Source organism: Amphibalanus amphitrite, unplaced genomic scaffold, assembly GCF_019059575.1.
Source record: "Amphibalanus amphitrite isolate SeventyFive unplaced genomic scaffold, NRLGWU_Aamphi_draft 000396F_arrow, whole genome shotgun sequence".
Lineage (NCBI taxonomy): Eukaryota > Metazoa > Arthropoda > Thecostraca > Balanomorpha > Balanidae > Amphibalanus > Amphibalanus amphitrite.
In genome coordinates this window covers 44,531-105,478 of record NW_024881890.1, presented here as the reverse complement: position 1 = coordinate 105,478, position 60,948 = coordinate 44,531, and the positions used below count along the sequence as shown (strand labels likewise).

General features: G+C 50.8%; 3 protein-coding genes across 5 annotated transcripts in view; 2 read left to right on the top strand and 1 right to left on the bottom strand.

Moving 5' to 3' along the window:
• Nucleotides 1-6,824: 6,824 nt before the first annotated feature.
• Nucleotides 6,825-37,504, bottom strand: LOC122390444. 3 transcript variants are annotated; one of them, XM_043383400.1, is made up of 2 exons: nucleotides 37,161-37,504; nucleotides 6,825-8,405 (listed from the first exon to the last, which is right to left on the bottom strand). In XM_043383400.1, exon 2 carries the CDS (start codon nucleotides 8,362-8,364, stop codon nucleotides 7,342-7,344), a length of 1,023 nt encoding a protein of 340 aa, XP_043239335.1. In that variant the 5' UTR covers nucleotides 8,365-8,405; nucleotides 37,161-37,504; the 3' UTR covers nucleotides 6,825-7,341. The 3 variants fall into 3 exon arrangements, with proteins under 3 accessions (XP_043239335.1, XP_043239336.1, XP_043239334.1); XM_043383401.1 differs by lacking the exon at nucleotides 37,161-37,504 and adding an exon at nucleotides 27,873-28,090; XM_043383399.1 differs by lacking the exon at nucleotides 37,161-37,504 and adding an exon at nucleotides 16,426-16,661.
• Nucleotides 37,505-40,920: 3,416 nt separating this feature from the next.
• Nucleotides 40,921-44,352, top strand: LOC122390456. The gene is made up of 2 exons (XM_043383404.1): nucleotides 40,921-41,139; nucleotides 41,551-44,352. Exon 2 carries the CDS (start codon nucleotides 41,686-41,688, stop codon nucleotides 43,687-43,689), a length of 2,004 nt encoding a protein of 667 aa, XP_043239339.1. The 5' UTR covers nucleotides 40,921-41,139; nucleotides 41,551-41,685; the 3' UTR covers nucleotides 43,690-44,352.
• A 13,368-nt stretch (nucleotides 44,353-57,720) lies between these two features.
• The window catches only part of LOC122390442 (chromatin complexes subunit BAP18-like), an 18,486-nt gene continuing 15,258 nt past the window's right edge, over nucleotides 57,721-60,948 (top strand). The window contains exon 1 of the mRNA XM_043383397.1: nucleotides 57,721-57,737. The gene's annotated coding sequence lies outside the window, so the exon portion shown is untranslated. The remainder of the gene's footprint in view (nucleotides 57,738-60,948) is intronic.

Sequence of the window (60,948 nt, the reverse complement as noted above, 5' to 3'; positions counted from 1 at the left end):
TACCTACGAATCGGTTCCACGCAGCGCTCCCATGTGTCAACAAATAATAAAACAGTTCTGGAACCTTTTGTTTGAAAATGCGGTCTCTATAGGAGAGTTTCCAGACGATATTTTTTTTACTGCCTATGGACCAACACAGCAGACCCCACACTTCAGAGAAAGCCGATAACTGCACAGTGTAATATTTGTGTACTAGCTAACAATAAAGTAGGTACGCTGCGCTGCAGACGAGACGATCCGTGAAATATCTCGTAGTGTTAGCCCATTTTACACCAATACGATAACGTCCCTCCCCCTCCCGCCCGCCGGCGTGTATATGCACACAACCGTCCGCGTACGAAAAGTTTTGTTACAGAGAGTGCCGGTCGTCTTTTGGGCAATCCATGTAATGCCTAGGCAACGAGTGTACTCAGTTAATTTTGACCATATTTCAGGGAGTGCCTGGCCTCCGCCTGGCATTTCATGAAATGCCTAAAATTTTCAGGCATTCGCTGTAACGCGCCTATTTCTACGAAGATTTCAGTTTTTGCCGGCATTCCATGGAATGCCTAGGCATTTCATGAAATGCCGGATTTCACCCGATGCCTACGACATCCATATTTCTAGCGTTTTGTATGGCAGTGACATCAAAGTGATGATCTACCACAATATATGAAAGACGAAATGATTGCAGTTATTGGAAACAAGCTTCACGGTATCAATGAACTGATTTTGAAACATTCAAATATTGTTTTAGGTAAATGACACGCTCCAAACGCGCGTCGCATCGCGTTGTATCATTAGTCATTACCTAAGCGTTGGCACACCGTCAGCACGCTGCTGCTTTACGCAGGACTGTTTCACGCAGTGCTCAGGACGCATTAGTCAAGCTGACGCATTCAGATCGCTAACCGGGTCATGACTGATGATGTTTTGTCCCGGTTTAATAACCCGTGTCGCTGTCACATGTGAACTCATGCCGAACGCGTGACTTCGCTCGGCCGCTCTCCTCATTGAAAGCATGGTTCTGATCAGAACTGATGAGTCAAAGTGGGTCAAAGTTGACAGTTCTGCCCGAAATAGGGGTCAAAGTCAGAGTCGTTTTTGGAAGCCGGAGTCGGAGACGGAGTAGGAGTCACCGAGTCACCCATCGATTCCACAGCCTTGGTTCTGCTGAGGCGGCAGAGTTGACCGGACGACTCTGTAGTTTTACTTGGTCGTGGGACTGGCGAGTACCTAATAGAGGACATCCTCACACGCAGGCATAGACAGGTCATGTATGTAACAGGCTTCCAGAATGGCTGCTGCAGAACGCATACGTGGTCAGATGAAATCAATTGACCATGCCTGAGTGATGTGATATGAGGCTGGTAGATGTCAGTGATGTCGTGGAATGAGGATTTGGTTTGCAGCAACCATTGATAAAAACTATATAATTTCATTTTATTTATCAAGAACACTTATCTTGTATTTTCTCGTTGCTTTGAAGAGAGCGCAAAAAAGATTTGTATTCAATAGTCAAAAGCACTGCTCGCTATAGTTCGTTTTTTTTCAAAAGGACGCTGGCTATATAGCGAAGTTTTTTTTAAATAAAAAACAAACATGAGGTGTCGCACATTTTTGCAAAATCTGCCTGAGATAAATTTGCATACATACAGTGTACGGATAAGGTAGAACCTCAGAATTAGTCAGTTCAAGAAAATGCATGCATTTATTCATAAGCTTGATTTTTTATCATCTTATTCCCGTTCGAAACGGTTTCTGCTGTAACGTTGGTGTTGTCGCTGACTCAAAAGTGGCACTCCTTGGGTTTTAGCAAGTGCTGCTGCATGGCACAGAGGCCAAGCATGTATTTTGCTGCTGATAAGTCGGTCTTACGGTATTTACTTGAAGTTGGCATTAGCTCTGATGTTTTAACTTTTTTCAGAAGCTCATACAAGTCAAGAGGAAATCATTAGCTGCCTGTAAGAACAGTCCTAAACACCTATTGTGTGATAATGTTGAAGTGTTCAGCGTTTTCCATATGCGCAATGCGTGTCACTGATACTATTACAGACTCAGCGGTAAAGCGTCGAGTCACATGATGTTACATAACGACGTTAATCGACGTTTGATGTGCATGGAAAGCGGGTGGCCGTTTGATACGCAATACGCATGGACCATACATTATGTGGTTATAGAGGCACGACTGGTAAATCGGACGTTTTGAAATAAACAGCTTCAGTCAGGCTGAAATTAATTCCATGTCTGCTCAGAGTTTATTACCGTTGAGTTTTCCGTGCATTTATAATCAGCACCATATCAGCACATAACCCCTTATGCCTTAGGTAAATAGATGTGATATACATAAACCGATTGTTGTGTTGCATTTTCAACTATTTTGAAAATGACGACAATACAGGCGCCAAAATAAAAGAATGGGCTATCGATATTACGCAAAATAGAGCGGTCAAGCCCTATTCAAAGGGAAAGACGGTCGGCGGATCTTCTTCGAACCAGATACTCCTGAGACCGACTCGGGGACGGCCAGTGAACGGTATAAGGGCACTGCTCAGACCAGAATGAGACCGACACAGAGGAACTGGTGCTCCTGCGCTAGACAGGATCTTCCCCCAGACCGGAGGGACGGTCAGCTGACCCTGCCAAAATCGTAGACGGGAGTCGTACTCTCTTCAGTCATCAGGCCGATCGGAGACGAGAATCAGATACTGCGCAGACCGGAGAGGCGAATTGTGGACCTTCGGACCTGGAAGACGGTCGGTGGAAACATCCCAGTAAGTACTTACGTACTGTCGCACAGGTCGGCTGACCGTCTAAGCAGACTTTCAGCCGACCGTTCCCAGATCTGAAACGATCAAGCACCCCTCCCCAGACCGGAGAGATGGTCGTCGACCCTCCCCATTCCGGGGAGACGGGAGGTGGATCCTCCCCGCACCGCGCAGAGACGGGAGGCGGACTCCTCCTCCCTCCTCCGACCGGGGGAGGAGACGGGAGGCGGAGGCGAGCCGCGGAGAAAGTGGACTGAATGCCTCAATGGGAGAGGATATAGTTCACACTTCACAGTAATCCCGGTGAGATGTCCCGCGCGCCGCACAGGGACGGACAGGTCAGGAGTATCCCGCCGTATGACGACACACTCATGTCCGTGCTGGGTGTCGGACCGGACGTCAGATGTAGGGCGGCGACCGCCGAGTCCGCTTCGTCCAGTCGTGGGATGCGCACCGTTATCACTCATTGCACACTGTGGTGCCTGTTCAGAGATTCACTGTGATGGGAGTGGAGGTCATGACTTGTCTATACCATGAATCTTGGTTCGAAAGTTGTCGTTGAAAGTGACATTTCATCAGGGAAGTTTTTGCTTGTCTGATAAAAATCGTCCTAGTTATGGAACATTGGGGACAGCTTCGAGGGCAAAATAAAACTTAGTTAAACTGTGTTTCATAGAAATCCTAAAAAAGTCTTGCACAGTAAAAGGAGACGTTCCACCGACACTCCACACTCACTTTACCTACATTACCGAAAAAGACGGATATCTTTAGAACCTCGACTTCATCACCATGCGTAATGCGTATAGTGGGCCCTATTTTTCAACCGCTCCCTGATCAGCCTGATCCACTTCCAGCGCCGTGTTACCTGCCTGTTACCAGCGTGTACCGGTCTGTTACCAACCTATTACCACCCTGTATGTGTGTTCCGCCGTGTCACCAGCTGTGTCACGTGGCTGGTCTGGGGTGCGGCGGATTTACTCTGCGGCCGGGGAGGCATGAGGCTTACCAGACTACTCATCCACAGACTGCTCACCGCTCAGACCATTCAGCCAAGCATTCAGCGTCTCATTGAAAGAAAAATTTGCGCTGAATTTGCCACCTGGCACTCTCGTCATGAGTAAGTGCAACTTGTGATTCAGATTTGGAGCAGGCCGAGCGTAGGCGTTGGGAAAAGACATGGCGCCGAGAGCGCTGGGAAATAATTGAGATTTCTTAATTTAGTTGAAGAGATGGGTCTAAATGCTTCCGGTGGTGAAAAGCTGCCGTCATCATTGCTTGTTAGAGCTTCGCCTGATATAATTAAACAATAGAATCATCAATGATCTACTACCTCGCCAACCGTCTATCAGCTTAAATCTAAAACCTCTTGGGAACTTCACGGTAGCGGGTAGGTACTCTATTGTTCATCATTTCTGCTGAATAAAAGCAAAAATAAAATATTATCAGATTCCTCCGAGAATGGATGACGCGTCTCATGTGACGATAGAACCATTGAGATCATTTCCGGTGAGTACATTTTGCTCGGCATTCACTCACCCGACTGGTTCAATGTTTGCAACGCTTCACAGTGCACAAGGTCAATGACTAACATAAGCCGCTCATCACCTTCGTATCGAGTCAGCGGACCCCGGACAGCACAACAGACAGTTCGTGAGAAACTCGTGTCTTCAGGTGGCGCACGCTGAGCCACCCACGGCCAAACTAATGGAAAACAAAACTCTGGGATGTTTATGCAGAGAAAGCTGCCGTGTTACATCACAAACCGACACAAAACAGAAAATCCCATTACCTGTAGCATGGGCGAAGACAGCAGACCGTGTCAATGGATAATAAATTCCCTCTGGCCACGCCCGCTGGCAGCCGGGGGGCCTCACCGCCCATGCCCTCTGTCCGCCCTTTGGCAACAAATCGACCCATCTCCCTATCGGAGCCAGCAGGGAGCCGAGGGGATTCTCAGTCAGTGCAGTGACCTGACTGCTAGTGACCTGACCTGAGGTGACCCTACGTCTGACCCTTTACGGGAGGCGGCAGGGGGATGGGGTGCGGAGGTGTCGCGCTTGACACACCACGCAACAACAGCGGGCCGTGGGGCGTAACGGGGCAATGAGGCCGGCAGACCCACGCGGCGATAGTGGGGTCACTTATGACGGCGCGGAAGGAGGCAAAAGCGACCGACCGCCTCAAGCGACCGGCCGCCCCGGTGGCTCTTTGTCGCCTTCGACGAACGCCCACCACGCAGTAACAGCCGTGAAGCCCTGTGGACCACAGCGCGAACAGGGTCGCCAGTGACGCAGCAAAGGCGTCGGCTGCGGCGAGCTGTGTCTGCCCCCCCCCCCCCTCCCTCTCCCCTCCTCGGCGCACTAAGCCTGCGAGTGCGACTGTCCGGCGCGGCGCCCGGCGGGGCAGGGGCGTTACCAACCACGCCCGAGCTGGCCGCGTCCCGCAGGCCGGCCCTGAGACCACCAGGAGTCCAGCCGAGGATGGGGTGGCGATTTTTGCATGGATCGGTAACTTCCGCAAAGGGATGGCCGCAGTCGGCGCATGGTTCTCATGGGAACTCATGCGGCTGCAACCTGCAAAGAACAACGAACTGAACCGGCAGGGTAGTTTTGGAAGTCGTTGCAACATTAAGGTGTTAGTGGTTGGTCAAGTCGTGCTGTTCGATTTTAGTACCTATGTCATGATCAGGGACTGGTCGGAAAGGGAGCGCTGACCCTGGAAAGTGGAGTTTCCCAAACAGGCATTCACTGGCTGATGTCGGTCGGTAAAGGCCTATTGATGTGTATGCTATTCACGAGAATTCCGATCGACCGCGGTGGCTTTCGGTTCTCATTCAGCCCAGTTATCTGATTGAAAAGGTGGCTCCGAGAAACGACGCCAGTTCGCCTGGTCGGATCGTGCCAAGATGCCTCGGACATGGCTGGCTGGCACTGCGCTCGTGTGGGGTCCACCACCTTCCCTTAAGTGTATCGGACATTGTCAGATAATCGTAAGTCGTAACCAACGTTAACTGCTCCATGCAGAGACCTGACCACCACCCACAGAGCACCCCAGCAGGCAGCGGTGACCACCACCCACATCACACGGAGGCCGCTTCACCCAGCGGAAGCGGGTGCATGTGAACACTGAACACCGAGACCGAGCAGGTAACACGGAGTGGGGTAATTTGCCAAATTACCTGCCGCGTTATATCTCACACGTCGTGATCTGACACTTTCAGCTACCAACATACCCTTATGCTCCGATCAACTATCAGACTCGATCAAATGAACGTAACAGCACCGTGCCCAGCCGCAAATCATGCAGGGCGGTTTTTCCCTGTTTATATGGTTTGTTCAGACCTTTCTCCGTGCCGTGCCATGCAGCGCCAGGCGGGACGGACGTGAGCCGTCAGTTTGTCGGCCGGTCACCGCTGCGCGCCGGCTCGATAGCTGACCTTGGGGCGCCGCCTGCGAGCAGTGCGGTTATTCTGAGCCCACTTCCACCACGCGGCATGCATCGCCAGCAGGCACTAATTCCGGGAGATGCTTTGTGCTCCGCCGAACTACCACAGCTCGAGAGGAGACCTTTGTGCGACCGCTGCGAAAATCTCGCTCGTTTGATGAACGCCAGCCGTTGTGTTTCGGGCGCGGCACGGTCACGTGTCGCCGTCTCGCTCGTGTGAGCACTGAGCGGCTGGTGATCACCTCCCGTGGGCCTGTCAAGGCGATAAGGAAGTGTCGGACTGAGGGCGGCGGTCTGTCTCAAGAACCCTACCGCGCTCCCGAAAACCCGGCAAGGTCGAGTGTAAGAGCCGTCACAGCCGGGCGGAGATATGACTCAGGAGAGGGAATGACTCTGTCTGACCTCGTCGGAACTAGCCTATCTCTGGGGACATCTCTGAATAATAAATACACAACTCGAGAAATGGCTACACTTGTCTTCCTAGCCTTAACGAAGCTCCGATAGCCTAGCCCTCAGAGCTATTGATATTTTCACGTAATTCGCGGCTTATCCGAAGCAATAGTTATATACGAAGAGAGTGCGCGATGACCATCGTGTTTGTCGGTCAAAGAACATACGAGTAAGAACACATCGTTAGAAATAATACTGTATTTATAATCTGCACCACACCATATCGAAGACACTGGGCTGTCATGGACGTTGTGACGGCAGACGGTCGCCGTCGGTCACTCTCTCACACTCGCTCACCTCCCACCACGAGAGACGAGCCTGGAGGGGCTTGAGCAGGGGCATGTGACTAGGACTAGCGAGGGCGCGGGGAACGGACAGACTCGCTCGCGACGAGTCTGCCGTTCGGACGAGTCGGCGGGTCGAGCCGTGGCCTCGAGCGCGAGTCTCGAGCGCTCGGCACCTCCCCATCGCTCGACAATTTCATCCCGAGGCAAGAACCCCTAGTTCAGATACCGGTCACCGAGACACGGTGGGAAAATCGGCACAGCACGTCGGCGACTGGTCAGTGGGGGCGAGCGGGTCCATGTGGTCAGCGTTGTTGGGGGTCGACCGAGCACGTCAGGGCGTCACGTGCACACATGTACGACACACGTGAGACACACGTGCAGCCTTGAGCGGTGCGCGGGCCGTGCAACACACATCACGTAAACGTCGGGCTGGCGGGGCGCCGTTTGCTCCGACTGTACTTGCCCAGCAGGCCACTTATCACAGAACTGAGTTTCCAGAGTTTTTTCTCGCCGCCCCTTCCGCGAGCCTTCTGGCGCGACACGGCGTCCTTCAGGTCGAGCGACTCGCACCTGCGGAGCCGGGGCGGCCGCGGCGGCGGCGGCACCACCACAGAGCGCGGCCCCAGCGGCGTGTCATAGTTGGAGATGACCGTCGAGCCCGAGCCCGAGCCCGAGTGGAACCCCGAGTCAGGACTGAGCAGGTCGTCAGTCGGCCCGACCGGCACGTCCAGGTGGTGCCAGCGCTGACTGGGCATCAGCATAGCCTCCATGTCCAGCCGGAGCTCTCCGAGCACCTGGCTGTGCACTCGCTGCACGTGCTGCACTTCTGTGTGTACCTCACCCGAGTAGCGCGGCGGCGGCGGTGTCGGCGGCGGCTCGGGGGTCAGGTCACCGCGCATCCGCCGCGCCAGCTCGTCCAGCTCCTCGTAGATGTTCTCTCGGTCGCCGCAGCGGGCGTAGCCGTAGTCTGCCGGCCGGTCGTCATCCATCTCGGAGAGAATCACCTCGGCTGGAGACACGATGCAGTCGTAGGCGTACGCGTAGTCGTCCTCCCGATCGCTGCTCAGCTGACGGGAGGGCGGCGCGCGCCGGAAGTCGTCGTAGTCTCCGTCCGGGTGTAGTCTCCTGTGCACCTCCTCGATGCGGCTGCAGACAGACGCCCGGCTGGTGGTGCGAGTCCCCGCGATCCGCTGGCCGCCCAGACTATGCGCCGCCTCGATATCCAACGCGTTCGAGCGCTTACGCTGTTTCTCGGAGGCGCGCTGGCGGAAGGAGAATGCGGTGGGCGGCACGGAGCCCTCGGGCATGGGCCGCTCGTCCCACTGGTTCCAGTCCCAGTCGGCCAGGTGAGCCGGGTCTGAGTAGGTGAGGGGTGCCGACACGGACCTCACGCGCGGCAGCCGCGGCAGAGGGCGCAGTCGGCCGGTTCCTGACATCGGGGGGTTGCCTCGAGGAACGCGCAGCACATCGTCCGGATCTGTGAACAGAGAGAGATCGACGTCAGAATACAGATCAGAATACATACGAGTGCGTGTTCGAATGGGGAGGCGCCGCTAGAAGAGCGGTCGAAAGTTCGTGTGCGTGTCGGTAAATGCGTCGGCGCTCGGCGGCGGGGTGGGACAGGGCGGCTCGATTGTCGGCCCCGGGCCGCTCATCAGACGCCATGGGCGGGCGGTGTCAGCACGGCGCAGGGAAAGCTGCGTGGTAGCCGGCGACGCTCGGAGAAAACAAACCAGACACACGCAGCGAGTTTCCCGGCGTACAAAACACTGCACGGCGGAGACAGGCCCAGCGGGAAAGTATTGATTAGACGGCCGCTATCGGAGCGACACCAGTGACCCTGGCTCCGGCCGGAGATAACGACAGCCGTCAAACGCGGCAAAACACTGCGTTTCACCGCAGCAGCAAATAAAACATCGCCTTGTCTGCTAATCTACAAGGCAATAACGGACAACAGTCACCAATCTATGTGGCATTTCCTCTACTCTGAGGAGAACCTTCCTATCTCGGCTCGGTAAGCGGAAAGCGTGCACGCGCAGCCTTGCACCAATTCTCCCAACAATGATCAGATAACATCACTCACTCTACGGGCTTAGCGGCGACAGCAGCCTCCTCCCTTTCAGTTTCTACGGACCGAGCGCTTTACTGCCGCTGGAGACAGCAGGTGAGACTGTTCCCACCACCCCTCCCCGGCTCCGCGGCCGCCAGAGGTGGGTAATGACGTCAGAGTACCTCTCTCCAGTCCCGTCCGTGCGTTGATGATCCGGCGACTCACCGGGCCGGACAACCACCCGAGTCGCGGCGCGTCAGATCGCACTCACTAATTCCCAGCCGGCCGCTGTTCTGACGCTGAACTGACAGCCGATCCCACCCGCTGACTCAGCGCGGTGTCACGAGGTGCGTCACGGACAGCGTCACGGCCCCGTCACGGGTGGCTTATTACACATGATTACACATACAGGGCGTGTCCCCGGCCCCGCCTGCACCGCTCTGCTGAGGCTCAACTAATCCCAGGCACGCTCGGCATGGCGTGGTCCGTTTCGACTCGGTTCAGCTATGTCCGTATTGATTCTACCAGGCGTGGTTCGACCAGGGTGGACCGGTGCCCCAACGGATACAAGGCGAGCGGGTCGGGTGCCCCGTCTTCCGCGGCCAGCGGCAGGGGCGAGGTCCAGCCCCCAGCAGACACCCTGACTCGTCTATCGGCACATCGGGCCGGCGACCTCGACATGCCTCTCTCGTCCCGTCCCGTCACAGCGGCGACGGTTCCTCTCGTCCTCTAAAACCGGCTCTAAGGAGGACGCCACGCCGCGCAGGAGACCCTCTGAGCCAACGCGGTCTGGTCCTGGGACAAGACGCCGCGCTGAGACGAGATAACGACCAAAAAGACAACTGTCCGCCCCTTTCCACGCACGGTTGCTTGGCGTCTCAGCGGCCACTTAGCGTCGTTTTTCGTCCCGCCCGCTTTCATGGCAATCGCACCTACCCGCCAGCACGCGAGAGGTCGCCAGAAGGCCCAGCCGCGGAGCAGGGGCCACAAAAAGGCCGCCTGTCCGCGGCCGACTCAGCCGTGCGAGACCGGCCAGCGCCCCGGGCCGGCGCCCGCTCAAGGTTCCGCTTCGTTTTGTTCGCCGGAAATGGTCGGCTTTAACTGGGCTCGCCGTCACGGGACTGACAGACTGGCGAGACTGATGGGAACCGGCCCCAGGCGACGCCCCCGGGCCGGTCCTGCCCGCGCTCGGCCACAGGGGACGAATGACGGACAAACAGGTGACGGACGAGCGGATGGATAGACGGAACTAAAGAGAAGGTGGGAAAACGAAGAAGGCAAAGAGAATAGGCTTAGATGGAAATTGAAGCAAAGCATGTTGTCGTAAACACATACAATCCAAATCAATTGGAAAGAAAACGTCACAAGTGGAGAAAAATAGAAATTGTAGCACAAAGGTCTGCAAAGTAAAATGATTTCCCAGTTCATCCTCCCAACCAAGTGGCTGATAGGGACAACAGGTAGCCCCGTAGACTGGTCTATGGGGATTGGGGAGCCCTCACAGCAGCAGTCCCTGTGACGGCAATATCGGTCAAGAGACGCTCTCCGTCACAGTAGCGGTCCCTGTGACGGCAGTAGCGAAGTAACACTGTTCGTCACAGTAGCGGTCCCTGTGACGCTGATAGTCACAGTAGCGGTCTCTGTGACGCCAGTAGCGGTCAGATGACGCTGTCGGTCACAGAAGCGGTCCTTGTGCCAGTGACGGTGACGGAGCAGTCATCGGGAGCGCCCCGTCATCGGCGGCGCAGCGGCGCGGAACCGACAGCGTCCCGGCGAGCCGCGTCCCCGCCCGGAGAGGTTTCACCGGACACAACCAGCAGTGTGTCTTCATACCTCTCCTAGCGCCGGCTGGACCGAGCCGAGATCGAGCTCTGTCCTTCCCTTCACCGCGCACTCCTTTCAGCGCCTTCGGCGGATCTCCAGCGGGCGCGGACACACCGGCTGTCATCATTCTGCGCCTCAAATCCACCACCCTGGAGGGACCCCCTGTCGAGCTGTCTCCGGGCTTAGAGTGAGCCTCAAACGACGCACCTCGACAGAGTTGACTATGGATGAGCCCGGGCCTGAGTTCAGTCACACCTGACATCCGTCTCGAGGGCGACTACCCCGAGATATTCAGCCCACAACCGAGCTGCTCCAGCCAGCCTAACCTTCGGGTTTGATACTCTGCCACCACATTATTCGTGAATCACAAATCGTGAAAGTTTCCTCGAACGAAAGGAAAACATTGCTGAGTTCTGAGCGGCGTGATTCATTTCCTCTGTCGCTCATCCTCGCGAGGAATCAGGTCGGACGGGTGGAGAGGGTCAGGTCCGGTCCGGTCCGGTCCGGTCAGCTCCGGCACGGCCGCGGTCATCGACACGATTCCGCAACGCCAGTCGCCCGTTTGGTAATCACATCCGGCGCGCTCCGAGTGCAGCGGGCACCGCCAATCTGCCCGGGCGTGGCGAGGACGGCAGCGGCGAGAGGAGAGCGGCGGCGACGGGCGGGGCAGCAGCGCGACCAAATGACACCGCCAGCGGCGACGGGCGGGGCAGCAGCGCGACCAAATGACACAGCCGGCGGCACACATGTCACCGACAACACCGTTTTCGCCGGTTACGTCAGCGCCGGCCTGTGGCGATCAGCGGCCTCACTCGATCGCGAGCTAATGGAGCTCACGTCTGCGGCACCGGTGGGCGGTGTGGCGCTACGTAACGCCACTTTTCGCCACTGCGCGCCGCATAGAGCAATGTCGCGCCTGAGTGACGCCCGGGCGCGCCTGCAACTGTCGTGGAACGGAGCGATTAGCCGACACTGCTGACGGTGGTAGCGGTGTTGCGCAAACTGCTCCACATTATCGGGAGTTCGTCACAGGGCTGCCGCCGGTGGAGTGGCCGGCAAGTGACGGCGGGAGTGGTCGGAGGACTGAGCCGGCGAGCCGACCCGATCCAGAGGGACGCGGCTAAACCACCGGATGTCACGCAGAACAGACAGCTTTTTACCGTGATGACGACTACCGTGCGGTCTGTGTGAGGATGTATCTGGGAGCGGCCAAGTAGAGCGCGTGTAGACAACAAAGAGTGGTCGGCACACTGACCCAATAGCTGCGCCTCTCACCCCAGGGCGGATGCGGACCGGTCGCTAGTGGTCAAACCAGCTGCGCTATCGGGACGTCAGAGGGCGGACCGACCGGCTGAATTGATCAGACACGGTTCGCTGAACCGGTAATATGCAGAAAGCTATTTGTCAGTGCGCTTCGAAGAACTGTTTCACTCTGGTCTTTTTATTTATTAGACAGTGTGTATAGCGAAAGCATGTAAACTGGTCAGAAAGTCGGCTATAGTCACGTGGGTGACTATCGTCACAAAAAATCAGCACACACACGAATTTTGACCATAGGCGTAGGAACAGGGGGGGCCAGGTGGGCAAGTGCCCACCCACTTTTCGAGGTGGGGGGGCCAACCATGTGTTTTGGCCCACCCACTTTTTACTCGAGGCCCCTCGTCTCGATTTGAGAGGACGTCGTCACCTTCCAGAATAAACAAACTCGGTAAAAATAAGTTCCACGAATCCCCACGCACGGACTCCAAGGGGCGTGATGGATCCAAGGAGGCCCTCTGTTCATACTTGTCAGTCGAAGCCCCTGAGACTGATAGCCTGAGAGGCCCTAGTGGATCTGAGGAGGCCCCAATATCAACACTGGTCTGGGGAGGCCCCTGACACTGGCGGTCTGGGAGGCCCCTCTATCCACACTAGTCAGAGGTCTGAGACTAGTGGTCTGGGAGGCCCGCCATCCACACTAGTCAGAATAGGCCCCTGACACTGGCGGTCTAGTTGAGGCCCCCTACCCTCACTAGTCATAGGAGGCCCCTCTATCCTCAATAGTCAGAAGAGGCCCCTGAGACTGATGGTCTGGGATGCCTATCCATCTACACTGTAGTCAGAGGAGGCCCCTGAGACTGATGACCTGAGAGGCCCTTATAATCACACCAGGCAGAAGAGGCCCATGAGACTGATGGACTGAGAGGTCCTTCTATTCATACTGGCCACAGGAGACCCCCAAAATTTTCGGTCTGGGAGGTCCCTCAATCCGGCACCAGTCAGGAGAGTCCCCTGAGACTGATGGCCTGGGAAGCCATTATATTCACACTAGGCAGAGGAGGCCCCTGAGACTGATGGTATGTGAGGCCCTCATATTCACACCAGTCAGAAGAGGCCCCCGAGGCTGATGGCTGTGAGGCCCTTCTGTTCATATAACTGGCCACTGGAGGCCCCTGAAACCGGTGGTCTGGGAGGGCCCTCTATCCATACTAGTCAGAAGAGGCCCCTGAGACCGATGGTCTGAGAGGCTCTTATATTCATACTGGCCACAAGAGGCCCCTGAGACTGATAGTCAGAGAGGTCCACTCCTAATGAATCTGAGGGGGCCCTCTATCCACATTTACACTTTTCTAGGGAGGCCCCCGAGACTGATGGTCTGAGAGGCCCTTTTATTTATACTGTCCACAGGAGCCCCCTGAGCTTAATGGTCTGAGAGGCACTTCTATTTATACTAACCAGAGGAGGCCCCTAGGATTGATGGTCTAACAGGCCCTTCTATTCATACTAGCCAGAGGAGGCCCATGAGACTGATGGTCTGAGAGGCCCTTCTATTCAAACTATATATAGTGTCTCTTAGGGCCCTATATCGGTGGCTTTGGGGGCCCCACACCGGCGCCTCTGTGGGCCACCACACCTGTGCATCTCAAGGCTCTATAGGTATACATCTGAAGGACCCACACCGACACCTTTCAGGGCCCCACACCAGTATCTCGGAGGCCGGAGCTCTGAAGGCCCCACACCGGTGACTCTGACGACTCACCGGCTCCTGAGAGCACCATGTTGATGTCTAACGGCTCCACAAGGCCACTGAAGGCACCACACAAGCTCTCACTGAGCTCTAATGTCCATGTACCGGCCTCTGAGGGATTTAAGCCAGCGTATTCATAGCTCCACACCAGCAATTGTAAGGGCTTCACACTGAAGTATCTGAGGGTTCCACACCGGTGTCTCTAAGGGCCACCGGCATCTCTGACGGCCCCATACCGGCGTCTCCGAGGGTTCACATCTGGCGGGCACCCATCAGCGACTGAAGGTCCCACACTGTCGACTCCGAGAGCCCCATCTGCGTCTGGGAGCACCGTGCCGTCTCTAAGAACCACAACGGCTCCTCCGTACGAAAGATGGGCGTCTGCATGCCAAAGGGGAGCGGTTCTGAGACAGTAGGGCACCTACGTGCAATAGAGGGGCGCCTATGAAGCCCATAGGGGCGCCTCAATGCGAAAGAGGGTCGCCTCTGAGGCCTACATATATGGGCATCCACATGCATTAGAGGTCTGCGACTGCAATTGATCAATGCCATGGGGGTGCATTCATAAGAAACAGGGGAGAGGCATGGCAAAGAGAGGCGCCTTCAAGTGTCCATAAAAGAGAGACGCCTATGCTAAGCGCACATTGTATGCGACAACGGGGCGACTGTGGGACATACAGGGATGTCTCTGATGACTATTATACATAGGGCGCTTATATGCCAAAGAGGGCGCCTATGAAGCTAATGGGGGCACCTGGGAAACGAGGAAGACATTTGTGTAAAGCGGGCCGCCGTCCACTATGCGGAGCGCTTGCGGTCCGTACGGAATTTAATACAGAGAGAGCCCTATAGGGCGCATGCGGTCTCCGTCCGGAGTCGGTCAGGAATGTCTCCGCATCCGGACAGCAAACGGAGAGCTCACGCACACTCGATATCAGTTGTTACAAAAAGAAAATATGGCCATTGCCTAGCATCACAAGATGGTGCCATGCCAAGGAAATAATATTAATTTTCTTTGTCTTGAAAGAGTTGAAATTCAATCTTAAATTTGCAATTGAAAACTCGAAGACGGGCGACGGGCCATGTCCGCATCCATTCCGTCTGCGTTCTCCGCACAAAGTTCAACACGTCGTACTTTGGTACTTCGTCTCTGCGACAGCCGCGACAGCCACTTCGGATGTCGATTGATAACCCGATTTCGAATTTAGCTCGAGGGAGGTCACGCGCGACTTGCATAACGTGACTTCCGAGTCGGGACTGAATATAATTACGCCTATTATCAGCGATATGTGTCCACACAACATGGATGCGGTCCGCACACGATTTCCGTACGGACCGGATGCGCCCACCTAAATTCCGTACGGACCGCAAGCATTCCGCACAGTGGACGGCGGCCTTAAGGGTTTTCAGGGGTCATGCGCCGTTTGCGGCAAATAGATTCTAAAAAAATCGGAGGGGGAATAAGTTTTAAAAATGGTGCGGACTTTCCGCACTGTTCGCTTAAGCGGTTACGCCCCTGGGTAGGTACATCTGCCCGATCTCAGAAGCTGGATTTGGAGGTCATACTTGAAAGCAGCGAGCAGGACGAGGCAAAAGTTGGAGGCCCCTGAAAATAGGAGGCCCCTGGAAAAGGAGGCCCCTTGACAGGGTGGCCCACCCACTTTTCATGACGTTCCTACGCCCGTGATTTTGACTATGTTTTGCACACATTTTAGTAAACAGCGAACGCTTACCCTCTTACACTCTTCGTTCAAAGATAACTTAGGTATAAAGGTAAATTTTGCGGGCATCTCGCTAATGCTGTACCTACAATTTTAGAGGACTCGTCTACGTATAAGCCTTCCGATGACAATAACAAATGCGGCGGACAGAGCTAGTTTTATATCAAAACAATCAGCATGCTTTGTTCCGTTTGGCGCGATGCTGATGCTCTATAGGAATGTTTCTGTCATGTTTCTGCAGGCGAACATATCAAAGCCAGAGTTCCGTGCTCGGATTTAGATGGACACTTCAGAGACCTCGCGAGCATGGAATGCACCGCCTCATGGACATCAGGAAAGCTATTTTTGGAAGATGAACTCGTTAGACATGCAATGAAGAACAACAACCCTGTAAGGCTAGACAGCACTGGAGTTCTGCGCGGAAAAGCTGTCATTACCAGGCCAACAAAGAACAGACAAATGTGTTGGCCACTGATGTATCGGAAGACTGAACACAAAACAGCCATCTTCATAAGCGGCAATGGGCGATATAAAGCGTGGTTAAGAAGCAACAATTTCACCCAGCGATGAGTGGAAAGTCGCATCTGTCGATAATTATTATTTATTTGTGACACTTGATCTAGGCGTACTGCAAGGAATGGTGTTTGGCCCATAAGCTTTTGAACCAAAGACAATATCAATTACAAATTATCATAACTACAATGAATCCTCAGTCATATGCAAATAGTTGCAAGCAGTGGGCATTGAATAAAAAGTCAAATGATGCAAATAGAGGAGATCCATCCTCGCTGCGCACACGTCTCGCTTGGTCACCACTCCATAATTTCAATCTCATGAAACCAAACGTCTCTCCATGACACGCTCCCTCCGGCGTCGCCTCCATGAGCCCACTCACCAGTGAACGCCCTTCGCAGAGGTCTGAACGCCGGTCCTGGGGGAGGCAGCCAGACGGCCTGCCTCCGCTCACAGACGGCCTGCCTCCGCTCACAGACGGCCTGCCTCCGCTCACACCTCTCCAACATCACCGCCGTCGGCGGCACGCCGGTGTTGTCGCGTCCGTGAGAGCGCGCGGAGCGGTCAGCGGCGCTCCTCTCGGCGCGCGCTCCGATCGTATACTAGCCTCCCGCGGCGCGGCGGCCAGCGTCCAGCGCCGGCGACCACGCTCAGCTGGCCCTGGATTAATCAGAACCGGTCTCCCCCTGACCGCCGCCGCCGGCGTTTGAGTCAGCCCCCCCCCCTGATTCTGAGAACAGAATCGACAGCTGATGACTTGGGTGACGTCATTTGTAGAATGACGTTAGGTAATACGCACACACCGACGCGTAGAAGCGCAGAAGCGAATGGTGCGTGAAAGGAGTGCGTGATAGCCGTGGTGGTTACCAGTGAACACAAAGCGCGGAAGTGTGGCGACGCCGGTGACTTCACACGGGTATGTGACGTCATAAGCTCTCAGGGACACCGAGTTAATTGCGCCGAGGCCTGATTCGTCGAACCCTAATCGGGCGGGGATTTTCAGTACTTCTAGCTAATCAAGTTGACGGAAATTGATTCAACCAGGGATATTGTTCGGTTGCTGTTCAGAGAAGATACATGTGCACTCAGCGAATATTTCTATGATGCAGGTTTATTCAGAAACGTTATCAATTGCCACATGATTTTCAAGTGAGATACCTCATAATGTCATAACTATGTAAGAACATTTTCGAGCTCACTGACCTAGGCCAACGAGAATCGCTAACGACTTTGCCTGACCTCCATCGCACCATGAAACCAAAAGCGATCGCCTTCTGTAACGTCTTACACAAGACCCTAAACACCGTTTGAGCTGATGATGATAGGTTGGCGAACACAACTGACCGGCCGGTATGCTATTAGCCACACTGTCTGGGAGGCTGTGATACATATTACATTTACACAGTACACGCCGCCCAAATGTACCGATCTGAGTTAATCAGATGACAGTCTATCGGAGAAGCTCGTCTCCGTCTATCAGCTGCCGTATAACGGTTCATTTTTGCCAGCTCAGCACGCGTTGACCTGTCGCCACTCTGACTCGCCTTAGGTGACTAAAGGTGACTACAGGTGACAATGGCAGTCCGAAATGCGTCCCAGAACGGACGTGCCGAACTCTGAGGCGACGGTGACGATTGATGTGGAGCGCCAGCCCAGCCTCATTGTCCTGTCGGTCGCGATTTTGGGACGATCGTTCAGCTCAGGTCACGCCACGGTCATCGACAATGCCCACGGAGCGGACTCGGTAAGTATTGCGGAGGCCACGGGAACGCTGAGAAGGCGGTCGGGTGACCCAAGCGGCATTCTTCCCAGCGACCCGCTGTGGAAATACCTCCAGACTGCGGCCCGATTACCGCCAATGGTGCCCTGAAACAATCACCGCTGGCCAACGCCTCGAGAGCGCCAGAGAAATGGCACTCGAGCTTTGCCATCGGATTTTAAATAAGACAGCGCCCTCTATGTTCGCAGTGCCCGAGAGTGGTGCGTTTGAGCGAGCAGCGATTGAAGCAAACCAGTATTTAAAACGACGCTTTCGCTCATTATACACCATCACTTTTCCATGAGATAGGGCCAGAGGTGCGACGTAAAGGCTTTTGCCACTTTGGGAAACAGCGAGCAGTAAAAATTACGCACCCTCCGAGAGGAGAAAGGAAGTCCAAGTGAGCGTAAGGTGAGCGAAGTCCAAGCGATTCAATCTCTCCGCTTCCTGCCGGACCTCCCAGCCCGTCCAGCTAGTGTTGCATGTCATAAAGACATTCACCACGGCAAATGATGATTATGCCATCGTATCTCCCTAACGTCCGGTGTCGGCATAAGTGGCAAGTGCAGCCGGAGACCGCTACGGCTGAGCGGTCAGCCGCTGACCGCTGAGCGCTGAGCGCTGACCGCTGACCACCGGCCGGCGGCGGTGCCGGTCGGTCATCGTCGCCGCCCCGCGGTGGTCCGTCGACACCCGCCGTTACGTCACCGTTGCGTCACCGTCATCTGTTGTCGGTTCGATTAGAACAGCGGCCGCCACGCCAGACGTTTCACACATGGTGTCTGCGGCGCTGGAGTTACTTTCAGTCTCACCCAACACATTGAAAAATCGACCGGAACATGAGCGAACGATGACCGAAAATGTCGATAGATCGCCGAGAATGGATTCGTTAGAAACGGTTCACTAGTCAGCGCCATTGGAAGTGTACATAGAAGTGCGACCTGAATCGAGCGTCTGATAGAAGCAAGACTCTCTTTGTCTCGTCTCGAAACGACTTTACGTCATTCTTTGTTTTCCAAGACTCTACAGGTGTCCATTAATTTTGCCCAGCCATTTGACCAATTTTTAAACTGTACTTATTATGTCCAAGACCTCTACAAGCCCTGTCCAAGCTGCAGACTGACCAGACGGAGAAGGGTCATTTGAGGTAGGACACAGGACGGGGACAAGCAGCCTGCGGTACAAATGGTGGGAGAACTGTCAAGACATCCTGTCGCACATAAAACGAGCACCGATTGCCTTTTTACTGCGACAAATGACTGGCGACCATTAAGACGGTGTTCAAGGTCTCTGAAGCCGCCATATTCCTCAAAACACTCGGTATGGCAAGAATGAAAGGGGCATTACAGGCACTTAAACGACCGATAACATCAGAGCGAACCAAGACAGAGACGCTCTCTCACCGACAAACGGACACCGATGGAACCGGTCCGGCCGCCTCGGGACCCACATACCCCTTCCATGTCACTTTCCTTCTACCCATGGGCGCACGGCCGGCCGGCTTTCCAAACCAGGCTGGCCAACCAGCTCCTTTCCGGAACGGATCCGGCTCAATGAGGCGGGACGGTCACTCGAGCGGGCGTTGGGTGGGTGTCACTCGGACCGTTAGGAGCGGTGGCAGGCGGGGACCGTTACGAACCACGACACAGCAGACGGACAGGCGTCGACCGACCAAAAAGCCACGAATATCGATGGAACAGGCACAAAACTAGTGCTACAGTACAGGCGATACGACGTGGCTCTTCGCGAAGGCATAGCATATTGCAAGCTTAAAATCACAGGAATTATATGTTTCATTCCATCTATCCGGTGTCAAAGTCAGCGCAGCATTTCCAAACCGTTCGCTCCCATCACTTCTCGGGCCCAGGACACCAAAAGGCCTCTCTTTCAGGGCATATTTAAACAAATTTTTACTGCGTCCCAAAGTTGAGCAGAGGGCACGTGCTACGACTAAGGGCACAGGGCAAGGAACAGAGTAGGGCACTGAGGGCACTGAGGAGGGTGGACAGCAGGGCACAGCAGGTTACAGGGCATGGCACAGGACATTTTAGAGGCAAGGGTACAGGTCAGGGCACATAGCAGGGCACAGGTTAGGGAACCGGACAGGGCACAGGGCAGGGACGCAGTGGGTCAAATCAGCAGGGGCTACGTCCCAAGGCGAGGGGGCTGCTGGAACGCAGTAAGTGCCTTAAAATATGCCCTGCTCTCTTTAGGTGTCCTGTCCTGTCGATGAGCACCACCGTGGACAGGAGCGAGAGGAGAGGACGAGAGGATGAGAGGATGCCTCTCCTCTCGCTCTCCCTGGCCGCACACCTATCATCACCGGCACCTCGTCTACGCCGCGACCCTGACCGATAGAACGTGCGTGTCGGACGCGTCTGGGCCGGGCGGGGCGGGCTGGGGCGCTTCGACCTCCCCCTGGGGTGTCGGGAGGGGCCGGTCGCCGCGCCATCCCGTCCGGGCGGCCCGGTCGGCGCGCCGTCCCGTCCGGCGCCGCCCGCGGCCCGCTGCCACCAGTCGGCGCCGCCGCGTGACCCGGTTTTAGTCGGTGGGAGGTACGGAGCGGTCCGCGGCCGCTGACCGGCCCCGGAGTCCCGACCGCGCCCGAAATTGGACCGGGGCCGTCCGAGATTGGACCAGAGTGGTCCGAGATTGGACCGGGGCGGTCCGAGATTGGACCAGAGTCGAGACGAGATCAGATCGGCCCAGACGGCGCGCATGAGGTATTCAGGATAGAGAGGCGTTAATGGGTCTGGTGGGAACAGTGGAGTGCCCAAAGAGGGCAAACGTAATCTCAGCTTTAACTAAATATAACTAAAATAAAACGAACGAAATGATTTATCAAAGAACTGCATGTCATTCCATAATTTGAGTAGGTGTGCCTCGCGTATCCCTCGCACGGGATCAAGTTTTTATGCCCCACTTATTTTTTTTGTGACGATCCCATGTCAAAACGTGACCCAAATGGAGCCTTTCAAAGACATATCGCGGAATAATACTGATAAAGTTGTCGAATAAAAGATCAGTTGCTGAAGGGTAACAGGTTGGCGTGGAGACTAGGAGGGACATTATCACGATTGGATTGGACAGAAGAAACGAAAGACGACCGTGTGAGATAGACAGAGACAAACCATTCATGGAGGTCAGATGGGTTAGATGGCGAGTGGTCAGATGCCCTAGTAGGAAGGTAGAGAGAGAGAGAGAGAGAGAGAGAGAGAGAGAGAGAGAGAGAGAGAGAGAGAGAGAGAGAGAGAGAGAGAGAGAGAGAGAGAGGCAGAGAGTCACACAATCGTGGAACACGTTTGTAATTCGAGCGAAACAAACGTCATTCCGGTGAAAACGTCGTGAGTGGGACGGACCGCACAGCGTGAGCCGAAAAGTCTGAGTGGGAGAGCGAGGGAGAGAGAGAGAGAGAGAGAGAGAGAGAGAGAGAGAGAGAGAGAGAGAGAGAGAGAGAGAGAGACCCGGCAGGAAGTGAACTCACGAAGAACGGTCGCAGCGGACAATGAGACAAGGACCTTGTGCTGAAGTCAAATCGAACGTCAAAGAAAGCCGGCGTGAATATCAATGAGGCAGTCTACTCGTACGCCTCGTGTCGTTCTCGTGGCCCTCACAGAGGATTCTGACTCTCCGCAAAGTGGATTCCCAGTCCCGAGGAAGTGGGCTTTGGAGATCGAGTGCCGGTAGGTGAATTGAGTGCTCTGACCCAGTGACACGTCTTACATACTGACGATACATCTTCAATACAGTAATACTGAGCAGTGGGCATACTCTACGCACAGCCCCGAGCTGCATGTGCCGCTTCTTGTCGGTGAGTTTTAGTCTTTGAGTTAATAAGGGTTAGGTAATGTTGACGTTTTCAGCACATTCCAGGATACGGTGCAATTTGATTAAATGACGTGAGGAGGGCCATTCAGCTGGGCCATTTGCGCAGTTTGTAATTAGGACAGCTGTCATCGTTGGCCAACAATGCCAATTGTCTGGTGACGTAGGTCCAGTCGGCTGACCTGTTACGCTGCCTGTGCAGCTGGGAGCGAGCTGACCGGCCCGAGCCACAATCGGGTGCCGTTTCACAGCCCGGTCAACCGTGCAGTCTGAAATCCGGGTCCGGGTATAGACAGTGGTCCGACTTGTTGGCGTAAAAGCAGATGCAGTGTTTCTCTGTTAACCAGTGGTCACCAGCTCCTGAACATCATGCGAGCTCTCACGGTAGGTCAGCGTCTGCACGGCAGGTCAGCGTCACGTCCGCAGGGAAATCTCTCTCAGCGCGGCGTTCGCACCAGCTGGGCCGTGCAGCCTGCTCGGCCCAGCTCTCACGTACCGAGAGATTGACCGCGGTAACCGGCGCATCACGTCCAGCTGAGCGCGAAATGAGCAATGGTTAGTGTAGGGTGATGTTCGGACAGCCAGGTTCGATCAACAGGGATAATAATGAAACGAAGTGGTAGCAGCCAAGGTCACACAGATGCGTCGTGTGGTAAGGTGGGTGGACAGATAACTGATCGAACGTCGAACTGCCTATCGTAAGACGTTGGACGGCACCGACCCGACACTGGCAGTGCAGTGGATACTGGGCAGCCTTCCATTGTTTTTGTGATAGAATCGCAGCCCGTACAACCTCGCAGTGACCTCCTTCACCTAGGACCACACCCTCTACAACAGGCTGGACCGAACCAGCCATTGTAGACCAGTCTGGACAAAAACCGACAGAGACAGCCGCTGGTCAGTGCGGCGCTCGGACAGCGGCCGCACTTTTTACCTCACCCCCAGTGATTTGGCGCCATTTTTTGTCGCGCGCTATGGGTCTCAGGCGCGGCCCAGCCCACGGACGACCCGGCATTTCGGACGGTCATGTCGAAAGAATTGGCGCCGCCCGCCGGTCCGAAGCCGTCCAGCGCCTTCTATCTGTCATTATTGCCGCCACGAAGGACCCAGCCGTGTCGGCTTACCCTTAGAGCCGGTCGGACGGCGCCATTTTACCAGGGCCGCGATAATTTAGTAGCGCCGTTTCTCCCAGCCGGCCCTGCGGCGGTGGTGCCGGGCGGGGCCATTTATCCCGCCCTTGCGACGGACCCGGCGCGCCGGCGAGAAAGTGAAATGATCGCGCCATCAGAACGGTATCGTATCGACGGCACGATACCGTTTATACGATATACGATACAAGTCAGCTCCCCGGCACATCATCGGTCATCAGACAGCATCAGAGAAATTCCCTCACACACTGACCGGCCTTCGCCACGAAATCGCATCCTAGATCGACATCAGATGCTGTGAGCATCAGGATCTCATAGTATTTCAGAACCTTGTCAAATTATGCCGCGGTTGTTCGCCGGCTTTGTTGAACCCTTTAGCCTTGGTGGATACTGCTAACCAGAAACTAGCTTGCTAATGCAGTCCCCGCTACGATATGCATACTAATGAGGGTTGATCGGCTGGGATTCGTCATCTCACCTTGGGTCCTCTGGTCACGTGCGGACCAGTGCCCGGAGTCTGTTCGGCCGCCGGCCTGGCCACCGAATAGGTATGTAAGTACTCAGTCAACTGGCCAGACCTCGCATGACCGGAGCCAGCTGGACACCCAGGGGGTGACGTAGAAATGGGAGGTCGAAAAATGATTAACATATTACATAGATATAATCACGGATCTAAGCAAAATGTTTTTCACTAACGAGGGTAGAGATTTTATGGAGCAGTGTTTGCGTGTGCTGAATGCTCCTCTGGGCGGCTTCCCAGACACACCTTATATACTCGTAATGTTATTGCACATAAGCACGGTCATATCGTGACCGACTATCTCGTGTTATTTCTTCATCACATGATATTTTCCGTCAGAAATACTTCATAGACACGTCCTCAACCTCAAACGTGCTCTAATTCAAGGCTATGATCAAGAGTCATTGCACAAACGTCAAAGAACAATCGAGCGTGCCACGTAAAACCAGGACTTTCTCATCCTTGGAGATATGTGGGACGCGCGACGGGCAGGTCGGTCGCCCGGGACGGTCCATGGGTCCCAGTTGGCGGTCACGTTTCATTCCCAGACGGGGTCAGGACGTCTCACGGAGACGGAGCCGTGCCAGGCAGGCTGTGCGGAGGGTGGTGCCACAACTAGGTCTCGTGCGGTGTCGGTGCTAAGAACGGCGCACGCCGGGGAAAGTGACCGTCGCGTGTCCGTGATCGTGATCCGCACCAAGCAGACGCGGGGCGGCTTTTTTGAAAACCGACGCGGCGACATAATTGCAATAGAACAATTCTGTCGCCTTGCCCTGAGGTCATCAATAACAACAAGATGTTGTTGTTGATGTCATCATTCATCAACAAACAACAAAATCGCGTTGCCCGAGGTCATCCACAGCAAACTGTTAATGACCCCAGGTAGCGCGGGTTGGCAGTGAAGAGTGAGTTTCAGAGTTAATGCCAAAAGCTTAATTCTTATGGCACGAAGAATCTTGAGACAAATATTAAGCTTCGTCCAACGTGTTAACAAGCCGGAGACCATTACTTATCTCTCGGTAGATACCATTAGCTATTGCATACGACCGCGAAGAGTTAATTATCGGCAAAACCATTGCCCGCACGCTACCTTGGCTGTTAGTGTTTTGGTATCACCTCTCTAACATATGATCATTTTCGATCCGCCGGTGCCGCGGGGGACGGTCCCGGACGCAGTCGAGTCGGAGCGGCTGAATTTATGGCCGCACGGGGGATCAGCAGGGCTGGTTCGGTGCTCCAGGGAACCTCGCCTTCGCCCCCGGGAAGGTGAACTAGTTTTCGTGAAGACGACACCACTAGCGTCCCCGTCCAAGGGTCTGTCGGAGAATTCAGGTCGTTTTTTATCGGTCGTCTCCGGATCGTTCTGGTAAGAACCGGTAATGTTCTGCCGATGGGGAGATAAATATACCTAACGAAACCGTATTATAAAAAACCCTTGAAGCATTCCCGACGAAGTGCATGATTAAGCTGAGCCAAGCTTATGATTGAAATGCTTTACACATAAACTGATGTGATAAAAACACCGAAACATGGCACGAATTCAATGCGACAATATCAATTTCACAAAACAAAGAAGCGCACGCCAAACGTATAACGAAATTAAATGGTGAGAATCTAATAAGATTGAAGATGACATTAGCAAACGCTAGAAACAGGATCGCTGATCTTCGGTGCTAGATAATGTCGCTGCCTTGAAAGAACCAGAATCAGCCAGATAACAGCATTGATAAGCAGTAACTGCACTTTGCCGACCGTATCACTGACCCCATTTGTAGGTACATTTAAAGATTGAGTGATGTACTGAAGTACGACGTCAAGCCAGCCGCCTAGCCGCTGAAAAAAAAATGTACCTAAGCACACGATAGAGCTATTGTTTAGTTCTAATACATGCTCACATTAAATAAAATACATATAGCCTCTGAAGGAAGGCACAGGGCGGGGTTGCACCATATTTGCGGGGTTGCACAAATGATTATTCGAGTAAGACTGTAGAAAATATAACAAAGCCGGTTTTTGTCGTGCACCGCCCCTCTGCGTCACAACTCACAGATATAAACTGCGCACAAGTGATAGGGACCAACGCTTACCTAATGCTCTCCCTTTTCCTTCATCGATCGATAGCCTTCATCCAATTTTTAAGGTAATACATGCTTCTGTGCATATTATTTGGTTGAATAGAAAATTATATAACCTCAGCTGAAACCCCCTTGCCGGATCTGAATGACAAGGAAACTATGTTTGATAAGACGGCACGGCATGAAGTGAAAAAGTGACTGGAATTCGATGTGTGATTATAAAAGATTTCCTATTGTCAAAGCCATTCGGCCACAAAAGCATGCGTTAGATTCCTTCGCGATGGTCTTAGAAATAGTAAAAATATAATGCATAATGGCATAAAATAATGAAGGCTTAACCCAGTTTGTCGAGAGCTTACGGTACATTTTGTCAGTGGCAGATTCGACAACGGATACCACCGTTCTTTGGGCGCATTTCAGCACGCACTGTTTGAACATACCCTCACGTGAGTTTTAGTGGTCGGCCCAGTTTTTTACGGGGCGCCAGCGATCCGCTAAGTTCACCCCCGCACGCCGAGCTCAGTCCCCATTTTGCGCCGCATTGCTGACACACATACAGCTCCCAACCCGGAGATGGAACTGAGGCGGGAGAACTGAGACGCTCGGACGGGATCACAGGACGGGATGTCCGACCGTCTGGGGTCAGAGATAGTCGACTGAGTGCGACAGAGATAGTCAAGAGGTCTGTGTGACCTGCCGGCACGCGACCCGTCCGCAGTCAGTCGCTATCTCCGCAGAGAGGTCAGAAAGGTGAGTGTCGGAACCGGTCCGAGCACGACCCTCGGTCGGCTGAGACTACAGAGGTCGCCGGACACTGATCCCAAGCCTGCACCGAGACTTCGGAGGTCGCCGGAACCAGCTCGGTCCCCGGTCCGTCGAGACCAGAGGTCGCGCGCCGGTCCGAGAGGTGCCGTCAGACGGCACCTCGTAGGCGGGGACGCCGATTATAGTGTCAAGAACCGGGTAAATCGACAGATTCTGAGATAACCAAGAGGATTTGGGGATTAAATATCGCGCAATCATTGGCATTGCTGAAGCTCATTGGAATAACGGACTGCAATTCCCGAAGTTATAAAGCTGACAGACTAAATGTCATTAAAATGCAAATAAAATTGTTTTGGACTCTCGGGGTCACAAGCCTCACAACCTGCTCATGTTCGAACGTTTGCATGAATGTATTCTGAAAATGTAGGTATGGCAGGGAAATATCGTTGGATATGATTGTTTGGCTATATGGCTATTGGAGTCGCAATCTCCAGGTCAGGCCAATATCGGACTGAAATGGTCAAATTTTAAAGTTAGAATTATATGGTGCGAGTAATACTGGGCTCAGTTCGCCGTTTTAGGGCGAGCTTAAGTCATGATCACTTTTCATTTCCCATGTTTATCACAAACGATTAAACAAATCAACGTCATCAAACAATGCCTGGCTCTCTGTATGACCGGAGCTAGAAAATAAATTATTTCATAAGCTCCTTAGTTCCAGCTAGGCGTCAATTATTATGCCATTATTATGTGTACGTTTTGTATGTTTTAAAACGGTAGCAATGCCGGAGGAGTCGTCCATGTTAAGGGCGACTCTAATTCCCCTTTTCGGCGACAATGCTTTAAAAAAAATCATAATAAGATAATTTATAACGCGGGGACCAAAAGATCAGCAGACCTTGATGTGATTCCTAGTTCACGAGTCTGTTGCCGTGGCCATTTGTTGCATGGTTTCGATCAGGCAATTAGCTTGGAAACCACACAAAACATTGGAAATATGACGTATTGAGGCTAGCTGCACAATGCACATGCTTCAATTATTTTGCTGTAATTGCCTAATAAGAAAAAAGACTGGTTGTTATGGATAAATTGCCAGGAAGAATGATCATTAAATATACGGCAGAAATGTTACAGCTGGCTTAGTCGGCTGTAAACTGTTAAGATTTGTTGTAAATCTAACGTTGGATCGTAAACAATCCGCTAACGAGGAGGAGAAAGGTCAAGCTTCTGAACGCTCTGGGAAAGCCCGATAACAGACAATACCTTCAGGAATATGGAAAGAAGGGGTGTGTGGCCACTGAAGTTAAGCGGTAGCAAAAATGCTCCAATTAGTGATCAAGCAGAATTATTTTATTATCTTGGTACGGTTTTTAGTTGTAGACAATGCAATAGTTTTGACATCATGTGCCTAAAAGGCAAAATATTACAGAAGTACGGCGTTGAGGTCCGAGGAAATGAATCAAACAAGCCAAAAGAAAAAACTGGCTATAAGAGAAGTCGGCGCTCTCCAGACCACCCACATAGACGACACAACCGACAAGCATCTTCCCGCCGGGAATGCCACATCTCCCCATTCCCATCGCTTCGTCCCAGGTCGTTTTTCCTCGACATGGTCCATAAAAACGCGACCACATGCCACTGCCGACCGCTCTGCTTCTCATCAGGCCATCCACACAAAAACACTGCGCAGTCATCTCAAACAGTACACTGGGGCCGGTGTGGCCGGGAGTCACCTACCCGCCCTCTCAGCAGCGCTGGCGCCGCGCCGCCATGGTGCGATGGCTCTACTCCGCTCCGGGGTCCTCTCTCGTGGCAGGCCGCTCGGCCGGGTGGGGAGATCCCTGCGCGCCGGCCTTTCCCACGGCCCTCCTCTCCTCGTGCACTCTGCCGTCCAACTAACCTGCCACAGTCACACGCGACCACCCGCGCTCCTTCACTAAGAGCCGGTCGGATGGAGGCCTCACCGCGCGCGTGCTGCCATCTAGCAGATATAGTAGAAACTAAAGCTTAGGTACCTCGCCACAGGGTAGCGCCGTCGAATGGCCTGGCCAGTTACCGGGCTGCGTTTTCATTGATTCGCGGGCAAAAGTTCAAATACTTTTCCTCCACGCCGCAGCCTGCAGGCTGCAACCCTCGGTCCGGGCTGGACAGGCAACTTTACCTCATGCGGGCTGCTCCCTTGGAGCGGCACCGCTGCTTCCAAGTTCCAAGGGAGCACACCCGTAGCCGGGTGCAGTGAGTTACTTAGGGGGGCTGGTCGCCGACCACGGCCTGTCCTTTGGGACGGGCTCAGCCCCGGTGACTCACTAGGTGACCTGCCCAGACCAATGTCTCCTCTAATTCATCCTGAAATGACTCTGAAATGGTCTTGTCAGACCGAAAGTTACCCAACAAAGCAAAACAAACAAACGTAGCGGCCAAAACTTTTACAACATTTACAGCTTGTTGGTTTTTAACACTTTCTCTTTTTTATATTGTTTTATTTGACCCTCGCAGGCTCGCAGGCCCGTGGGGAGCGTTATTTGTTGCCCCCCCCCCCCACCCCCCCACCCCCACCCATGGCGAATATTGACGATAGCTCCCGAACGCTTATTGTATTGTATTGTATTGTATTTACGTCATAGACTCATCCCTTCATGAGATCGGAATCACAGGGCTATTCTCGAGTCAGAGTCAACACACGCTAAGAAATGCAATGATGAGGATAAAAAGTGAACACACATAAACCACACTACACACACGATGCAGAAGCAAAAGCGGTTACAGTGACGTGTCAGCTCATGTCACCGAAGATAAGAGTTCTAAGACCTTGCTGGTAAACATCGAGGTGGACATGTCCCAGAACTCGCGTGGTAGGGCGTTATAGCCTGCGGCAGCGCGGTACACGAATTGCCGCTTCCCCGCAGCCGAGCCGTGTATGCGGGGAAGACTAAGCAGGTGGTCCTGCCTGGTGCTGCGGCTACGGTCTGGACGCTGGGCATTAGTGGCAAATAGTGCAGCTAGTGACTCGGGCTGACCTGTTCGTCTAGCTTTGTGTAGGATGTTTAGGGTTTGGGCTTGAACCATAGTGGAGGGGTCCGGCCAGCCGAGTGAGGCACGGACAGAGGAGATGTGGTCGAATTTCTTTTTGCCGGAGATGATGCGGGCCGCAAAATTTAGAATTTTGTTGATGGTGGCGAGGTTCTTGGCAGACCCGTTGCCATAGACGGAGAGGCAGTAGCGGACGTGGGAAAGGACGAGGGCAGACACAAGGATTGGGAGAGTGCCGGATGGTAGGTAGTGGCGGATGTGGGAGAGACCGATAAGGATGCCGAAGCACTTCTGTGACAGTTGCGATACGTGCGAGTCCCAAGTGAGATGGCGATCAAAAGTGACACCGAGATTTTTTGCTTCAGTGCAAGGTGATAGCACGGCTTGCCGAAACTTGACCGTGAACGGTGGGAGGTCTCGCAGATTTTGACGTGAGCCGATGGGAAGTAGCTCGAATTTTGACTCGTTAAGTTTTAGACCGTTCGAATGAAAGTAATCACCAAGCGACTGGAGAGATGCCTCGAGTTTTAAGATAAGGTCAGGTAGCTCGGACTTGTGTCCAGAGACTAAAACCTGGGTGTCATCGGCGTACTGAATGATAAAAGAGTCGCCAGCGTACAAGCTAAGATCGTTAACGACGATGCTGAATAAGAGAGGACCCAACGATGACCCCTGGAAGACGCCCTGGCTAATGTTGAGCGGAGGGGAGCTCTGTGAGGCAGAGATGGCTACGCTTTGCGTGTGACCGTCAAGATAATTTCGAAACCAGGCAGTGTCAATGCCGTGCAGCTCGAGCTTGTCAAGCAATTTAGAGTGGGAAATCACGTCAAAAGCTTTAGACAGATCAAGTAAACAGAGCAGAGAGATGTGGCCTTGATCCATGCCAGCAAGTGCTCGGTCAGAGCTTAGGGATAGGAAAGCGAAACTTGCACTAGCTTTTCCCCCATGGGTAAAAAAATGGACCTATAGCCCCCTTGATGACATCACAAGGTATTTTCAACCCCTGCACGGGCAGCAAACTTCCGCGTCACAGACATGAACTTCAAATTAGAGGTGGCAAGAAGTTGAAGTTTTGGGAACCAGACTCGAACCAGACCCGTCTGGACATCTCTGGAACCAGTCAGACCCGGTCTAAGTTGGAATTGGAACCAGTTGGACCCGTTCCCAAAAGTTAAATTAACCCGCGCCCTGATGGGGGGGCCATTTTGGCCCCCCGTGGTTTTTCTTAAATAGCGAGAAAACGGCGGCGCGCAGCGCCGCCTAATTAAGGGTACCTTCCCGGGCATCAATTTGACACCTTCACACAAAATTTCATGTCACAGATCACCTTAGGTCAGGAGTTATTGAGGTCAAACTGAGGTCATGTTCGAGTAAAAATGGGCAAAAACATGACATATTGAAACGCTCACGAATTTTACAGTAACAAGCAATTTTAAAGTTCTTTATGTGGTTGTGTAGAGATAAAACGACGCTACAAATCTGCTATCTCGGATTTTCCAAATTATGGGATTTTCAACCCCAAAAATAAAAAATTGATTTTTTTAGAAAAACTCAAAACATTTCCAAATTTTTTTCGAAGTTCGAAAACAACCGGAATATATGTAATAGTCCCTGCGCTCTTCGATATACAAATGTACAAATGTTCAATGTAAAATGTACATACCAAATTTTAGATCAATACCTCCTTTTTTGGCCAAGTTATAGTGAAAAAATGGTTCAAAATTGATTACGTCAAATTTTTTAACTCAATTTTTAGCAATTCTAGACCACGTGGCGCAAAACAAAGACGACCGTTGAACTCCCCGTGACGAGCTGCATCGAACTGATACCCATTGTATGCAAAAATATCAACTTTGAAATTTGACCTAATTTGACCTGACCTTGACCTGACCTTGACCTGACCTTGACCTGACCTTCACCAAAACATAATCTCAACTGACCCCAGGGGCTGCCTGTCCCACATAATCGCATTTGGCATATAAAATGGACCAAAAAACATGCATCACATGCTATTTTTAATTGGGGAATATTTGTTTCTGGTCCCTTAAAAGCTGTTTCTGGCACCTAATTGCTGATCAGCCCCAAAATGCTTATTCGACCCTAATATCTGAATCTGGCACCTAATTGCTTCCACACAGCCGTAAGTTGCCAGATCGTCTAGTTGAACTCCGTATTTGCTGTTTGCTGATTCAGCACCAAAACCAAAACATCCAGCACCTATTTTATTCCACGTTTGCCTACCTAATTCGCGTAATCTTCCTGATTTTATGTATCCTAACAACATGAACGTTGCATTCGGTGATGTCAAGTGCCATTTTCGCCAGTGGAGATAATGATTAATGCCATTTCTAGCCAAAAGAGAATCACTAGCCAGCTATGGTGCAGCATAGCAAGACGCTCCTATACCAGCCCGCTATGTAGAGAATAGAGATTACTGCACCCTCAGCCATTTTAACGTGAAAAGTTTGGATCCGTCACTTCCAGCCAGGCTCTCAGGTCATAAACTGGAGTAAAGCAAAATGTCAACTCTGAACAGACATGCCACGCAACCGGCCCTCTTTTCAATATTATTAGCTTTCTGCCAGGGGCGCGGGAACTACTTTCCGACTGGGGGGCACACCATAATAAACCTAGGGTACCCCCAAATCTAGTTTTCTCACCGGTTTTAGGCCACTTATTTTTCACCCCTCGGCTTTTTCAACAAAAAAAGAAAACATTTGCAAAAAAGTGTGGTATTCCGTCTCAAAGCTGTGGGGGCACCGCCCCCACGGCCCCAGAGTTGGGGGGCGGGGGGGGGGGGGCAAGCTGCCCCCACTGCCCCCCCCCCCGGCTCCCGCGCCTATGCTTTCTGCAATCATCGTCTGACTCCATCTCGATCAAACGCAGCATCCGGTTTCTACAGGGGCGTTTGACTGACCGGCCACACAATAACCAAAAACAAAATCAAAGCTTCACGCACACATATGACATAAGTAAGAAACGGATGAAAAAGGTACAACCACGGCACAACTCGGTGCGGCAAACAATGGACAATGTCCCACGCAAGATCCCGCGTTTCTTCAGCGGCCTTGAACGGAATGAAAACATTACATTTCTTTTTTGGAGCTATTTGATGACGTCAAAAAATACAATACCCGTTTTAATGGTCAAAATCGAGACAATTACTCACAAAAATGTTTCCCTTTAAGCATTACAAATAAATACTTTTAAATATTTAAATGACATTGTTTTTTTCAAACAAATCAATATTATTTGCTTACTTAAACGTCATATACAATGCTGAGATCACTACGGGGCTGTCTTAGAGTCTAGCTGCACTGGCAACCTTTAGGCTAGACTCCAGGGGTCATTATACCAGAACAACATGATTCTACCAGCCAGTAGTTCATTTTTCTACTAGATTGGTGCTACGCTCAGCATTTAGGTGCCAGATTCAGAAAAAAAGAGTAAGGCGTACCGATGAATAGGTGCCAGAAACAGCTAATTAAGGTCATTTTCCATGATTGGTGCTGGTATCCACTAAATAGGTGCTGAGGACCAGTTTTGGGGCGAGTCAGCTTTTAGGTGCCAGAAATAGCTTTTCTGGGACGCAATTAAATGGCGTCCTTTTTAATTTGTAATCCTCAGTGACCTGACTTCTGTGACCTCGATGTTAACTGTCATTGTGGCCAGCGGTGCAACGTGCTTTAACAATCGGGCCGTAGGCGTTTGTGCATGATGTGTAATGTGCAATGTGCATGCTGCTTGAAGTTGCCGAGGTGGAAAGGATTCAGAACCGTGCGTGACTATAACCCGATTGGTTGAGCCTCGGATGATAGTTACTGGATCGGGTGATAGGGCGTATCCGCCTAGGGTCAGGAAGTATATAAACTCGGAGAGGAATGCAAAGGGGACTCGACGTCTGCACGCCGAAAAGGCGCGCAACGCTGAGCGCTCATAGTCTCCACGCTACTGGCTTCTGGTTCGAGGTAAGTTCCGATTATGCTGGGATGATTAGCTCAATGCCCATCCCATAGTTGGGATAGGAGCACCGGGGAGGAGTGTTAGGTTAGCTTGCGCGCTGTTAGTATAGCGTTACTCGTTAGGTTACCTTCGCCTGAACCACCGCATCGTAACCAACCATTGCGTTGCAAAGTTTCCCAACCAATAGTTGATGTGGATATTTTGGTTTGACAGTGGTGCGGGTGGCAGACTGGTAAAAGGCTAGGAGACGTCATGTGCAGAACGTCATGTGGAGAGTCTACCATTGTCATGATTCAAAAGAATACAGATAAGGGGGCTATATGCTAACACAGACAGACCAAGTCTCCGCGACAATGGCATAACGTGCAATTGTATGTAGTGGGTCAATTTAAGATCTCCAGAGCCACCACGTGGCGCTACGGTCGGGGTAGGGCGAGTCCAAATCCCGAGGGAAGTGCAAGGTCAGTGTTTCGAAGTGAGTGTGAGTGTTTCGAAGTAGTGGGTCCTATTGTGCTACATGTCATTAACCACTCGCTTTCAACCGGTGTCGTGCCCTCTCTATGGAAACATGCCACGGTGGTTCCGATCTATAAGTCAGGAGACAAAACGTTGCCAGCCAACTTTCGGCCAGTCAGTGTTCTAAATGTAATCTCAAAACTAGCCGAGAAGATTGTAAATTTGCAAATTTTGAGCTATCTAAATAGTAACAACATTCTGACTCCTACCCAGTTCGCCTATCGCCCTGCCCACTCGACGGAGGATGCTGCGCTCTGTCTAGCCAGCCGTATAGCTCACAACACCGATCGTGGCATGGTCACATCGGTGACGTCACTGGACCTCAGTAAGGCGTTCGATTGTGTCCAGCGTGGTGCACTGATGTCCAAGCTAGGATGGTATGGGATATCGACCCATTGGCTGGGGAGCTATTTCGCGAATCGGACCCAGACCGTGAAGGGGGGAACCAGCATCGAGGAGGTGCCGTTTGGTGTGGTCCAAGGCGGAACTTTGGGTCCCACCATGTTCAACCTGTTCATGAATGACCTTGTGGGCCATATTCAGTTCGGCTGGCTATCTAGTTATGCGGACGACAGCCAGCTAGTGCATTGTGCTGGACCTGATAATGTGACGCAGCTCAAACGTCGCATAGAGTCCGACTTAGTTCAACTGTCTCGGTGGTTTCGCTGTAACGGGCTCAAAGTAAACCCCACCAAGACCGAGTTCCTGCTGGCTGGAACCCCAGCAAACACCGCAAGCGTATCAGATTTAGTTGTGAACTTTGATGGTGTGTCACTTCAGCACTCAGAAAGCATCAAGATCTTAGGTGTCCAATTCGACTGTCACTTAAACTGGGAAAAACAGGTTAGCTCAGTGGCACAGAAGTGTAGTGGTGCTATTGTTTCTATTCGGAAATTGAATTTACCTCGGGAGACAACCAAAATGTTGATTCAGGCGCTGGTGTTCCCCACACTCATGTACTGTCTTCCTGTCTGGGCCCCCAAATCAAAGACTCTCAGGAAACGGATCGAGAAGGTGTTAAATTTCGCAGTCAGAACTGTCACAGGGCTCCGTAAATTTGACCGCGTCACGGAAGCCCGATTGGAGCTAGGCTGGCCTACGTTCGACGCGATGATCGATCTGCGCGATGTGCAGCGAATCTATCATGTAATGCGGCAGAGGGACGCATCTCGGCAGCTGAGGGCACTCGTTGAGACTCGGTCACAGGTATCGCTGAGACCGACGCCGAGACCGCGCTCCACCGCTGATGATACTATGCTACAAATCCCTAGGTGTCGTCTGCAGTGCACAAAAATGTCGTTCCCTCACCGAGCCATTGCGACTTGGAACCGCCTGCCACCGGATGTGAGGCAGTCGAGGGCGGCCAAGTTCAGGCGAAGCATACGCAGTTGTTTGGCGTCCAAATGATCCCGATAGGTATGTCAGTGTGGCTGTGTGACCTCTTACAATGATCTGCTCGCTTCATATTTTAACTTACTTTGATTGTGCTTGACGCTGGAGTGTAAGTGCCTGTGTGGTTTCTCCAAAGATAAGCAATACATACATACATACATACAAGGTCACCGGTCATTGTGGGGGAAGGAGGGAGGGGGAGTGACGCGGTATCGCGGCGCATGGGGCGTGCGTAGCGCCGGGAGTGGGCCGCCCAGGGCCGCCCGCCACTGCGCCGAGGCTGAGGGGAGGGAATGATGGTTGCGGGTGCGTTCACTCCGGTATGGTGGTTTCCTGTTCATGTGGAACCGGCAAGAATGCGACTGAAGGGAATCATTATCTCAAACGGGCAAGCCAGAGGCAGCGTCAGTTTCAGCCAAAATGTTGAACAATGATAATTGAAATCTAGGACGTATTCATAGCATGCAACTATTCAGTCGATAGTTGCATGATGCTTTTCATGATGCATGATAAGGCTGTTCTAAACTGTTATTTGAGTAAGATATTTTTCATTTGGCACGTTCAGTTTTGGTGGGTTTTATCGGGTCGAAAAGAAGCAGGAAATAAAAAAAGAGTCGAAATGGCTCCAGACAAATGACCAAAAATATTTTCTTAAAAAATGAAACTTAGCTAAACATTTACTAGCGATAATTTTTACTTTTGGAGAGGATGTTGGGGAAATATATTGGAGAAAGATGTCCTCGTGCTTATCTGTGTCGCAGTAGAAGCCAGAAGGAAAGGTTTTGGTTCGTGTCCAGATAAAACCAGACCCGGGAGTGGGACTCGAACTCACGACATCGCATTCAGCTCACAGGTTACCCAACCTCAACGCTACGAGCACCTATCGGCCTGCGCAGCTTGCTCAGTGTTTCGACTTAAGTTCGGCCAAAGTGTCTGACGTCTATCAATGTCACGAGGCGAAACCCCGAAGTAAATGTCCATCCCGGTGGCTTGGTCGGTAGAGCGTCGGACTCCATGTGCCATGTGGTGAGAGCGCACGTCCCGGTTGCAAAAGTCCGGGTTCGAAACGCAACGTGTGCTTGACGTTTTTGAGCGGCTCCTGACGGGTATGGTTGTGGTTGGTGGCAGGCCGCTGCCGTCAGTGAGGGGACCGGCCGTGCGCGGCTATGTGCGCACGTTAAAATTTGGACTCTTAATTCTGCCATAGACCAGGAATTGCTTGATCGGAGGGTAGAGAGCAGGGTCAACGCAACAAGCTCAGCTTAGCGGGGACTTTGTCCATGTGATTCCTTTCTTTCAAAAGGTTCGGGCCAAATTTATATTAAAAAAGGGGGAGTCGAACCAGGTTGGGCCGGGTTAAACCCGGTTGGACCGGTGACTTACACGGCTTATTTCGGGTTAAATATTTTCATTAACTGATCTTATTGTTTTTAGCTTACACGCATAATAACTTTTAGCTTTTTAACTCCAGACTTCATGCACAAAAATGTGGCATTCGTCCACTTTTCCTCATCTTCACTTAGCGACTTGATTTGATCTTAAAGACCCATTTTACCAGCAAAAAAGAAAATCACCTGCGTGATAATTAGGAGGGCGCTCTACGCATGAAACGCCAGCCGGTCAAAAAACTGGCGAACGATGCGATCTTTCTACTGCTTGAATTATATTCAATGAAAATTTCAGGAGACATAAATAATCTTAATCCTTATAGCTACTGGGCGCCCGAAGCATTCGCTAGCATTCAATTGCCAGCTGCATTACTAACATCACATTTGCATTACTTTGGGTTCACCATAGTTGACAGTAGATTTGCCGGCCACAGCAAACCCATGCCTCATTATCTTTTCCTTCCAAGCAGTCAACTGCGAAGCTAACCAGCCGCCCGGCCCACCACCGCGATATGGAACAACGCTAGAGTGCGCCATTTGCCTGCGGCAGTGCCCCACCGCGCCGGGGCTGTTTGACAGGTCACCCGCACCGTGACCTCGCCACCCTCCCCCCTCCCCACCTCCCCACCGGGTCCAGCTCGGTAGTGACCTCTCCTTGAATATCACATGGACTCTAAGGCTCAACGCCATCTAGTTGCGTCTGGAGATCCTTACTAGATCCACTGTATGTACATACCTGCTCCGTTTCCATGTTCAGAAGGCTGATGAACTTCCTCAACTGGAGACCACCGCGCTGTCCGGTCCTAGAATCTCGCAAGCATCCGATCGGCAAATCCTCTTCCTGTCCGGGCCTCAGTTATCTTTCTCGACAGTTCACGTCGGTTTTCAGTTCACCACACTTCGGACCTAAATTTACTTGCACTTGCAAACGTGAGACTCAAGTGTCACATTCTAGATGTCGCCCTGCATGGTGCCTTCTGCCTATACTGCCTACCAGGCTCCAAAACCCACGCTCCGCGCCCGGCACTGCACCGCAAACACGGGCTCGCGCGCACAGGAGGATCGCTTCCCGGCCCCGCCTGGGCACGCCCGATCGTCTTCGGACGTTGTTCGGTGATCGGGGCACGCCGTGGGACCTCCCGCGGCGACCGCGCGGCGGGTGCGTGTCGATCGGCCTGCCATCTGGTGGCCAGGTGCTGCACTTCCCGGGGCGGAAGTGTTGGAATGAGGGAGGCGGACCCAGGCTAGGCATGGACACGATTAAATTACGGTGTGTAATGAATTTGTTTGTATTGGACATTCCGATGACCCACACCTATAGGTGGGGTCGAAACTCGAACGGACTCCCTCTCGATTTTTCACGAATGACTCGTTCAATTAAAAAGCGATCGATCGCAACGAAACTTAAAAAAAACTTTCATTTCAACGAAACTTTCAAGAAACTTTCAAAGCCCTGAAGTATCCAAATATTTTCACATCCTCTCTGGAAAGTAAATGACCCTAGCCCAAATGGTTTTTGGCCTGTGACCTTATTGTCGCCGTACTATTATGCCAAACCAAATAGCGATTAGAAGTATGTCCGCGCACATTAGGCATTTGTGCGTTTTCAGATAAGTTTCCAGATTCAATCTGGAGACCTATCTGGAAACCCTCAGCGACCTCAGCGTGACGCGGGTTACAACAGTCATGGCTGTCCAGTGTTCACAATGATATACATATATATCGATCTGCCCATGCCTCTCAGTTGTGCGTGTGCGCCGGTCTCCACAGTGATATATCGATCTGTCCATGCCCCTCAGTTATGCCCCCGGTCTCTGTTAGTGGTCCGTCTACTTCACAGTCTCAGTCTGTCAGCGACAGTGCACCGGTCAGAGCCCGGCACCCGTGACCCGCGCGGCGACACGCTTCTCACGGTGCAGGCGGTCACGTGACGCGCGCCCGTGACGTCACCGCGCAGAGGTGAGAGGTGCGCCATTCGACCGCCGTGTGGACGCCGCCTAACTCAGGCACCGGGACCCGTCTAATTGGGAGTGATTACAGGCTGGGGAACCTGCCGCGGACCGGAAAACGGGAATTAGTGGTGCTTTGAATTAGCTATGTATGTGGTGTGCTGAGGCCTCTTGCACCAAACTACCTACCTAGGTAAATTCCGATTTTACCTAAATTCTCTTGCACCAAACTACCTACCAAAAAACGCTACCGTGAAAATTTACCTAGAAATTCTACCGAGCGGCATCGGAACTTACCAGTTGTTAAAGTCCGACCGGCTGTTTTCCTCTTGCACCGAAAGCCGGAAAGAAGTACTCGCGGAGGAATTTTTGACGATTTGACGGTAAATCGGGCTTCCAAAATAACTAGCAAAACCTTAGGTAAAATGATTCAATTAGTGACAATAGGCACAATTCATGATAGTCCACGGGTACTTTTATGTAAATTAGGCATTACAAAATGTTTAGACAATGATAAATCAATGTTTTATGAGTGAATAATAATATAATTGACCAAATGCTCCATGGGTTCACAGAGGTGCTTCTCCGTACCAAGGCGATAAACTTCCGTAGCAGAACAGCCAGGTTGAAGACTCACTCGTTGCCATGGAAACGAAGCTTATTTGTTCAAGTAATTTAATATCAAAATAACTTCTATCGGTATTTACGTAAATGAAAAATGATTTCATAATACCAAAATGTATATTAACCCGCGCCCTGCTGGGGGGGGGGTGTTTGAACACCCCCCCTTGTGGTTTTTCGCGAATATCTCAAAAACGGCGGCGCGGAGCGCCGCCGTTTTTGGTACACCTTATAATACATCAATTCTACACATGTTGTGAAAATTTCAGACCAAGGTCATTCAAGGTCAGGTCACCAGGTCACTTGAAGTGACCTCACCTCATAAAAAATTTCAATGTCTGTCATAGCTACACCGAGTGACCGATCGCTTTGAAACTTTCAGCGATTGCTAAGAGCAATAGCATATACAAAATGTATATCTCAGAATTTTGATATCGATGACCTAAGGTCAGGTCAATTTTGCGACCTCCCCATTATAAGTCAATGGGAGAAAATTGAAATGCGCCTCTTTTGGATGAAAGACATTATACACACTCCCAAACACCGAATTACAAGTGGTTTAGACACACTGAACTTGAAAATGGTGTCCGTGACCCTTGTTTATGCCCTGAGGTCATCTTAGGTCACGAATGGTATCTAACAGTTTTTCGCAAATAACTTTTGATAGAGGCATGCTAGAGCGATGAAAACGCCTTAGATGTGTTCAGCTCGACGATACGGATCGACTGATATGCAACATGACCCTTTCCGGTCAGGTCATGACCTTGACCTGAGGTCAAATTTTCAAGTTGACCTTTCAAGGTCAAGTTATAGTTCATTCGATGCGTCTTGACGAGAGGAACACGATGCCGGTAAAAGTAAGCTCGTACATGGCTTGGGTCAAAAGTTATTGCAGAAAAACTGTTTTCGAAAATATCGGCTATTTTTGCAGTTCTTGCCCCCTGCAGGCAAAACCGTTGACCTTAGGTCAAATCTGAGAGGATACTCAGAAAGGGCGTTAATAGGGCTATCGAATGCGCTTTTCCGCGGCGCTGTAGCTCTATTGGTTCCCGAGTTATGCGTTGGCTTCTTGGAAATTTTCGACATTCGACCTGGAAATCGGCGAAATTTTGCCTTCAATGACCTCTGGTGACCTGACCTTTGACCTGAACAAAAAATTGACCGAAGTGATTTCGTCATTATTTTTTACGCTCTTTCGAACGCCGCCTTCCGCGTATCGCTACGTGGCCCAGGAGCCGAGTTACAAGGGGGGGTGTTCAAACACCCCCCCCAGCAGGGCGTGGAAATCCAGGACCCCCAGCAGCGCGCGGGTTAATAAAAACAATATCCATTTAATTGTTTTCTTTAGTTACTATTTGTTTGCGCCCACAAATAATTCGTCGCCAAACAGCCAATCAAAACAAATCCTAAAAACGCGAGCTGTCAACTTTACCTAGGTAGGTAGGTAGGATGGTGCAAGAGAAGCTACCGCCGTAGGTAGTTTTACTAGGTAGGTATTTTGCCGATTCTACCTAGCTAGGTATTTTGGTGCAAGAGGCCTCAGGTTGTGAGATAATAGTCCAACAGTGCTCGGACGTAGCATTGAATGAAAATATATAAATTTTAAGGTCTCTTAGGAATGCGTATTGTGCATCCAATGGCGCTTTTCGAGTTATTGTTGCTTTTGTAAAAAAAAACTGCATAGGCAGGTACCACCCCGTGAGACGAACCCTGCTTATTATAAACCAATGCATATTTCCGTGCAAGATTTTTCTCGGAAAGAAAATAATTACCTAATTTACTGTTAATCGCTGACATAATACGTTGGTCTGCAGTGTCGCAAAGAATCAAAATGCTTTCTTGTTGCCAGTCCTGACCGAGGACAGGACCAGGTGAGGGAGGGGGCGGGGGCGTGGAGGGACGGGGGAGCGGTCAGCCAGCTGCGCTGATAAGGCGGCCTGCTATCGGAGGTATCGGTCGCGTTTCGAGCGGCCGGCCGGCGCGGCGCCCAGTATCGGTGCTGACGGGGTATCGTCGCGGCGCGAGCTCCCCGGGCCGCGGCCTGTGGTAACCGTCACGTGGTGGCAGTCCGTCGACCAGTCCCCGGTGCTGCTGTGGCTACCTGGAGACGTGTTTACCTGCACATGTACAGATTGCAGGTGTCCTGTGAGTAGCCCGAAACGTGGGAGGGCGCAGTGTACATACAGCGTTGAAGGGGAGACAAATCAATTAGTATCTATAGATTTGTTTTAGGCATGGCTATAGTATGCTCACTTTACGTTCACAAATGTTCAGGTTAGCCTTAATCAATTTTTTGAAGTTTTAACGTTATCATAGGCATGAGTACCTATAGCTATTCAGTATTCAGCCTATCGCTTCCTCATAATTTTTATTTTTATCATGCCTCCTGAAATTGAAAAAAAGCGTGAGGCACATGTGAACTTGTGTGGGTGAGTGCAGCCGATGCATACTGTGGCAGGATGTATGGTACGCGCGCTCTACTTAAAAAAAAATGACTCCTGAAATTAACGTTTTCAGTTTTGCATGTCACTCATGAGCGATGGTGGTATGTTGCAGATGCTGACTTGAGCTTCATTTGCCTACCCCAGTACCGGAACTGCCCAGGCTATACATGTGACGAAACAATGCAATAATGTGACACAGAAACTGGATGAAGACAGAGCCATGAAGCAATTGAAAATAGCCTGAACTATGATAATGTTCGGCACAATGAGTTTCCTGCTCAACTCCCGGTTCGTGGGCCGCTACATCTCTCTGCTGCTGCTCGTCTGCTGTGTGGCAGCCACGGTATTTCTCCTGTACCGTCCTGCCTCCGCCCCAGCGGTGCCACCCCCCGAGCTGCCGTGGCTCGGGACTTCCGGTGACGCCGCCTGCCGTCTTCCGCCGCTGCCCCTCAACCCGCCCGAGCTGCAGCCTCTGTTCCACCACGTTCCGCCACTCGTCTGTGACCCTGAGCCTGCCTGGGTCACCGTGCTCGGCAGCAACGTGAACATCAGCGCCACAGCCCGGCGAGCTCACGGACGTGTCACCTGCCAGTTCACCGACCTGCTGCTCAAGGACGACATGTGGGCCGTCCAGGGGTTCCGCTCCAACTCGGAGGAGGGATACACTCTGAAGGAGTCTGACTTTGTGAGTGTCAGCTGCACCGCTGAGGATGGAGGGACGTGGAATAATATTGTTGCCGGAGTTCGCAAGAACGCGGCACCGCACGCGCTGCCGCTGTCGGACTTGCCCAAGGACCACCTTCCCGTGAACATTCTCATCTGGGGCTTCGACTCGTTGTCACGAAACACGTTCATGCGCAAGCTGCCACGCACGTACGCCTTCCTGCGTGATGAGCTGCACGCCACTGTCCTGCGCGGCTACAACATCGTGGGGGACGGCACGCCGCAGGCCCTGATCCCCATTCTAACTGGGCGGACCGAACGGGAGCTGCCGGACACCCGTCGGCGGACCTGGGGCTCACAGATGGTCAACGTGTACCCGTTCCTCTGGAAGGACTTCCAGAGTGACGGCTACGTGACCGCCTTCAACGAGGACCAACCGGACATCGGCACCTTCCAGTATCGGCTGCGTGGCTTCAACCCTCAGCCGACGACGCACTACATGCGGACCTTCTTTCTGGCGGCCAGCAGGACGTACGGCAACAACGCGCCGTACTGCCTCCGCGACACGCCGCGACACAAAGTGATGTCCGACTTTGTCGAGAACATGTACGAGGCTTACCCAGATCGAGCCAAGTTCATCTTTAGCTTCCACTGTGAGCTGTCACACGATGACATCAATCAGATCGAGGTGGCAGACGCAGACATGGAGGCGTTCTTGCAGCGAATGAAGAGCAAGGGACACCTGGACAATACTGTGCTGATCGTGATGGCAGACCACGGTCACCGCTTCACGGCAGTGCGTTCCACTCAGCAGGGCAAGCTGGAGGAGCGCCTGCCGTTCTTCTCGTGGACATTTCCGACGTGGGTGCGGCAGCGCTACCCGAATGTCATAGCAGCGCTGGAAGAAAATGTGGAGCGGCTCACGACGCCGTTCGACCAGTACCAGACGCTGTCGCACCTGCGACACTGGCCGGACGGTCCTCCCCCTGACCCCGCCAACCGCGCCGTCAGCCTGCTGGTGCCTGGCACGGCTGCTCGCGGCTGCGCGGCCGCCGGCGTGGAGGCTCACTGGTGCGCCTGCCTGCGCTGGCTTCCCGTGTCCATCAACGACTCTTCAGTGGTCGCGGCCGCGCGCGCCTTCGAGGAGTACGTGCTGGCGGAGCAGGAGCGCGAGGCTCCGGGCGCGTGCGCGCCGCTGGAGGTGCTGGCGGTGGAGCGGGCCGAGTTGCTGGCGCCGCAGCAGGATGTGCTGCGCTTCGTCAGCTCTAAGGACGCGGACGGTTTCGTGCCGGACCTGAGCGGCTCCTCGGCCACTGAGCAGACGCTGCAGCTGCGGCTGCTGGCCGCTCCCGCCGACCGGACCTTCGAGGTGACCGTGGTGGTCGAGGGGGGCGGCACGGTTCGAGTGAGACACGAAGACATCAGCCGCCTGGACCGCTACGGTAGACAGGCGCGCTGTGTCGAACAGCGCATGGATCACATGCGGAAACTGTGCTACTGTCGAGACGAGCCGGTGGAAGCCGGCCCCGCCGCGCCGGCCGGGAGGCGCAGTGATATCTTGCCTCGCGATGAACAGGCTCAAGTGTAACACGAACAAAAAAGTGACCGAATTACCAGTGGCGCTGATTTTATACTGATCTTTTTTGTAGTGTGAAATATGTAAGTCACCGCTCGCATTGTGTTTTGCTGAGATTTTTACACGTACCGTCTCGTACTCCGGAGACCATGAAAAATGCTCATTAGATAACATACTTCACTGAGTAAATAATTTATTCAGTGAATTATGTATATCTTTTAAAAGACCACTCTTGGAAACTCAAGAAGTAGCATGATCACTCAAGCAAGCTCAAAAAGCTGTTATGATGATTCATATTTCATTGTGGATTTTGCTTTCTTGTTGATAATTCTTTTTTTCACTTTTGAAAGTAGGCTTTGTGATAGAATGTAAAGGATGAGCGTTCGAGGAAGACATGGAATAACAGATGCTACCGGTTGGTGAACACTAAGTACCAATTTAGTGTTATGGTCTGGTTGAAAAAGAACAGCTGATAGGGAAGTTCTTGAAATGCATTGTCACCGAAATATTGAGTGGATCTTAGTCGAACGTTGTTATGGTAGAAGTATAAGTGTCCAAACTAACCCGTGCGATAAAGTGCGCGAGGCAATGATGAATTAATTACGATTTTTGTTTAGTCTATAAGCCGCCACCTGTTTAGTCTAACGACCACACACTTATGTAGATCTCGAACACGTCTCTGCAGTTCCCTTTTGACAAAAAAAAAAAATGATCCATGGTAACCATTAAAGTTACAAAACGAAAGAGTTACGAACTTTGTTTTTGTGCGCACATTAGACATTACTGTTGGCGGGTAGCACAGGATATCGGTCGATTCGGAGAGGACTCCACCTCCCCCTGCCTCCCCGGTTCATAAGGCAGGGCACCAGAGGTCGATTGATTGACTTCCATTGAGAGGCATCGAGTGGCACGGCGCGGCCGTAACAAGATTACAATGGGACGAGTTCTGTTATTGCCCTCGGTCATCGGCGTCAGTAGGCATTTAATACATACATTTCAGAGTCGCAGCAAGAGGCGATCATTCAGACAACCTGGCCTGGATCTTAATCATGCAGATGCCGTTGGAATATGCATGAATGGATATTGCACGCAAGTGCAATATCCAATCTCCATATTAGACTTATTTGAAAGGACATGAACTAACTGTCGACTACCATGGCCCCTGACGATTTAGGTATAAATGACAACGTCGCTAATGAAATCTCATGCGATGCTTCTTCACTGTCGATATGTGAGATAATGCGCGCTAAATGATTAGAATCGTTCTTTATTCTCTCTAACCAGACGATAACCGCCTGTAAGGCATGCTTTTATCGACGTACAAACCGTAACAAACTACAAAGCAAGCAAACAAAGCAAACAAAGCAAGCATCATATCGAGTTGTCGGATGATGTCAAGTGCAGCAGTGCAATGCGAGCACATAGTTCCACTCGGGACGCCGCCCGAGATCGTCCGATTCAGTTCGATGTTTGACGGGCGATATGGCAGGTGTCGTGTAGTGATTTCGTCATCAGTCACGCCACTTCCGTCTCGGTCAGCGATAGGTAAGCAACAGAGACTGGTGAGGTGGGCAATCGGAGCAGAGGTCACAGAGGTGGAGAGGTCACGTCACAAAATGATGATGGACGGAGATGGGGATAGAAATGTACATAGTATTTGAATTGTTTGGTGCATCCTCGGAGAAGGCTTAGTGAGTGAGGTTAGGCTAGGTTGGCCTGGGCTAAGTTTACTTGTGTTTAACCCGGTGCTGGTGGTTTGAGTTTTCCATGTGCCGGGGTGAGGAAGGTCGCGCTGACCCCGTTTTACTCGACCCCTGGGCCACGTAGCGAAACGTGGTAACTGGTAAGCAGCATTCGAAAGAGCGTGAAAAAAATGATAAAGAAAACACCCAATCATTTTAGGTCAATTGAAAAGTCAGCTCATTAGAGAGGGGCTGGTCAAATTTAGCCTGTTTCAACACATTCTGGTAATAACTTACTTAACCCGCGCGGGGCTGGGGTCTCCAGCCGAACGCGCGGGCCTGGGAGGGGGGTAAATTTTACCCCCCCCCCTGTTATCTCCCGAACTAATGGTCCGATTTGGAAAATTCAAACGCCAATCGAAAGATCTCATCACGAACAACTAAAAACATGTACTTAATTTAAAGTTTGAGGTCAAGGTCAAGGTCAGGTCAAGGGTACAAATTGCAAGTTCCTACAGTATCGGCCTTGCACCGTAGTTGCCGAAGAATGGAGTCATGGACTGAGACTGATTGCCCAAAACGTGTTCTTAGGCTACCAAGACAATATTCGTTGCATACAATATCATTCAGAGTTCAAGGTCAAGGTCAGGTCAGGTCAGGTCAGGTCACCAAAAGCAAAATATAGAAAAGGGCATGTGCGACACATGTTTTTATGGGTCATTTTATTCATAGAATTCAATAGGCACACGCAATAGGTGATATGGACCACCTCTGGATGAATTTCAGGTCGAGGTCAGGTCAAGGTCAGGTCAAGTGAGGTCAAATTTCGAAGTTGGTTGTTAAGGCCTAAAAAGGTGTCTATCTGATGCTGTTTTTCACGGCAAATCGAATGGTGCTATTTTTGTTTCCGTACGAGGTCTAGAACTTCAAAAAAAATCATTTTTCAATTTTTTTGGGTGTCGTGACGTCATAAAATGTTTAATAACTCCCACATTTTTGAACCGATTCTTCTAAAAATTGGTATGTAGGTGCACATAGACCACTTCTCTGACATATATTCCGGTTTTTTCGATACACTCAAAATTTTGGATTTTATAATTGTTTTCCCAAAAAAGTCAGTTTTTTGGAAAAATTTTGGTCAAAATCCAAAATTTTCAAAAAAAAGAAACGACATAGCCATTTCATAGACAAAGTAGAATTACATATAACCTTTTTTGTTACGTCTTGATTCCTTTAAAAGTGAAGATGCTAGCGGCGTTTGAAATTTTGCCGGTTTTGAGGCGAAAATGGCGAACATGACGTCACTAAAACGTCAATTTCTCAAAAAAAATCCGACGGATTTCGCTCAAATTTTCAGGGAACGTGTCAAATTGATGTAAGAAAAGGTACTGAAAGTTTGTCGGCGCTGCGCGCCGCCGTTTTTGAGAAATTGCAAAAATTCGCGAGGGGGGTAAAATTTCCCCCCAGCCCCGCGCGGGTTAACAAAGGTACGACATTTATTTTGCCAGCATCGTGTCTCTCTCGTTGAGACGCGTCGGATGAACAATACCTACATTGACGTTAACCCATTAGATACGCTTGGCAGCTTTTGCTGCCACAGGACAAAATAGCGCCGCATTCCTAAACGTTGCGGTGAACTTTCAAACTTCTCACCCGTATGGAAGACCAAAACAATGCACGTCATGTGCGCTCCGAATTATTGATCGAGAAAGCGAACGTGCTGAGAAATAAACAATTTATCGCGGGGGTGCAAGGGGCGCGCGATTGCGGTCGTGCGGCGGACACCAAAAAAGTCAGTTGCGAAGGTGGTGTGAATAAATGTTACCTTTTTATTATTGATTATTGTAAAGAAATGTGTGATTATCAATGGGAAGAGCTTAGGTGCGACATCAATTTCTCTAAGCATCGCCAATCGTGCGTTATATTTAAGTGGCAGCAAAAGCTGCCAACCGTATCTTACGTAGTCAAAAATGGAGCAGTTACGTCCTTTTTGCTATGCCATTCGTGAGTGAGCAACAATGTCTGGCTTTATGGCTCATAGTGTAATGCCCCATTTCTTTGCCTTTCCAAAAATGGTCATTACCGGGGTTTTTGCTATTTATTCTTGTCTGCAGAGCATTGCATACCAACACACTACCAGGCGTGTAATGTATTCCGCCATTGCTGAAGCAGCCAGCAGGGACGTTGAACGGAGTGGTGCGGACAAACTGTCATCAGAGGCGCCATCCCTCAAGGGGCGCGCCGTCGCCCAAGGGAAGGTGGTGCCGTGGCTCTATAGATGAACGGGAAGAGGGGCGCCTGCTAGGCCTGTTGGGGCGCCTTTGAGGCCTAACTATGGGGTCGCCCCGCCCCCCGCCCCACTCCCCCCCCATGCAAAAGAGGGGCGCCTACGAAGGTCATGGCCATAATGGCGCATCTGCACGAAAGAGGGGCGCCTGCATGCCGAAGAGGGGCGCCTATGAAGCCCAATGGGGCGCCTCTACGAGAAAGAGGGACACCTGTAAGGTCATAGGGGTGCATGTAATGTCCATAGGGCACCTTTACGCGAAAGAGGGGCGCATTGCATATGAAAAAGAGGCGCATTGCACAAGAAAGAGGGGCGCCTCTGAGACATATAGGGGCGCCTTTGATGACCAAATGGGCGCTTACATGGGAAAGAGGGGTGCCTATTAAGCTTAAAGGGACGTCCTCCATGTGAAAAAGGGGCGCCTGGGACTTGAGCGCCCTTCCGAGCTGTCCGTGGTCGCCGGAAAGTTTGTATATGTCCAGCTCCTGCTGCACTATCCTCCAAAATAATTCGATTGGATTTAGGCCAGGACTGTTCCTAGCCAAGTGTCCTTCCCCCGGATATCGGACAGCCGGTCCTGGCACCGCCTAGTTCCGGAAGATCGATGAGATGGGGTACCGTCCAGCATGAAAATGTTGTCCGACCTGCGGGACACCATGCGCCGTTGGAGCACGGGGTAGTGGACTTTATAATGCCAAATGCACGCTTTTCAGTATGTTTTCTGCTAGGACATCGTGATCGTTCGACATACCATTGCGGCGAGAATTTTTCGCAGAAGTCTGTCGGAACTTGGGCCGCGTTTTCAGCCCATGCTCGTTTTGGGGGTCTGTGTGGTGAATCCATTGAAACGGAGACTCGTCGCCGAACTAGACCCGCTTCTACATACCTACTCCGTTTCCACTCTTCTACCGGCCAGATTCTCCGTTTCGTGCAAATCTGAGGGCTCTGGGCTTGCTGATTTTCGTTATTTTGGCCGCACCAATAGTCAAGCGCCTTCAGTCCAAGGGCATTCCTCCCTTATCAATGGACAACATTATCCGAGTGATCATTATGAATAAGACTTCAGATTCTCCGCAGAACGGTCAGACTTCCCAGGTGCTTTCTTCATGACGATCTTGGCGACGGTTGAGACGCAGAAGGACCATGCTGATTGGGGCTATGCGTGACGCTACTTGTCCCTAAACTTCTTCCACCAGCGCTTGTTGGTGAAAACGGGGGCTTAGAAGTGTGAGGCAGCGTCCTTCCATGTGTTGCCACTTGCCAGCTTGGAGCATGCCAACAGCGCAACTACGAACCTCTCAACTGTAAAGCTAAACCTTCATGCTTAAACGTTCAGTAAATGCGCCGTTCAATGGTTAAACAATTACCCATGCCAGTGACCCCCATTGGTAAAGGTCAGCTTTTCAGATAATCTCCGCTTCAGAGAAAGACTCAGGGACACAATTCGTTGAAAGGAACGCGATATTTAGGAGCACATTGGAAACACGCCAAGTTGTTTTAAATAAACGGTCGACGGAAGTCATCAAAACCTTCGTCGCATTCTATATAAGATTTTGTGGGGAGGGGAAGCGCGTGTGAGCTGAAATAATGAGAGAAAGAACATGATCTCTCAGAACGAGCTGAACTGTTAGCTGAGGTCTGGATTTTGAGTTCATTATTCTTGAGAATTATTGGCTACGGTCGTTACTTGCAGGCTACGGTCGAATGGAAATCCGAACAATTACACATATTCAAGATCATATCTGGTACGTAAATAAAAAAGTTCGTGGAAATTGTACATGCACCAACAGGAGACACTCTATGGCAAAGGTTGTTGGTATCGAAAGATCATTTCCTCGCGGTTTTGATATGTTTGTGCTTTGAAATGTGACAAACCACTCCATTTTTGACTATGTAAGATACGCTTGGCAGCAAAAGCTGCCAGACCGGAAACGTACACTTCCGGTTTCGTGATCTGGCTAAAAATGCACATGTATTCTCCTAAAGGGTGCCTGACAAACATATGTTAAAATCGCAGTGAAAGTCGACAAAAAAAGTTTTCGGCTCTAATGGGTTAAAAGGTCGTTTTGAAAATTTGACTTCAGTTTTCAACCTAATCAAAAAAGGACAAAGGATTACTGCATATCAGCCGATCCGTATCGTCGAGCTGAACGCATCTGAGGTGTTTTCATCGCTCCAGCATATCTCTATCAAAAGTAATTGTCAGTTGAATCAAGTTGAATCCATATTGAGAGCTATAAATTAACTTTGAAGCGACCTTCTCCTTGATATTATGTCAAAAATGAAAGAAAGAATTATTTACATGTGCATTCGGGCACAGCCCATCATCAGATGTATATTTGAAAAGACAGCATATACATCGTCACAAAAAACAAGAATCGACATTTCAAATTCAGCTCGTGAAAATGACACATCAGTATCCTTCGCGCCGTATCTATACTACTATTTGAACAGGATCCATCTGTTTGTTTGTTTGTCTGTCCGCCACGCCGTGTAGTGGGTTCAATTTAGCCGGCCTACAGGGCAGACGGTATATCGTAGGGGGTTGAAATTTGCACACCTTATAGGTGACAGAGCGGGTCAGTGCCTTTTCTAGGTTCCGACTCGCTGGGGTGCACGGTTCGCGCGTGGGGCGCGCCGGAAGAACGCCAATGAAATTTTGATCGGTTCTTATATCTTCATTGAGAGCCGGGGTCGACAAACTTTGTGGACGAAATGCATGCCGATCGGCGGCGGGTGCCTCGCATTGGCGGATGGGCAGGTTTTAATTTGAATGAAAAGTGGCGAAAAAATGTGTTGATTGTCGCTAAATGGGTACAGTTTGTGATAGGAATTTACAAATGCACCGCGTTTGCCGCAAGGCATCACATTGGTCACAGGGCGTCATTTTTGCCGCAAATCGCACGGTTTTGTCAAATATGGTCCGATATGGGTGCAATTTGGTGCCAGGATGCATGCTCAACCAACAGGTTCAGATGCGCCGCGTTTGTCGCAGTGCGCCACATATGCCACAAAGCACCATTTCCGACAAATTCGATCAAGCGTAATGGAATGGCACGAATAGGGGCAGGGCTTTAAGTCTGATATTTTAGTACTGATTGGATCCAATTATTCTGTGACCTGACATGACCCAGCGGTGTTGGTAGGGGTAGGGGTAGGGAGGGGTAGGGGTAGGGGTAGGGGTAGGGGTAGTGGTAGTGGTAGGAGAAGTAGTAGGGGTAGGGGTAGTGGTAGGGATAGTAGTAGTGGTAGGGGTAGTAGTAGGGGTAGTAGTAGGGGTAGTGGTATGGGAAGTGGTAGGGGTAGGAGTATGGGTGGTAGTAGTGGTAGGGGTAGATGTAGTGGTAGGGGTAGGGGTAGGGGTAGGAGTAGTGGTAGTGGTAGGGGTAGGGGTAGTGGTAGGGGTAGGGGTAGGGGTAGGGGTAGTGGTAGGGGTAGGGGTAGGGGTAGGGGTAGGGGTAGGGGTAGGGTTAGGAGTATGGGTAGTAGTAGTGGTAGGGGTAGGGGTAGATGTAGGGGTAGGGGTAGTGGTAGGGGTAGGGGTAGTGGTATGGGTAGTGGTAGGGGTAGGGGTAGTGGTGGAGGCAAAAGCAGAACAGTTGCCCGGGCTGATCCCAGCGGACGAGAGGTGACCTATGTGACCTGGCCTGACCCAAAGTGACCGGGGCTGACCCCTTTGACCCGTCTTTACCCCGTATCAGCCAAATTTCATCCAACAAAGGCCTCAGAACAGTTCTTTTTTAAATTCTCTTCACATTTCCGTCCATATCTATGCTTCTAGACGACACATCAATTTGAATCGAACACCATTCGAAAGCAAATTGGCTGGTGCCGCAATTTTTTCCTACCACGCAGCAAAGCAAGTGGCGCAGCCGCTTGTCTATCTTACTATTTGAACAGGATCCATCTGTCTGTTTGTCTGTCCGCCACGCCGTGTAGTGGGTTCAATTTAGCCGGCCTACAGGGCAGACGGTAAATCGTAGGGGGCTGAAATTTGCACACCTTATAGGTGACAGAGCGGGTCAGTGCCTTTTCTAGGTTCCGACTCGCTGGGGTGCACGGTTCGCGCGTGGGGCGCGCCGGAAGAACGCCAATGAAATTTTGATCGGTTCTTATATCTTCATTGAGAGCCGGGGTCGACAAACTTTGTGAACTAAATGCATGCCGATCGGCGGCGAGTGCCTCGCATTGGCGGATCGGCAAGTTATTAATTTGAATGAAAAGTGGCGAAAAAATGTGTTGATTTTCGTTCAATGGAAACAGTTTGTGATACGAGTATACAAATGCACCACGTTTGCCGCAATGCGTCACATTGGTCACAGGGCGTCATTTTTGCCGGAACTCGCGCAGTTTTGTCAAATATGGTCCGATAAGGGTACAATTTGTTGCCAGGATACATGCTCAGCCAACAGGTTCAGATGCGCCGCGTTTGTCGCAATGCGCCACATATGCCACAAAGCGCCATTTCCGACAAATACGATTAAGCGTAATGGAATGGCACGAATAGGGGCAGGGCTGGGAACACTTTAAGTATGGTTTTTATGCTTATTGGATCCAATTGGTCTGTGACCTGACATGACCCAGCGGTATTGGTATTGGTAGGGGTAGGGGTAGTGGTAGGGGTAGGGTAGTGGTAGGGGTAGGGGTAGTGGTAGGAGTAGTAGTAGGGGTAGGGGTAGTGGTAGGGGTAGTGGTAGGGGTAGTGGTAGGGGTAGTAGTAGGGTAGGGGTAGGGGTAGTGGTAGGGGTAGTGGTAGGGGTAGTGGTAGGGGTAGTAGTAGGGGTAATGGTAGGGGTAGTGGTAGGGGTAGTGGTAGGGGTAGTAGTAGGGGTAGGGGTAGCAGTAGGGGTAGGGGTAGGGTAGTGGTAGGGGTAGTGGTAGGGGTAGTGGTAGGGGTAGGGGTAGTGGTAGGGGTAGTGGTAGGGGTAGTGGTAGGAGTAGTAGTAGGGGTAGTAGTAGGGGTAGTAGTAGGGGTAGGGGTAGGGTAGGGGTAGGGGTAGTGGTAGGGGTAGTGGTAGGGGTAGTAGTAGGGGTAGGGGTAGGGGTAGTGGTAGGGGTAGTGGTAGGGGTATTGGTAGGGATAGTGGTAGGGGTAGGGGTAGTGGTGGAGGCAAAAGTAGAACAGGGGTCCGGGCTGATCCCATCAGACGAGAGGTGACCTATGTGACCTGACCTGACCCAGAGTGACCAGGGCTGACCCCTATGACCCGTCTTGACCCCGTATCACCCAACTTTCATCCAACGAAGTCCTCAGAGCAGTATTTTTTAAATTCTCTTCACATTTCCGTCCATATCTATGCTTCTAGACGACACATCGACATGAATCAAACACCATTCGAAAGCAAATTGGCTGGTGCCGCAATTTTTTCCTACCACGCAGCAAAGCAAGTGGCGCAGCCGCTTGTCTAACTTACTATTCTAACAGAATCCGTCTGTCTGTGAGTGTGTGTGTGTGTCCGCCACGCCGTGTAGTGGGTTCAATTTGTTACGGCTTCAGGGCAGACGGTACGACGTAGGGGGTTGAAATTTGCACACCTTCTAGGTGACAGAGCGGGTCAGCGCCTTTTCTAGGTTCCGACTCGCTGGGGTGCACGGTTGGCACGTGGCGCGCGCTGGAAGAACGCCAATGAAATTTTGATCGGTTCGTAGATCTTCATTGAGAGCCGGGGTCGACAAACTTTGTGGACTAAATGCATGCCGATCGGCGGCGGGTGCCTCGCATTGGCGGATGGGCAAGTTTTAATTTGAATAAAAAGTGGCGAGAGAATGTGTTGATTGTTGCTAAATGGGTGCAGTTTTTGATAGGTATTTACAAATGCACCGCGTTTGCCGCAATGCGTCACATTTGTCCCAAGGCTCCATCTTCGTCGCAAATCGCACAGTTTTGTCAAATATAGTCCGATATGGGTGCAATTTGGTGCCAAGATGCATGCTCAATCGCCGGGTGAAAATGCGCCGCGTTTGTCGCAATGCGCCACATATGCCACAAAGCGCCATTTCCGACAAATACGATTAAGCGTAATGGAATGGCACGAATAGGGGCAGGGCTGGGAACACTTTAAGTCTGATATTTTAGTACTGATTGGATCCAATTATTCTGTGACCTGACATGACCCGGCGGTGTTGGTAGGGGTAGTTGTACGGGTAGTGGTAGGGGTAGGGGTAGGGGTAGTGGTAGGGGTAGTGGTAGTGGTAGTGGTAGGGTAGTGGTAGTGGTAGGGGTAGTGGTAGTAGTAGTGGTAGGGGTAGTAGTAGGGGTAGAAGTAGGCGTAGTGGTAGGGGTAGTAGTAGGGGTAGGGGTAGGGGTAGATGTAGTGGTAGGGGTAGGGGTGGGGGTAGTGGTAGGGGTAGTGGTAGGGGTAGTGGTAGGGGTAGTGGTAGGGGTAGTGGTAGGGGTAGTGGTAGGGGTAGGGGTAGTGGTGGAGGCAAAAGCAGAACAGTGGCCCGGGCTGATCCCAGCGGACGAGAGGTGACCTATGTGACCTGGCCTGACCCAAAGTGACCGGGGCTGACCCCTTTGACCCGTCTTGACCCCATATCACCCAAATTTCATCCAACAACGCCCTCAGTTCAGGGTGTTGCCAACAGTTCTTTTTAAATTCTCTTCACATTTCCGTCCATATCTATGCTTCTAGACGACACATCGACATGAATCAAACACCATTCGAAAGCAAATTGGCTGGTGCCGCAATTTTTTCTACCACGCAGCAAAGCAAGTGGCGCAGCCGCTTGTCTATATTACTATTTGAGGAGGGTGCGTCTGTCCGTTACCGAGGTCCCGACTTGGTGGTGCTTTGCGTGGACTACAGGCCAGACCGTTGCACCTAGCGCCCTGAAATTTGCACAACTTATAGATCAAGGATGCGCGACGTGCCTTTGAGGGGTCTGGGCTCGATCAGATTGGTAGGGGGCGCGTGGCGTGTGCTCAAAAAGTGCAAATTCGCGTCATAGACTTTACATGTATAAATCGGCTTGCAAAATCGGGCGAAAATGGCTAAATTTGTCCGACACGGGTCCAATCCCCGTGCAATATCTCGGTAACTGTAGGCCCGATCGGTATGGGGAAAACAGCATCGTGTAGAGAATCGAACGGGCTATTGAATGGTGTGCGGTGCAGGGGATGGCACGCGCCACGTGCACCCGTGAGGAGACTTTTATTGGAAAAATTGCTGTTTTTGACGGGTTTTAGAATTAATTTTATTTTTAGGTGACCGTTAAATGGAGCGAGTCGAAACAACGCCTATTTGCAAGAGAAATGTACCGCCTCTCATATGCAAATTGTGAAAAGCTGATTGATCCAAATCAAGGTGGTACAAATCACGGGAGAAAATGGCGTTTGTCAATTTTGTGCCACTTTGTTCCTCAAAATGGTTTTGCTCCATGATCTGATACAGCTGGCAAATAAAAATGGCACCGTTGGAAAGAGCATTCAATTCTGTCCAAGATTCAGTCTTCATTTTTGCATGATGAGCAACAGTATCCTTAAAAATGTAAATGTTCCAAACCATTGCATCGTCATTTTTAGCGAAATTCATCGATGGCCCTCAAAAGACTTCACGCCAGTTTTCGAATCATTCTAAAGTAGAACGCATGATAATACGACACGGGCACCTCAATGCGATGTATCTTTTTTGTTTTATTACAAAATGCTTGGCAATCGAACGAAATGGATACCAACCAAATCGACACAGACCAACCCAATACCCACGGGTCAAAATTAACCCTTCTTCGCGTTGCGGAGCACGCGGGTCACCCTAGTCTATATTACTATTTGAGGAGGGTGCGTCTGTCCGTTACCGAGGTCCCGACTTGGTGGTGCTTTGCGTGGACTACAGGCCAGACCGTTGCACCTAGCCCGGTGAAATTTGCACAACTTATAGATCAAGGATGCGCGGCGTGCCTTTGAGGGGTCTGGGCTCGATCGGGTCGATAGGGAGCGCGTGGCGCGTGCCCAAAAAGTGCAAATTCGCGTCATAGACTTTACATGTATAAATCGGCGTGCGAAATCGGGCGAAAACGGCTAATTTTGGCCGACAAGGGTCCAGTCCCCGTGCAATATCTCGGTAACTGTGGGCCCGATCGGTACGGGGAAAACAGCACCGTGTAGAGAATCGAACGGGCTATTGAATGGTGTGCGGTGCAGGGGATGGCACGCGCCACGTGCACCCGTGAGGAGACTTTTATTGGAAAAATTGCTGTTTTTGACGGGTTTTAGAATTAATTTTATTTTTAGGTGACCGTTAAATGGAGCGAGTCGAAACAACGCCTATTTGCAAGAGAAATGTACCGCCTCTCATATACAAATTGTGAAAAGCTGATTGATCCAAATCAAGGTGGTACAAATCACGGGAGAAAATGGCGTTTGTCAATTTTGTGCCACTTTGTTCCTCAAAATGGTTTTGCTCCATGATCTGATACAGCTGGCAAATAAAAATGTCACCGTTGGAAAGAGCATTCAATTCTGTCCAAGATTCAGTCTTCATTTTTGCATGATGAGCAACAGTATCCTTAAAAATGTAAATATTCCAAACCATTGCATCGTCATTTTTAGCGAAATTCATCGATGGCCCTCAAAAGACTTCACGCCAGTTTTCGAATCATTCTAAAGTAGAACGCATGATAATACGACACGGGCACCTCGATGCGATGTATCTTTTTTGTTTTATTACAAAATGCTTGGCCGTCAAAAAGCAATCGAACGAAATGGATGCCAACCAAATCGACACAGACCAACCCAATATCCCCGGGTCAAAAACAACCCTTCTTCGCGTTGCGGAGCACGCGGGTAACCCTAGTGGTACCTATCTATATAAAACACACCTATAAACACACACACAAACACAATTTTGGGGCACATACATACGATAAACTTGTTCTCACATGATACGCCACGAGGACAGATTTTCGTTCAGCCCAGGTTTTCTTTCCCTTATGTACAGTGATTCAGTAATTTTCCTATCCGGGCTATCCGGATGGTCCCTAGTTTTCTTCAAAATCCTAACCTCCAGTGGCGGGTCAGCCAGCTTTTCTGCCTTCGACATCCCCGCGTGACACTCTGAAAAATGGTCACCGATCGGGGTAAGCTGTGTCTCGTTGGCAGCACACCTCAAATGCTCATTGTATCTAAGGCGCAGAGGCCGTTTCGACTCGCCGATATACTTAGCTCCACATAGCGTACAGGAGAGCTCATAAACCACGTTTTTGTCCGTGCACCTACCATTCTGCAACCTCCTGCAAGTGTTGCAGATCCTGTTGCCCGAAGGGCACGGTGGATCGCCAAACGATGAATGCACTAGCTTTTGTTTCAATGTCTCTGGCGTGTATGAGGCCACCGTAACATCCAGCCCAGAAGCACGAGCCGCCTTCTTCACCTTGCATTGCATTGCACCTTGCACGATTCTTGTTTTTTGTGACGATGTATATGCTGTCTTTTCAAATATACATCTGATGATGGGCTGTGCCCGAATGCACATGTAAATAATTCTTTCATTTTTGACATAATATCAAAGAGAAGGTCGCTTCAAAGTTAATTTATAGTATTATCAATGCTCCTTGCAAAAGCACTACACGATATACATATTGAGAGCTGTATGAACGCCAATCTAATTACGATTTTTATCATTTCATTTCATCTTCCGATAAGAAAAAAACTTTTTTTCTCCTTAGGATGCACGCTCATTATTTAGCTGTCCTGTTCCTACTGCTTTTGCGGCATATCATGCGGCGTATATGTCTTAGATCTGCTACTTTGATTCTGTTCTGCTTTTAAAAAGCCGGCCGGAAAGGCAGCTTTGAAAGTAAGACAACATCAGCCAAGCGTAGTTTTACGCAGGGGGGTTCGCTCCCGTGCCTTCAGCATTACGAAAAATGGAAACAACCCGTGAGCAGCATCAGCTGCTCACGTATATGTTCAAGGAAAACAACATGTAATGGACTGCTGACGACGGCCCTCTCCACCAATCAGCGCTCGGCATGTCGAGCGCTGATTGGCTGGTAGCAAACGCGTCATATGTGGGTCTCATTTTTTTGCGATCAGTGAACGCGTTATTTAATACACAGTGGCCTATGGAGAATGGCACGCGGAACTGAAGGTCAGTGTTATATTGCTTCGTACATGCGAATGGGGGTATTTGAGTGGCATTTGACACCATTTTCGAAATCTACAGTGAATTTCTGATCGACTCATGTATATATTTTTATGAATTTGATAGTATTAGTGCTACATAGTCGGTGTTTTATGTTGGTGTTGTTTCTCTCGACCTTTGTCTTGGACTTTTATCATATCTTTTCTCGAAAATGCTTGCCATAACCAAGTCTAAACTGTATCTGTATAAGAGATAATTTGTGTTGAATATGAGGAGAAAGTAGTTATGACCATTCTGCCCATCAAACTGCCAGAAGGTGTTCTTGTAAGGTGATTGAAACTTCAGTACAGGTTGCAGATGTGGGTTTGACATTAGCATTGTTGTTGTAACCCCACTTGCTCTAATAAAATGGAAACATGGGGTTATGTACCCACTATTGCACAGCCTGGTATCAAGCTGGTTGATATGTGGAGGATAATGAAAGCATAAGTGAATAGGAGCGTTGCGTCTTGTGACTTTGTCAAGTCACTTTAAATCAAATGATTGTGATTGTAACTTTTACTTCAATTAATTATTGTTGCTAGTTTTGACCTTTTTAATCATCAAGTTTTATGTGTACCAATTTCATATGCTTGTGTAATGTCTGTGCGGCTTTGTGCAGTGTGCGTGTCTTGAAACAAACCAATTTATTTTGTACCTTTTTGTACTTCAACAAATGTATGTCAAAAGACAAAAATGTCATGTCTATTATCACTGACACTACTACAGCTAACTTTGCCTATATTCCTATCTTTCAGAGGCATTCAATTCAATCTGCTTTCCAGTGCAGTACCTAGGAGGCTGCAACTAAAACTCGCACAAAGGCAATTAAGTGTCACTTCATCAGCCTACAGTAACAGCCCATCTGTAATCAAGATATAGATGAAGTGGCATAGAAGAACAACCAATTCAAACAAGAAAAGATTGTATTTTGTTTTGGACTATTTTTAAGCATAACAGAACACTACACTTGCTGCTTTTTATGTAATATGTTTGCCCTGTGTGCAGTTTTGAATAATTAACTATGAAATGCTTTTGCCCACTATTCTCTTTAGATAACCTTCCTTTGTAATGCATTTTGAGCTTACATGCATGATGTAGGCATATTTCCCTTGGCTTCATAAAACTACTTGCAAGCTTTTGTTATGGACATTGGTGCAAATATGATGCTTCAAATGTGTCCAGCAGTTGGTGAAGGGAGAAGAGAAGTAGGACAGCTGATAGCTATTACCAAAAATATGTACTTGTCTGCACTGAAAGCTATTACCAAAAATATGTGCTTGTCTGCCTTCGGGCTGTTCCATCATATGCAACCTCTTTTTACCTCCTTGAGTTAAAAACACCTCATCTTTTGTTTCTTTCCTGTGTGCCAATTGTTTCCGTGGTGCTATAAATGTCAAGTTTGAAGTTGGTATCTAAGTGAGGAGAATGTGCATTATTTCAGTCCGTCTTGAGTCATTCGTCTTGAATTATATCCCTAACTGACATCCTGTTATTTGTCCTGCAATGTATGTGCCTGTGTCCGCCCTTACCTCCGGCTTTAGCCTCAAACCAGCCCTGCTGAGCTCTGTCGCCGGCGCGGTGTGTCGCAACGTGCTGTTTCTCCACTTCAGCCGACAGCTACTAGGAATCGTCCTGTGCCATGCGCCATGCGACACAGCAATTGTAAGCTTCAGGTCACATATTCGGACTGATTGGCTCCGCGTATGTGCATCCGGCCGGGTGCTAGTCGATATCAGGGACGTGGGTCGGACTGTTGTGGCGGCGTGCACTGTGGTGGCTGAAGTTGTTGTATTTCTGTCAGTGAAAAGCATTAATACATAACCGTGGCCGCAGCCCAATGTTATTGTGAATTTCAGAGGGAGTGGCCAGTCAGCAGGAGGGCCCCATGTGGGTATGGATCCAGTGTCCAGTGGGATTGGCTAAGATTTCCGGCGATTGATAAACGCTTCTATGAAAGTAAACCTATTGAGTTATGAGGGGAGGTCACGTGACGGACCTGACCTTACTAAACTCTTGTGAAAACACGACACATACGAACGATAAGAAACCGACAGCTCTTCTTTCTGCCAAGTGTCATCTTTGTGTGAAGGATTTCTTGGCACTGAGTGTTCAGAAATTGCATTGTCTTTGGACTGTGCAAAGGCTCACGAGCGACAACATAGGTCAACAACCTGACGTACCTTAAATATGCGACCTGTACCAGAAGATCCAGCTTGATCAAAAAATTGGACGAGTCAAATTTCAGCTCTTTAGCTTAAAAGAATTTTGAGCTATCTTAAAAACCGTCAGTGTGGCACCATATCGCCCCCGCGCGGTCGGAAGGTAAAAGTTCGCCGGCTCTAACTAAACAAATACGCGTCGCATCGCAAATTCATTGACGGCGTTCGAAGCGTCGTTCAATTTACTTTCGAAACATATCCTAACATTAACATTTAACTGCCTAGCGCAATCTCCAACAAGCAAAAGTTCCGTGCACTCATCCTCATACAGTGTTAGCGGCCGCCGGCCGCCGGCCGCTGACCCACATTCGCGTCATCAGGGAATGCTGCAACTAATTTATTGTTTCCAACTTTTTTCCCGGAGCGTTCTACCTGGTTTATATAGCCTTGGTTTTACGGGATGATTTAATAAAACAGTATATTTCAATATTTTATACGTCCTTAAGTACCTGAGCTTAATCTCAAACAGTGCGTGAATACATGTTTGCTCGCAGGATATCGCCGATGCCACTTATATTTACTCATGACGTCATCTAAGGTAATGCGCGAACAGCTGTCAAGCCCCTGTTCTCGAACAGAACTTTTAGCTTGTTTTGAAATCGATTACGCTGCAGGGGGACGTTAGGAGGTATTTTTTATATATTTTATTGAGTATTCTGAGTATTTTAACTGCAATGCTACAACCCTAAGGGAACTTATAGTGTCTAGTGAGCCAGTAATAGAGAATTTCGGCCCAGAACATAAAACAACTCGCTATTATTCCAGTAAGAATAGCCAGAAACCATAACAATTACAATTCATTTAGGGTTTTTGCAGCATTTCCCATCAATCATTTAACTGCTAGGATTCCCTAATGGAATTTTATCAAGTGACAATGCTCACTGGCCATCAGTCCATTTTTCATATAAATTTATTAGAGTCATTCAGCTCTGGCTTAGTAGAACTTTGATTTCCAA

Bases quoted from the DNA above. Each gene is read 5' to 3' on its own strand.
- LOC122390444 (XM_043383399.1), bottom strand. From the start codon at position 16,552: ATGTTGGAGAGGTGTGAGCGGAGGCAGGCCGTCTGTGAGCGGAGGCAG. The intron at 8,406-16,425 runs GTGAGTGGGCTC...CTCTGTTCACAG, and splicing joins TCTGCGAAGGGCGTTCACTG to ATCCGGACGATGTGCTGCGC.
- LOC122390456 (XM_043383404.1), top strand. From the start codon at position 41,686: ATGATAATGTTCGGCACAATGAGTTTCCTGCTCAACTCCCGGTTCGTG.